General features: G+C 41.4%; 4 protein-coding genes across 7 annotated transcripts; 3 read left to right on the plus strand and 1 right to left on the minus strand.

The window, feature by feature from the left end:
• Positions 1 to 11095: 11095 nt before the first annotated feature.
• Positions 11096 to 15470, plus strand: LOC133900238 (putative protease Do-like 14; the record flags this gene model as incomplete). The annotated part of the gene is made up of 9 exons (XM_062341352.1): positions 11096 to 11285; positions 11995 to 12172; positions 12261 to 12375; positions 12940 to 13151; positions 13297 to 13378; positions 13691 to 13833; positions 14176 to 14296; positions 14499 to 14592; positions 14913 to 15470. Coding segments are annotated over 9 exons (1227 nt in total), but the record flags the coding sequence as incomplete, so codon positions are not given.
• Positions 15471 to 21935: 6465 nt separating this feature from the next.
• Positions 21936 to 32478, plus strand: LOC133900085 (ankyrin repeat protein SKIP35-like). 4 transcript variants are annotated; one of them, XM_062341192.1, is made up of 6 exons: positions 21936 to 22293; positions 22408 to 22514; positions 22591 to 22652; positions 22756 to 23366; positions 23539 to 23971; positions 31384 to 32478. In XM_062341192.1, exons 3-6 carry the CDS (start codon positions 22623 to 22625, stop codon positions 32179 to 32181), a joined length of 1872 nt encoding a protein of 623 aa, XP_062197176.1. In that variant the 5' UTR covers positions 21936 to 22293; positions 22408 to 22514; positions 22591 to 22622; the 3' UTR covers positions 32182 to 32478. The 4 variants fall into 4 exon arrangements, with proteins under 4 accessions (XP_062197176.1, XP_062197178.1, XP_062197175.1 ...); XM_062341194.1 differs by having other exon boundaries at positions 22759 to 23366; XM_062341191.1 differs by having other exon boundaries at positions 22604 to 22652.
• A 7353-nt stretch (positions 32479 to 39831) lies between these two features.
• Positions 39832 to 41591, plus strand: LOC133900239 (uncharacterized). Its single transcript, XM_062341353.1, has 3 exons — positions 39832 to 40157; positions 40485 to 40826; positions 41006 to 41591. The coding sequence occupies exons 1-3, from the start codon at positions 39832 to 39834 to the stop codon at positions 41589 to 41591; spliced, it is 1254 nt and encodes a 417-aa protein (XP_062197337.1).
• Positions 41592 to 41609: 18 nt separating this feature from the next.
• On the minus strand, positions 41610 to 44564 carry LOC133900240 (uncharacterized). The gene is made up of 3 exons (XM_062341354.1): positions 44315 to 44564; positions 42235 to 42963; positions 41610 to 41632 (listed from the first exon to the last, which is right to left on the minus strand). The coding sequence occupies exons 1-3, from the start codon at positions 44562 to 44564 to the stop codon at positions 41610 to 41612; spliced, it is 1002 nt and encodes a 333-aa protein (XP_062197338.1).
• Between the last annotated feature and the right edge of the window lie 27525 nt (positions 44565 to 72089).

The raw sequence follows: 72089 nt of genomic DNA on the forward strand, positions 1-72089 counted from the left end.
GGGAAGCAATCAAGTGAACTTCATCAAGCTTTTGGAAGGTCAAGTAAAGATCAAATGGAAGCAAGAATGATCATCGTCATCAAGAGAAAAGGAGTTGATGATGAGCCTTGAAGAGCTATGAGAAGCATTGGGGCTTGGATGATGTGCTCATTAAGCCCGATGGGATTGCTTAAGTCAAAGGTATAGCTAGAATAGGTTTTCTAGTTTTACCGGTCTCAAGGAGTTTGGTGGGAGAACGGGTTATATGATCGATAGCCATACTGTCAAGAGAGACTGCCGAAAGCATTGCTCGATTATTGTGTCGAGTGCTCAAACCATGTGCTTAGTGCAGGATGGGTTTGTGTTAAAAGTTTGCTTTAGGAGTCTAGGATATCTAAAAGGTATTTTAGATCTAACCTTTTGTGCTGTCGGCCTTATTGGCGAAAAGTGGTTTTGGCCAAGCCTTTGTGGTGTTTGGCATGTTTCATGTGATTCCTAGTTTAATCTTGGGGGAATAAGCTTTGAAAAATTGGAGGAAGTATCCAAATCAATCTTCAGAGTGTTCCTGTCTTTGATCCAATATGTTTGAAATCATGAATTTAGTATGGATGTGTAGCCCTCTAAATAAGTTTTTCGTAAAGTCCAAAATTGCCAAAATTGGACTTCGTGATCAAAAGTTATCGCCATTTTTAGAGTGTCAGTTGTGCTGAAATCGGAAGTTTCGATGTTAGTAAGAAATTTCGATGTCTTAGACATCTTGTGCTCTTGGGTTTGGAGTAAGCTTTTGATCAGAAATTCCAATATGGGGGACCAGAAGTTTTGATCTGTGCTGGCAATTGGCTGTAACGGCTAGTTTTCGCCCGTTGGGATTCATGGGATCGGAAGTTCTAATATGGGGGATCGGATGTTCCGATCTGTGTAGTTTGAGTCCAATGACTAGTTTTCAGAGTGGGGTATTTATACCCCTTAGCCTCATTTCGAAAGGCTGATTGCTTGGCTAGCTTTGTGCTGCATGTGTGAGGTATTTGAACTTGGTGTTCCACCTTTGAGTGCTCCCCTTTCCTCTCTATCAAGATTTGGTGAGAATCAAGCCTTTGTGACTTAGTGAATAGAGGGAGAAAGGTGTGAAGTGTGTGGTGCTTTGGTAGCCTATGGTTGTCACATTAGTTGCGTGTGTTGAGCACTCGGTGTTGATCGTGCACGAGTTCGGGAGTTTGTTACTCTTGGAGATCACCGTCTTCTAGACGGCTCAGTGGTGGATGAGGACACCCAAAAGTGGTTGTGAAACTCACCATCTCTGAAGTGAAGGAAGAGTTAGCCACACTGAAGGTGAGGAGTGTATGTGTGCAACCTTGTGAGGAAAAAGGTTGAAAAAGATCCGGCTCAAGTGTGACCAAGCTTCCTCAACGGAGATGTAGGATATCGGTGGATACCAAACTTCGGTAACAATTTATTTGTCTTCGTGTTTACTTACTCTTGTGCATTACTTTGGTATTCATGCTTGTATGCTTATTTGTATGTTTCGTGATTATGAAATCTGTTGTTTTGAACAGATCGGAACTTTCGATTTTAGGAATCGAAACATCTGATGAATAGTAAAATCAGAACTTTCAATGAACAGTACTAGAACTTCCGACAAATAGTAATTTTATATTAGAGTTATCTTGCTAGATTTAGATAATCTTTGTCACACCCTAGGATTGTAACATTCATATTTGTTTAGGGTGATTCTGTACTAGTTGAGCCTGGTATATTTAGGTTTTTCACTTGTGAAAAATCCGTTAGTTTATTTTCGCTGCAAATTTAGGCCAAACAGTAAAATGGGAGAAGTTTTGTTAAAATGCATATTCACCCTCCTCTATGTGACATCATTGTCCTTTCAATTAGTATCAGAGTCAAGTATCTCTTTTTAACGTTTTACCGCATATAGAGTAAAGATATCGACTATTAGATTAGTATATATAGATCCACTCCTATTAGATAGTTCTAATTATTTTGAGTGGAGTACTTGCATGCTTACTATTTTTAAGACTTTGTGTCCTCAAATAGAGTGAGTTGCAGATGTGAGCATTTATCCTCCTAATGGTAAATTCATATCATTTGATGAGGAAGATAAATGCATACATCTCAATGCTCAAGCTATTAATGCTTTATTTAATGTTTTGAGCGAAGATGTATTGATACGATCATGCCGCTTGAGGATGCTCATCTCATTTGGACAATGCTTAAACAAAGATATGATAAGTCCAAATGGGATGAAGAAGTTCTTCTTTCGAAGACATCATTTGGAGAAAGCTCTACTTCATCATCGCATCATGAAGAGACCAAATGATTTCATCGCTTATCCAAAAGGATGTTACTTTGTCATCCACCTCACCAATTGACAAATCCAAGTAAGGTAATGAAATGGTGAGTGTGATGGGTAAGTTTCCAACTCTCTCTTTGGACTCCAACTACAACACTAGTAATGAAGATTCTATATCCACTTATGTTGTTAACCCTTGGATATCATCTAATGCAAAAAAAATACTTATTTATTATGATGATATGGTTCTTTATCCTTATAATGATGTATCTATTTCTATTAGTACTTGTGAGACTAATATTTTGAAGCAAATAGAATATTATGAGAGACAAAACTTAGGTGTAGAACCCACAAAGAAAATCAAGAAGAAGGCTCCATCTAGAAGATCAAGGACAAACACGATGTGTTATACATATCATCAATATAGATATTATAGCATCGATTGTCCTCAACTTGTAAGTGAAGCATCCACTTCCTCAAGATGCTCATCCCCTCACTCCGATGTACAAAATATATCTTATGGCAAAAGGTAAAAAGAAAGCGGTAAGTGAGGTTGATTTTGATAATGCTAGCAGTAATACTAGCAGTGATACTAGTAATAATGATGAGCTTAAGTTTGATCTTTTGAGCAAAAATAATGTGTCTAAAATGATCAAACTTATGAGCATAGTAAAAGATCAAGAGAAAAACCTTGAGAGGCAAGAGGAATACCTCATAGAAAAAATTAAAGAGCTTAAGGTCTTAAATAGGAAGCATGAAAAGCTTATATAGTCTTATAGTTCTTTATTCAATCTTTATGAGAATCTTAAAATTAAACATACTTCTCTAATTTAGAAATTAGATGTTATGTCTCTATTGGATTTAGAAATACTATATCCTAATTACAATGCTTTGTTTAAAGACAAATCTACTATTTCTTCTATTAATGATGCTTGTTCTTCTAACTTTATTTCTCACGTAGCATCTATGAATAAAGAAAATATTAAGCTAATGGCTCAACTTAAAAAGCTTACTAGCAAGTATGTGGACCTACAAGAAAATTATGATGAGCTTTTGTTCACTCATGAAAATCTTGTAGCTTCTCATACCAAGTTAGAGATAGCTCACGAGAAAATTCTCACAAAGGTAAAATCATATAAACCTCGTGTAGACAATAGCACTCATTCTTTGCATAATGTAGATTTAACATATGCTAGTTCTAAAAATTCATCTTATGTAAATTCTATATATAATGAATTGTCTTTTATTCCTTATTGCTCTAACAAAATTGTCTCCTCTAGTTCTATTTGTGAAACTAACATTATATAGGAAATTAAGGTGCTTAAGGATCAAGTCAATTCTTTAAAGATAGATTTGACGATGTGCTTCAAAGTGAAGACCACTCTAGATAAGATGTTTAAAGACCGAAGACATCTAAAAGATAAAAGTGGACTTGGATTTAATTACAACAGGAAGAGCAAGTCCAACAATACTAAGAAGAAAGGTCAAGGTCAAGAGAAGACCACCGTACTCATCACTTTCTTTAAGTGCAAAAAAGAGGATCATCATGTCCGGGATTACCCTTTGAAGAAGAAGAAAGAAGAAGAGAGTCTTGATCAAGAAACAACAACACGAGGTTTATGAAGGAATAATCTTTTTCATCATCAAGAGATTAAGAAAGTTCTCATCAAGATGGCCAATATCAAAAGAAGATGACTCAAGCTAAATCAAGATCACATATGGTAAGGGGCAAATTAAATGGTCATCAAGGTGAGAAACCTCAAGTAAAGAGGCTATGCGAGAAAATATGCTACACATGCTGTAAGAAGGGACATCTATCTTCATCATGTCCTCAATGTACTCATTCTAAGCCCCCTATTGTCAATAAAAATTATTCGTTTAGAAATGATGAAATTGACAATGTGTTTGTCAAATTAATTGGTACTCAATATGGCTTAAAGAATAAAAAAATGCAATTTGGGTTACCAAATCTATTGTGACTAATATCTTAGGACCCAACAATGTTGGGTACCAAAAATCTCAAAATTGATTAATAGGTGAATTAGAGAGCATTGGAGACTTGGTAAATTGTTTGAAGATTTATCTAATTGATTAAAGAGTCAAATTATATGTAAATATAATTATCATCTATTCAATATGATCGAGCTTACTCAACGAAGACATAGGATATTGGTGATTATCCGAACTTTGGTAACAAATTATTTGTCTCAATATTTACTTAATCTTGTGCAATACTTTGATATCCATATTTGTATGTTTATATGTATGTGCATAGAGTTAATTTTATGATTCTAAAATCGGTTGTTTTGAACTGATCGGAACTACCGATTTTGAGAATCGAAACATACGACGAACAATAAAATCGGAACTTTTGATAAACAGTACTAAAACTTCCTATGAACAGTAATTTCAGCATTTCAAAATAGAGTTATCTTGCTAGATTTGGATAATCTTTATCACACCTTAGGATTGTAACATTTATATTTATTCAGAGTGATTATGCACTAATTGAGCCTAGCATATTTAATTTTTTTCATTTGTGAAAAATATGTTTATTCAGAGTGATTATGCACTAATTGAGCCTAGCATATTTAATTTTTTTCATTTGTGAAAAATCTGTTAGTTTATTTATACTGTAAGTTTAGGCTAAACAATAAAAGAGGCAAAGTTTTTTAAAACATCTATTCATCTTCTTTATACGATATCATTATCCTTTCACATGTTCGATGGAATGCTTCTTAGGAAATATTACAAGTATATTTAGGTTTTGTTTTGGCTTTTCCATTCATTAAAGTCGTACACCAACCTGCTTCGCTCTTCTGTTGATGGTTTAGACTCTCTTCTTGCATTTGCCTTAGTGCTTTCCTCCAGCCTGGCTGTAGGCGAACGCGAGCGTGTGACAGCAGGCCAGCATCTCTGTGCCTGTGCAACTCGCCGGATCCAGGCAGGTAGGCCTTACAGCTCAAGAATGCGCCAGAGTATACATGCTATTGTCCTCTCTGATTCTGATGTATTGTTGCACAAGTTGCTTGATTTTTCACATTCCTGAAGAGTTTCCATTATATGATATCCCTTCTATGCCGTCATTTTGGATGATGTGAACTTATAGCTCTATTGACTGCTCTCTTTCAATACTTCTGGGAATCCAATTTGCAGGTGATCAATGGAGTTACTCCAAGCTCCAGCGCAACCAATTTCAAGGCTTTGCCACTGTGTTAGGAATAATTTTTTTCTTTATAGCATTCGAAGATAAGGTGTTGTGGGCATTGTGGGAGCCAGTAATAATTGAAACAAGCAATGCTCATTGCTGCATCAATCGACAAGGTTCTATTTATTTATTTTTAATGCAAGATCCAACATCAGCTAATGCACATGAGTTCTTTAAACCCTGAATAATTTTAATGCAAAAGCAGTTGTGATGACAGGATGAGGGTATCTGACTATTTCGATCATATGAAGTTGCTCCCATGCTTTCTTACTCGTGGACTCTATGCCAAATGCTCAAAAGAATGCCTTAATGCAAGGTAAATATTTTGAGTCTTGAGATATTCAGAATTACAACACAATATTGTTTGCAATCTACAAATGTTTGTGCAGGAATTTTCGGTACTGATTGCACTTATTATTGTACCACACATTGATTACTACTCAGAAAAAGTAAAGCCCACCTTCTGCTATGATCATAACTGATTCCCCAGTTCTTAGATTATACATCCTTTTCCAGTAGAGGCAAGCATGACCAATCGTGCCAATTTATTTTTAGGGAATAGGCACGAGTATGTGCCACTGCATTCGAGTAGGCATGGTTCAAGTTACAGGTCTAAGCCGTTGTGGTCACATTGCAAAATAATTTTACTTATATATGGTTAAATATATATCCAAGTTAACTGCAGACAAAATGAAAAGATTTTGCATCTCTAATAGTTTTTATGTGTCTGTCCTTGTAGGATTGCATGGATCGAAACACTAAGACAACGTGTGGATAACTACCCGGTAGTAATGAGTTAATTTTATATACGTACTAATTATAATTGTACATGCTTCTTCTTTTCTGGAGTAACAATATTAGATTGAACTAGGCACGTACTGTGGCAATTTAAAATTCGTTTAAGAGGTTGCAATTCAAAGCTGTGCAGTTGCCCCCTGCTTAAGAATATTTAATTATATTGATATGACTTATGCTGTCATCATTGCAGTTTCTATAAATATATATTTAAATCTTAAATGTTTATATAGGACGCAATTATGGGTCTACTAACTGGTCGCCCGTGATTTGCTGCGGGATGCCGGCTCGAATGCTATGTATTCATAGCTTTATAATAAGAAAAAGGAAAGAGAAGGATACATAATATAAACAGTTACAGTTCAAATATATACTTATAGAAACTGTAATGATAACACCACAAGTCATATCAATATAATTAAATATTCTTAAGCAGCAGGCCACTCTTAAACGAATATATTGATTGGGCATCATCTGGAATTCTGGATGAGCTTTGCCTGACCAGTCGTCGCCAAGGAAATGAACACTCCCCAGCCGAACCATTTGCGTCACCTGCCGTGCTCTGGGCGGCCCGAGTCGGCCTGGCCCGTGATTTGCCGTGGCCATTCTTGTAGCTGGTTCCTTGGGTTCCCTTGGTGTCAGGCAGATTACCTCCTGGACCGGCCTAGTTCTGGCCGCACAAGGAAACAACCCGGTACGTTACCTAGGCCCGCAGAACCAACCACCAAACGGGCCGACCGGTCCATCATTTAGCTGGGCAGCCCGCAAGCAAAGGCCCATTTCTTCCTCTCCCGCAATCGAAAATGCTATAGGTAGCGCGCCCGTTTCCAGCTTACGGGTAGCGCGATGTTTGAGATGCGTGCAATCCGAAGTCTACGGCTGACATCACGGGCGCGTAGCGGAGATGCGGCTCGGGTGGGAACTCCCGTGGGACACGCGTCATGGTGGGATTGGATGGGTGGGGTCATGAGTGGGATGCATTTGGAATTTCATATGAAATTTTCTCTTAAATCGTACGTCCGTTTGAACCGGTGTTGCTTAGAATTACTTCAATAAAATGATATATGATATGAATATATTTTTCCAATTTTTTGTTTTTTAAAAATCCAACAATTTGAATGAAGTAGTTCAACATTTCGAATTTACTATTTCAACAATTCTGCGCAAAAATGTTGAACAAGTGTTACGAAATTGTTGAATTGGTTTTATCAAAATGTTGAATCAAGTTTTTCAAATTGTTGAAAAGCACGTAATCATAAACGTTGACTTAATGAGTAATCACAAGGATTAGATGAAAAATAGAGCAAAAGAAAACCAAACTGGACCGATGTTCTTCAGTGTGGAGTTTTTTTATTTTCATATTTTTTTATATGAATAATTAAATAAATATATTTTGTATGAAAATATTTAAAAAAAAATAGATACCTACCGTTCTCTCATGAGACGGTTAGGACCTTATCATCCCTAAAAGGATGATAAACAGTCCACCGCGTAGTGCAGGGCCTTTACCGCCTCATCTAGGACAGGTGAAAGGTACTCGACCGGAGTACTGTTTACAAATAATTTTTTCGTAGTATTTTATATGTATAAAATAGTGGTTTTCTGTTACTCTAAAAATCTTTAAAAAATTTGTACGTATTTCATAATTCATTTGCAACCCATTTTAATTAGATTCACAAAAAACCTATGTAGGATTTAAACTAAAATTCTCCAAGAAGGTCTACTTTATAACTACGAATGATTGTTAGGGTCTCAAATAAATTTCTAAAAATCTAAAAAGAATCACTAATATTCTTCTTATGTGATGGACACATTTCTAAAATTATTTGTAGCCCTACGTTATATGATAAAAAGTGAGTTACTTTGTAATACTCTATTTATATACATTTTTATCATTTAATGTGATATTCTTCTTTTAATTCAATTTGAATTCAAACATATATACCCCTTGACTGCGCCAAAAGTACTGTTCACAATTCTATTTTTCCTCTCATCTTCTCTGTACAAAGCTGAGTCGTGTGGTCACTTTGTGTCTAAAGCCTGATTCACAGTATATGTGTTGTCAATTCATGCTTAAAGTTCTGTCATGTGATCACTTATGTCTAAAGTATGAGTCACGACAGAGATACTCTACTGGCAGAAAGGTGTTATCCTTAAAGCTGAGTTGTGTAGTCACTTCATCCTTAAAGCTGAGTTGTGTAGTCACTTCATATCTAAAGTCTGACTCATGACAGAGGTGTTGTACTACTGGGTGTGGTTGCAACAGTGTGTGTTTGCAATTGATGTTGTGAACGAATATAAAAGATAATACTGAACTGCGTATGTCATCCCTGCCCCAAACACAAGCCGAAGTAAAGAGATGGCGAGCTCTAGTATGCCTACGTTTGTTATACCACCGTCGTTGTGCAAGTGCAGTATTGCATGGGACATGAAGATATCCCATGAGCTTGAAACCTATATGAGGAGATTCTTCCAGTGTTCAAACATTAATCCTTCGTTCGTGTGTCATGGTGTTTAAACATTGATCCTTCATCTGTGTGCCATGACCATGTTGTTTGTAATTGAATAAATTGTACCATGTCATGTAACGTTGTATTTTGTTTACACGCGTACTAGTGGTAGGGTTCGTAATGTGAATAGTTTTGATGTGGAAAGTTGCAAGCCAACAATTTATTGTCTGACAGGACGGCAAGTAGATACTATCTAATGGCTCAGATTGCATAATGTTACGCTTTTGTGATGGTACGAGAACACAAATAATAAAACACATGGATGATAACATAGTACCAAAATAAACATCCTACATAATATGATAACTATATAATAGAAATAGTATAAACATGTCAAAGTACTACCTAATGGCGCAGTCAAGGGTCATCACTATGGGTTTTTGGGTGAATCTTAAAATGGGTTACATATAGATTATGAAACACATAAAAAAAATTCTAAAATTTTGGAGCAACAAAACACCACAGTTTTGTACAGAGAAGATAGGAGGAGAAAATAGAGCTGTAAACAATATTCTTGACGCAGTCAAGGGGTGTATATATTTGAATTCAAATTGAATTAAAAGAAAAATATCATATAAAATGATAAAAATACATATAAATAGAGCATTAGAAAGTAACTCATCTTTTCACCATATAACCTAGGACCACAAATAATTTTAGAAATTATTCCATCACATAAGAAGAATATTAGTGAATTTTTTCATATTTTTAAAAATTTATTTGAGTCTCTAACCATTGTTCGAAGTTATTAAGTAGTTTTTTTTAGAATTTTAGTTTAAATTCTATATAGGTTTTTTGGGTGAATCTAATTAAAATGGTTTGTAAATAATTATAAAATATGTACAAAATATTTTAAAAATTTTAAAGTAACATAAGACCACTATTTTATACAGATAAAATACGACAAAAAAATCGATCTGTAAATAAGACTCTGATCCGTAGGCTAACCGCTCTCATCAGAGGACGGTAAGCGCCCAGTATTAAATGGTGGACTGCTTACCGCCCTAAGGGCCTAATCTCCCAGTTAAAGGGCAGTAGATGTCTATTTTTTTAAATATTTTCGTTCGGAATATATTTATTTAATTATTTATATCAGAAAATATATAAAAAGAAGTCCTTCAGTGTGCTGGCCGACATTCTTCCGCGAGCTGGGCCGTGCGACGGCTTCTTCCGCTAGTTGGGCCAACTAGGGCGGCCGACAAATCGTTGGGCCGCGCATCCTCCAAGCAGGTGTATCCTTCCCCGGCCTAATAATCTCGATCCTGGGCTGCTGATTTTCTTCTTCTTTACAGGTGTTGGGCCTAGATAATATGCATGTTTAGCCGAAGTACCTTCTTTCTTTTTTACCGTCCATTTCTATTCATATTGTATTTCTTTCTTCACTAATTCATGTTATTTTTTTTCTTTATTTAGTTCTTCATGTTTCCATGAAAATTTGTTCACTTTCTTTTTATTATTTAAGTATCCTTAGCACATTTTTATGGTACTTTCTCCAGTCCGTAATATATATCGTTTTAGACATTGATATGGTCTTTAAAATACAATTTATTCGTTAGTTTTTGTTGTAATATATTGATAAAATATATCAAAAATAATTTTAAGTATTTAAACTTAATACATAAAAATAATTTTAGCTAAAGTTTAAAACGATTGACTATATACAACCCAAAACAATATTTATTTTAAACTGGAGGGTGTATATTTTTAAGTGTTTTACAGTACAATTGCATTATTTATGTAGAGGAATCTGTTGGTCGTCCGATACATTTTGGATTATTTACATGACATAATTGCATTTTTTCTTAGGAAATTTTTATTTATCCTCGAATAACAGCCTCTCGCTTCCCTTCCTCGTGCGCCGCGAACCAGCCAGCTCGAAGTAAAGTCATGAGGAAACAATACCCGTAAGTTCCCTCGGATGTGAACGGCTAGATTGAAAATGACCGTCCAGATTTATCGCTATAGTACATCAACAATCTTATACCATCGCTACGTAAATGACTGTGTTAGCATCACTATGCTGCTTTTGTCGCCATTGGCAAACTGTTTCAGTAAATACTGTTTTCTAGCGCTACAGTAATACAGAGGAGAGAGGTACGACTCTTTTGTCCTCGACATTATTCACCGACAATGACGGTAGGCTCGTATTGAAGATAAAAGTAATATTCTATAGAAAATAAAATTAAAATATATTATAATAATATTAGATGATGTTATAATATTATAAATTATGAATTTTTAAGTATGAGAGACGACCTTAGGCTACAATGTTCACTGCAACTTACTGTTTACCACTAAATACTGTCACGCTGCTGTTATCCCGTGACTTTACTCTCTCCAGAATGCTCCGCGGCGGCCGACGCGCCGCTCTCTTCCTCGCCTGCCTCGGCCTCCCCGCCGCTCCGGGAGGCTCTCTCCGCCGCCGCCGAGGGGCTCCTCTCCGGCCCCCGCCTCTTCTCCCCGTGGCTGTTCCCTCCTCCCTACCAAGGTCCGTTATTTTTTCCGTTCATTATTCTTCTTCATCCTAGGGCGTCCTGGAGACGCGCTCTTAGCGCGTGGCACAGTTGCTCGTTGTTAATGTTACCCCCGTCGAAGGGTTCAGTGTTTTTGGAATGGGACACGATTTGGGCTGCGATAATGTCCCAGCGAGCGCTCCTTCTTACTGCCCGGGATAATGCGGAGGGTTACTCGATTGCGGTACTCTAGAGTGAACGGCACTATGCGGATGGATGGTCTTTTTCCTAAAATTGTAGTTCAATTCAGTACAGACATGTGGTAGGACGACCTGTGTTGTACTGATAGTTGATAGACCAATGTATGTCGAGATGAATACGAAACGTACAAATCCATACGAAGACTTGTACGCGTTGGATCATGAAGGTTTGTGGTGAATTTGCAACGCCATCGGCCTCCTGCTTGCAGAGGACTTCATTTGAGTCAGGGCAATAGTCTGTTTTAGTAATGTTCATTCACAAATGCCTTGTGATCATTACGTTTCAAACTTGAAACTTTTCTGATAGTCAAGACGATGCTGGGGAATGTTTACAGTAGTAGCTTTAAGATGTCCGTCCTAAGTAACTATGAGAATTAAGTGAAATGTTTTTTTACTTGAACTAGTAATTTCCGTGCTATCTTTTTCTTGAATATGATAGAGTTTTCTACGCTGAAGAGCTTACTGTGTTCAAATGTGTTTGTAGGGTTCCCAATATTAAATTCCTTTGCATTTCCATTGGCTTCGTCTGCTAACTTGAGCGACCAAGGTTCTGGTGGAAGCTCAGATGATTCAAGATGTTGCCCAGGGTGTCTAGGCAGGAACTCTATTGCCCAGGCAGCATCTGCAGTCTGTCCTGCCGTTGTAAACATTTCTTCTATGCAAGATGACAACATACTTGTATACTGGAAATTGTCTTATCTGTCACCAGTGTACTAGCTATGTTTAGTGAACTTTTGGAATTACTTTTGTAGATACTCATGGATGGGTCATAGAGAAGAGCATTGGGTCCGGAACTATAATAGATCCAGATGGGACGCTATTGACCTGTGCGCATGTTGTAGATTTTCAAAGCACAAAAGCAATTGTGAGGGGAAAGATAATTAACTTGGCACTATCATATCTGTTCATCTTTAGTTATCCGTTACATGCTGACCATGTAAATACTGTCAATCACTTAGCATTGACACATGGGGACAATATGAAGCATGAATTTGGATTGCTCAATATCTTTTTTTTGGGAAATGGGGATTGCTGAATATCTTTTTTTTTTCTCAACCACGAGGAGAGACTCCCCCGAGCATTTTTTAAATTTAGGGTAGGGAAGTACCGAATCCTGGCTGGCCAGAAAACTTGCTAAAACCAGTTTCTCAGGGAGGTACCCACAAACCGATACACCTTGGGTTCGAGCCCGGGTGGCCGTCCCCTCTATGGAGGCACTAACAAACTGAGCTACTGCTCTCTAAATTTGAGATCATTGATTACTTTCATATACTTTCTTTTTTTAATAATGTTTCATTTGGGGAATATATTTAGTTCTTTCTAATAATGTTCAACCAGCATTTTGGGTGATTTGATCCAGGTGATTGTTTTTGACATGCATTTGTTTCCTTCGTCATCGTTCTCTCAAAAAGGTTGAATATTGTAACAGGCTAGTGTGACATTACAAAATGGTCGTGAATTTGAAGGCGTTATTCTGAATGCTGACTGCCACTCTGACATTGCTGTTGTGAAGATTAAATCTAAGACCCCTTTACCGGCTGCAAAGCTTGGATCTTCATCTAAACTTCGACTAGGTGATTGGGTTGTCACATTGGGCTGTCCACATTCTCTTCAGAACACAGTTACAGTTGGTATTGTAAGGTTAGGATCCCTAGTGCAGACCTAATTTTTTTTAATTTACTCTAATCCGCTATCATTAAGACTGCTAGTTTTCTTGCAATTTACAAGCATACTATTTTTTTATTGACTTTAATATTCTATTTCCACTTTGGTTTCTTTTCTGTAGTTGCATGGACTGCAAAAGCAGTGATCTGGGTCTTGGAGGAGTAAGAAGGGAGTATCTGCAAACAGATTGCGCTATTAATCAGGCAAAACCATTTGTTTTACGTTCCTAATACATGAAGTTAGTATTCAAGTTTCTTGCATTTGAAATTTTTAGTGTTCTAGGTCTTCTTTAATGTCTGTCATTTTACTATGCCTTGTCCATTGTCACCAGTCATCATGTTTGAGAAAATGCAAAAGATTATATAGATTCTAAATAAACATAAAAATTTCTAGTGGTAGGCTTTGCATTTTACAGGCATTTATGCTTTGTTTTTTATTTCTCAATTTTCTTGCCTCTTCTGTTTTGGTTTCTCAAGTTATGTAGAACAAACAGTTAACATATTTGTATGCTTTAGGGGAATTCTGGAGGCCCTCTTGTGAACCTGGATGGTGAGATTGTTGGAGTTAATGTGATTAAAGTCCTGGCTGCTGATGGCTTGAGCTTTGCAGTATCAATTGACTCTGTCGTGAAAATAGTAGAAAACTTCAAGAAAAATGGGTATGCCTTACTTTTCATGGCATAATGCTGGTTGCAGTTTATTATTGGCACGGCCAGATGATTCCTCTGAATTTCCCTATCTTTGAAACTTCTTTGTATAGTGGACTCATTGAAAGTTTGTAATTCATTTGATAAGGCATTCGTGGGACAAAATGCTATACTGTTAGTGTTCCAAGTTGTGTTCTATTGGATAAAAATGTACAACTAGTAAGATAACTATGGGAGTAAGCCTGTGTGCACTTACTTTTTTAATAGATTTATTTTGGATGACTTAAATATACTATACATGTTCACTCACCTGCATGTCTGGCAGCTACTTATGCTTGTCCATATGCAATGCAGGAGAGTCGTAAGGCCATGGCTTGGTTTAAAGATGCGTGACCTTAATCCCATGATCGTTGCACAACTCAAAGAAAAATCATATTCTTTTCCAGCTGTAAGAAAAGGGGTGCTTGTTCCTATGGTAAGCTATTCTTAATTCATCTCATGAAATAACATGACATTGCACATTATAGAAGAGATGTTGATTTGTTCTATCCTACTGTGCTCTCTGAGTGAATTATGAATATATGTTTTGGCATGCTTCTCTTTGTTGAAAATGAAAATGATTCTGATAATACCTGCACGGTGCTGAGTCTGCTGACACTATATGGATTCTCAATCAGGTTGCACCAGGATTTCCAGCTGAACATGCAGGATTTTGTCCTGGTGATGTGGTCGTGGAGTTTGATGGTAAACAAGTTGAAAGCATCAAAAGAGGTAACTAAGATAACTACTGATGATGTGTGCTATAAGATTTTCTATACTTGCAGCATTCTTTTTTCCCTGAAAGTAGTAATCATATAATTGGGTTGTAATATCAGATTTGAATTTTGATGAAAAAACCATCTGTTAGAGTCGAGTGCTAGTATAGTGGACCTGGTGCTTTCTAACATGTTTTACCCACACTTAGTTCTTTTTTATTTCAATTTTTTTTTTCAAATCCTCGATTCAGGAGGAAGATTATATGATTTTCTTTATATGTGCAAACCTGCTAATAAAGTGTTTATTGCATATCATTAATATCATGGGGGACAAAGTCGGAGTGCCATTCAAAGTTTTTGTTAAAAGGCCGAACAATGTGACAGTGACTTTATCTGTGATACCAGAGGAGGCAGATGCCAGCAGATGACCCAAAATTAATCTGCTGGGAAGCCTGAGCTGAGGACTAAAGGAGAATTTTCCATTGGAACTCCAATTTTGTTTGGAATATTTTTTTCGTCTGGCCTGTACTCCTTGTGCAACACCCAAAATCCTAGGTCCATTTCTATTGGTTGTTGGATGACAACATCATAGCTTTTTGTTGGGATGCCCCTCTCATGCTTCATCATTGGGATAAATTGTTTTCTGGTAGACGTACACTTTGTCTACCTATATGGTGTACCAACAGTTGAACAGTTGCATCTTGCATGGAATCTTTCTACTTAAACACTACGAAAATTTCGGTTATTTATGCTAATCATGCAGCGCTATTGGTAGACTATTGCATAGTTTATATGGGCCCTGTAATGTATGATACACACGTAACTGTGAGATTTGCAGTATTGAATCAGGAGGTTTATGTTGATTATATTTTTCAATAGTGTAGTCTATGTTCTCAAGCTAAAGCGTCTAAATCAAGCAATTGAAAACAACTTGTGGTTGAGCTTTGTGTGATTTGTAGGTGTATGATTGGCAGCAATCATACAGAGGAATACTTATTATTAGAGGAAGTGACAGCAGACATTTCTTTTTGGGAAAACTTGTTTGTAGAGCTAGGAACAAGATTTAGACTCTTTCCCAGGGGCCCTTTTAATCTTACCTGCTTTGTAGCCAAAATCAAATGAATATACACCAAAGACTCGGTATAACCACAAAGTTTTCAGGACGATTTCGTGGAGTGTAGAAGCACAATTTGTACAGAAATTATGCCATAATTAAATTTATGCTGCTACCGTTTCTTTGTTGCCCTTCAAAGCATGCTTTGGTTTCTTCATTTCTCTTCTTTTTTTTCCCCGGTCTGTTTGCATGGACCAGAGTGATTCATCTGTCATGAATATACAAAAATAGTGAGATTATACATATGAAGAAAATGAACAAATATTACGAAAAGGAAATGCTTGAGCTCATTGCAATGGCTACAATGATTCGACTGTAAGAGAGGGAATCGAATTCTTCAAAGAATACTCCACAGGTTTATTTTGGCTGTTTTGTTCCTAAGAAATGGTTTTCCCACAATTCAACCCTGCATTTCCGGGCACTAAGGTTAGCATGCACTGTCCCGGTCACTCTACCTTGATTATTTGAGCCAGATGAAGCTTAGCTTAAGCTAAACATGGATAGGCGAACTCGAGCGGAGTTGCTTTCCCGTGCTACAGTGATTTTGCCAATAGATCTCGTTCTATTTCCGATGTCTAGCCGATGCCATTTTCTGGTGCTACAGTGATACAGATGAAATGGAGCTCTGGCAACATTGTTTATAGAACATGATTATGAGTTCGAAGAGAGATAAAAAATAATAGAAGGTAGAAAATATGATAACTGCTGAAGATAAAAAAAATATAGAATACTGTAATAATATTAAATGATATTGTAATAGTATTATAGAAGACAAATTTTTATAGTATCTGTTAGAAGTGACCGTAGAATTCAACTAAGCCATTGTCTCTTGTGTCTCTTAGATTTTACATACTAGGATGGTAGGGATTATTCAAGCATGGTTTGCATTCATTTTTTTCTTCACACTACCTAAATTTGTTTGAAATTTAATTAGGCATTTGTGATCAGGCGACCATTTAGCACCGGTGAGGGTTGATTTTGCAGTGGCTTCCTAGCTTCTAGGTTTAGAAGAGCTTCGGGAAGAGAGGCTAGCCCAGAGGAGGAGGCAGACACGAGAGTGGAGTGGTGAGGTCCCAAGGACAGCGTGTGACTGGGACAACCAGTGGGTGATGCTGAGGTGGGGGTGAGAAGAGATAACTCAGCAGAACCGGATTAGCGCAGTAGCAGGTGATACTGGTGGCAGGAGCGTTATCAGAGACGGATGGAGGCGAGGAGAAAATCAGTGTTACGAGAGCAAGCTGGAGGTTAAAGATGGTTTTTTACCATTCGATCACGATCTAACAGCTCAAATTCATCATCTAAAGTATTTTAGAAAACAGGTGACCCCAAAAAAAGCATATTTTTCCTCGCCGTTGCTGCTGGAACGACGACAAGTCTGCGGTTTGTTCTTTAATTATCTTTTCCTCTACGAATACAAGGGAAAACACCAGGAGCGGCAGCAGAAGTAATTGGAGATGGGCAGCGCTCGGGGACAAGGGTGACATTAGTTGACGGCTTGACGCCGACGGGTGCTGAAACCGCGGTGCGTCAAGGCAGCGCACGGAACAGGATCTAGCATCACACATCATGCCACCTACACACACCCACCTGCACATCTCTCCTCCCCCTCTCTCCCCTCTTATGTCCTTTTTGTCCTTTTCTCTTCTTTCTGTGCTCCTCTCTTTTTTTTTTTCTTTTCATTTCTCTTTTTCCACTTTTACTCTACTGGAAAATATGAGCAAAATAAAATTTGCAATTGGACACCTCTCATGAAAGGACGGTTGGAAGTTCTTGCGAACCTGGGGTAGCATAAGAGCTTAAAAAGGACGGTAGGGAGTTCTTGTGAACCGGCGGTCGCATAAAACTTATTGAGCACAAGTGGATCCGCCGAAATACATTGTCAAGGCACTAACACGTATGGTTCGGATCGTCCAATTAACAAGGGATAATTTCTTCAGCCTATAGCTTTGGACTTTTTTTTTACCACGTTTCTATGTGCTTACGTAGAGCACTGCCTCATTGAGCCGGTTTAAATTTGAGGTTTGACATCATCTTATTAAAGTAGCGGTTGGTTAGTTGAACGGAATGCGATGAGATATCTTGGATGGTATGGGACTAAATGAGATGGTTTTAAATGAGGTAGTAGAGTAGCTTATTTGATTAGATATATATACGATGATATATGAATGTGTTTGGTTGGTTATATATAATAAAATGATTTAATATAAGATTTTATTTGGTTGACTGAATGAGTTAATTCTGTATAGGCTACATAGGATGATAAAAATATATATAAATAGAGTATTATAAAAAAACTTATTTTTTACCATATAAATTAGGGCTAAAAATAATTTTAAAAATTAGTTCATCACATTAGAAGAATATTAGTGGATTTTTCTAAATTTTTAAGAATTTATTTAAGGCTTTAATAATTGTTAGAAGTAATAAAAGTAATCTTTTTTTAAGAATTTTAGTTTCAGTTCTACATAGGTTTTTAATGTAAATTTAATTAAAATAAGTTGCACAGAACACGTCTATAATTTTTATAACAGAAGACTACTATTTTAAATAAGAAAAAAATTCGAGTATTGTTCACACGTGATTAGTGTTCACAGCGGCACAATCAGACCTGGACGGCATCATTCTACCAAATTTGACATACCGAGCCGATTAACATCTAAAAGAATATTTTTAAAATTTGAACCACCTTATTATATATAAGCTAGTTCAGTTCAGTCAACTAAACACTGAACTAGCTTATACACGATGAGGTGGATGCTAGACCGACTAGATACGGGCATCCAAACACAGGTAAGATGGAACTAGGGGGCAGTCTGCCCCGTCGACCTATCATTTTTTATGCAGGATTGGGTTCTTTTTCTGTGACTGTTAAAAAGAATTTATGAGTATTCTGCCGCATTTGTCAGGAACGCTTTAAAATATGCCTTGGCATCAAGTGGCACAGGCCCCACGCTAGCACACACAGAGAATCAGAGAGGAGTGTCACTCTGTGTTGCATCAGTAAATAAAATAAGTTTTCGATATTGCAATTGCATCTGCAAGAATTGCAGATCCGTGGTGCGGACCAAAAGCTGGGATTCTCTGTGGCGCCCGTGTGATGCTGGCCCCCTTTGTGGTATCTCTTTTCTCTCTTCTCTCTGTAAAGTCTTTTTGCACCAAAGCGTAGCGTGGACAGCGTTTATGCAGACATAGGGATGCTTGAGTATTTTTAGGGTATTTCAAAGCCAATTTCCTTGGTAGAAGAGCATCTTTTTTCTTGATGTTGTGACAACATTGCCATGGAATGTCACACTATTAAAAAAGAGTAACAAGGGAATATCTTATACTAGAAGTTTATTTTTGTGATACTGGACTACTCCATCTAGTTAAAAGAGATGTTTCTGATTGTTGCGATTAAAATATTTAGTATTTAGTATTGATATATTTGGAAACTTTTAAAATTAGCATATTAAAGCTATGCACAAAGATTGGTCTTCATAATTCTTTCATCATATTAGACCTTTTATAGGCTTAATAGATGTTATACAATATAAAATAGTAGTCAAATTGTGTTTAAGGGCCTATACATAACATCAACTTTTGGCAGAGGTAGATCTAGGGGGCTCCAGCCTCTCTATACCCTAGAGCTCCATTAAAAATTAGAGATGGAGGAGGAAGAAGAAGAAAAAAGGAAGGTGAGGTAAAGGTGGTAGAGGAAGAAGAGAGCATCTACTCATTGGGTTTGGGTCCGCTACTGACTTTTGAGGACTAGAGACAGTAATAATTTATGGAGACTGTGCAACTACTTAGGTTACAAAATGAGAAATGAGAAATATGACCTAATTAGACATCTATAATAAGTTAGACGCTATTACAAATTGAGTAACTACTACCGCTTAAAAATCCAACTAACAATGACAAGCGATGCATCGAATTTGGAATAGATCTGCATTAAGGTAGTTCTTTAAACGATCATTATTCCCAAATTTGCAACTTTAAATTTGTATCTGTACCCTTTTCTTCCAACCACAGGAAGTGCCATCTCAGCTTGGGCACAGAAGATGACAGCTCTGAAAGAAGGGCAGTGTAATTATTGGAGTGGGCCCGGAGGGAACACAAAGAAAGGACGGGACCCACATGGGAGAGGGACCGAGTGTTTGGTGCCTGCCTTGTGATGCGATGTGACTCTCACTTTCTTGTGGCCAATGAGAGTGAAATAAAGCATGAAAACGCCTCCTCCCATCTGCACATTTTATTTTCTTCTTTTTTTCTCATAGATTCCAGACCCATCAACGCCTCCAAGTCCCTCGATGTTCCCCAAATTGACATTGAAAACCAAACAAAAATTGATGGAAACATCATATCACATGATCAGTTCTTTTTTCTCCATAGATTCCAGACCCATCAACGCCTCCAAGTCCCTCGATGTTCCCCAAAATAACATTGAAAACCAAACAAAAATTGTTGGAAACATCATATCACATGATCAGTTCTTTTTCTCCATAGATTCCAGACCCATCAACGCCTCCAAGTCCCTCGATGTTCCCCAAATTGACACTGAAAACCAAACAAAAATTGATGGAAACGTGCATTATATCGCATGATCAGTTCTTTTTTCTCCATATATTCCAGATCCATCATGATCAACGCCTCCAAGTCCCTCGATGTTCCCCAAATGAACATTGAAAACCAAACAAAAATTGAAGGAAACATCATATCACATGATCACTACCCCTGTATTATGCCACAACGCGAGCGATTGGTGATAGTGCTCTATGAGATTCGTATTTATAACCACAACAGTAAAGCGATGGACAATATATTTGTTGATATGATGCCCCACTTTCCTACGAAAATGCTGTGTAGATTGATGTGAATATAAACTTACGAAATTATATAATTTTTTTAGACTTATAAGTAAATACTTACGATGAAATACATCACTAGAGAAAGAGAGTGGGTAGCGGGAGAAAGGATCATGTTTGCATCAGATATATAGATATAGAATATAATGTTCTATATTTTTCACTGCGACATCGAGTTATTATTGGTTGCAAATATAAACAAAATCTCAATTCAACTAGAAACCTAAAAGTTGTACGGATTTAGTAGAGTGCCAGGTTTTATTGGTCCATATTGCATATATAATGTTTTCAGCTATTGCCTAGGATCGGAACATATCCATTCTTTAAGTAAAACCAGTAATAAAAATTACACAATAAGAAAATATAATATTTTACAAACATAAAACAACTCAAATAATTAAAAAAGTAGATTATTCCAACTTCCAGCAAAACAAAACGAAAAGGAAGAACAGATGCTCCACTAACATAAGAGTGATCAAAGTAACCCTCCATATTTTGAACAAAACGATTTGTTATAACTTATAACATCAAATAAACACAGCTGCTTCGATAACAACAGTTAACAATACTCCACCAGGGACAAGAAGTCAAACTTTAAAAACTTTAACCATTAATACACACGGAATTGCTAGAATTCAACATATGCTAATGATATGAGTGGGTTCGTCATAAAAATACTTTCATACGATTATATGTTTAACAAATTTTACTAAGAAAATAGTTAAAAAATAATATTAAAACATGCATATTGGAGACCGATGTTCTACATGGCAAGTAAAAAAGAATAGAGGTAGTAATATATAATTTGAAGTAGATACATGAAGGATTAATTTTGAGCTTTAATTAAAGACACTTTCTATGGTCCAAGTATATACATAAAGGATTACTTTGAGCTTGAAACAAGAAGTGAGATCAACGTATATTGCACAATAGGATTAAAAACATCCAACCAAACCATGCTAGCAATTAGCAAAAACAAAGAAAAAATTAACAGCTATAAACAATTTACGATGCGAGAGAAATGTTTTAAGCAAGCAGTTAGGTAGCAATTCTTGAGACATCCTAAGCATAAGTACATTTGGAACGCCCAGTCTTTAAACAAATTAGTCCGGATTAAACAAAGCATGCATGTAGTCCATGTACATTGAATTAACTGTTCGAGCATTTGAACTAATAGACTTCATAGTACAAAAAGTAGGTACTAGAGATTCAAAATCTTTGCAGTCTATGCTTATTCAATTCTTTAATTAAGGGTAATGCCACAAATTACTCTAAGCATAACAACATTTGGTAGGTTTTGTAGTTTGTACCTCTCCAATTAAACCAGCTTTCAGCCATCTCGAAAAGTACTCCACTTTCCAGTGGGTTTTAAAAAGCTTAAACTGGGCCTGCAAGGACACACAGAAAAATGCAGAGCAGGCGAATCCAACACCCCTAAGAAAAGCTGAAAGAACGAGGGAGAGAGGACAGAGAGAGAGTGGTGGTGGTGGTGTGTGCGACAGAGAGGGGAGAAGAGAGAGAGAGCGTATTTCTTCTTCCTCCTCACCCCCGCCTCCTCCAAGGAGAGAGGGAAACTCCGGAGTCGCAGGGGCGCGAGCGAGGCAGGCAGTGGCTCCTCCTCTCCCTCATTTCGATATCAGCTCATCAATTCTTCCTACCACACTATTGTCGATCCCCAGCACTCTTCTTTCTTTCCTACGGTTCTCCTCTAATTCACTGGGGAAAAGAACAAAAAAAATCTTGCCTTTTTCGATTTCTGGTATGGTTATGAACCCGCGCATCTTCTTTTCGATTATTTCTTCCCCTTTTGTTGCTCGTCGATAATCCAATTCCTGCACTGCTAATTCGTTTGATTTCGATCTGTTCTTGCAAGGGGTGGCGTCGCTGGGATTTGCTTGGTCGGTTCTTGATTCGTGCCAGGAGGGATTTGTCCATTTAGATTCTGCCGCTCAGCCTGAATCCTCCCTGCTATTTCCTGAGGTGGGTTCGATCTGTTTCGTGCTCATTTCTGGGTTCCAGCTATAATTATTCTCGATCTTTTTGTATGATTTTTTAGAGGAATTTCGCAGGTTGGATCGGACGTCGGAGATGGATGTGCAGAGGAAGAAAAATTCGGCGGTGAGTATTAATTTGATTCCTAGGTGGATATTTGCATGACTTATTTCCTTCTCTTCAGTTTTCCAATAATTCATTTGGAAGCCTAATGGGTCTTCATTGCAAGAAGATTGGATCCAAGGGCAAGGAGGTTGAGAGCAAGAATCCCAGGCGGGAGGAGCCACTCGCGTCTTCAGAGATGGACATGGAACCGGGCGTCGCAGAGAGCGGCGGCATGGCAGATGCCAATAATGGCAGCTCCATGGAGTGCCCCTCGCCACCCAAGGATTCCAAGAACTCCAAGGGTTGTGTAGCCAAGAAGCCGAGATCGGTGAGCTCTGACTTTGGGGATGAGCTGGATTTGGAGCTTGGGAATGAGGAAAAGGAGAGTGGCAGGCAGCAGGAGAGGAAGCTCTCGAGGCAAGACCGGGTTGAGCTTAGCCGGTCGTTCCAGCACGCGGTGAGCTCGCACGATTGGGAGAGCGCCGAGGGGCTGGTAGGGATGGCTGATGCACACGGGCTCAACGATGTGCTCTGCGTGGCGGTGGATGCTATTTGGTTCTTGAGCGACAGGGAGGAACTGCATGCGGTTGTGGGGTTGATCAGAAGGATTGTGTCCGAGGGCGCGAAGGATTTCACGCGTGCTGCGCTCCGGACATCGTTCCTCGCATCGTGTGTGTCGGCATGCAGGGGACGTACGACTAGCCTCGCCGATGCTGTGAGCTTCATGAGTCAAAAGTAAGTTGGCTTGAACTGTTACATGTTCACAAGAAATGCATGCTTTGGGATTGCAGGAGTCTTAATCGATTTTGATAATTTCATTTGACTTTACACCTTGCATATTTGTTGAATGAACATGGTACTCTTCAGCTTTGGCGGCAACTGTGAATAATTGATCTGTATATTTCAGATTGCATGAACGACTTCAAGAATCCCAGGGTGATGAGGTATTGAAAGCAGAAGCAAGTGCAAAGGTGCACAAGTTTACAGAATGGGCTCTAAAGTGCATTGGGCTACATTCGCGTGTGCGGGAGAATAAGGGCAGAGGAAACCACAACACTATCATTGAGGTTCAGCTTCAGTTATCTGCTTTCAAGACATTTCTGGATCTTGCTGATAATGAGCTTACCGGGAAGGATTTCATGGAGGCATTTGATGCTGCATGCTTTCCTCTTACACTCTTCTCAACCACCTTTGACCAAGGATGGGCATCAGGAATCTCGGCAGCTGCAATACAAGGGCTTTTAGAATTGTTGGTAGAGGGTGGCGCAGACAATGTGAACCAATGCTTTCTTGAAGCTGCACGCTATGGGAGCACCGAACTCGTGCGGATCTTACTTCAGGTAATACTAAAGGATACTCATACAATTTAGTTTAACAATCCTATTGAGCAGATAGCATAGATGCAGCACTAATAAATGGTTCTTAATTGTTTGCACCACACAATAGTCCCTTGTAATCACCAGATTACAATTTGATTAATACTAATCTTTTTGCAACATACCTTATTTCCTGTATGCTAGTAATTCAGGCCTTTTCTTATCTTTCCTTTTATATCGTACAGAAATAGGACCATTCTTTTTGGACCATAACAGTCGTGACTTGAATAATTTATATGGTGCACAAACCTGCTCCAGTGTTCATGTGTGATCTATTCTGAAATATGAACCTTCCAAAATTCTGTGGAGATCCATACAGTCATGGAATAGTTGGTAGGATGCTTACTAATGTCTGGCGTGATCTTACTATTGGTGGCACATAATATGTTGGTAATCGCAGTGGCAATTCAGGTGCAAGGTCTCATGCTTACCTCAGAGAACCTCGTGGGTTTAATGAGATTTAATGACATAACCTGTAATAGTAATTCAAGATATTGTCATTTCAATTAGTAATCTTCTCATAGGATAGCTGCACTAACCAAATTTCTCTTGTTTTTTCGATAAAGGAAGATTTTACTGAACACAGACAATTACATCAAGATAATACAATCGCTTTGAGAACACTCCCGGCCTCTGCATAGAAGATGCACACAGCCAAAAAGAAAAGACAAAAAACACCATAAAAATAACATAGGTGAAGACAAGAAATGCTAAGGCGCTCCGATCCTCCAACTAGGCCGCCACCCATACACTTGGGTAAAACACTCCCTGACCAACCTCTCCAAATGCTGACATGCCACCGTAACCGTATCCTGAGAGTCCGGCTTCTGTAATATAGCCCAGGTACGGAGCCAGTGAGTACAAAGGTAGATAACCTGCAAAGGAGATGAAATATTTCTTTTATCAAATACCATATCATTCCTGTATAACTAAAGCGACTAGCAAGTAGCCGTCGTTCCCAGCAGGACTTTCGGTTTCAAGTCCTTCCTAATACCACGTAACCAAGTACCAAACATATGTGATACACAACAAGGTCAGAAGAGGCCTGCAGCTGCTTGTATGATAGGCCACACGACACTGGCAAGACGACTGTCAAAAAAAGATGTTTAATTGTCTCTTCTTGGTGACAAAAACAACTCGTACTCCCTTTATCAAGACAACACCTTGGCTTAAGTACCAAAGAAAGATTTTGACTTTGAGAGGAACCCTCAAACATCACTATGCACTAAGGCAAGATAGTGAGATTTCATTGAGAACTGTCCACTCGGGGTTAAGTTCTAGCGGAACCCATCATGCTCATGAGTAAGCACAATATTAGCGATTCGAGGAAGTGAAGCATTCTATACTACTAATTTTAGCCCTATAAGGTCACTTCTAAAAGAAACATTTAGAGGGAATGTTTGGAGTACTTGTGCTACAGTATCCTGTTTGTTCCTTACAATATTGTAAAGGTAAGGATATTATTCTCGCAGAGGTGGATTTTCCAACCATTGATCTTTCCAAAACCTGATATGGGTACCATCTTTGATGGTGAAAGTTCCGAAGTGTAGAAAATCTCGCTTCACATTCATAAGGCTAGCCCAGAAATGAGAATCATCGGCCTTCCACTGGACCTGCAATAAGGGTTTAGAACTCAGGTATTTATTGCGAATCAGTTGTTGCTACATTTCATCAAATATGAGCAACTTAAAAGGCCATTTACTGAGTAAGACAATATTCTTAGTACCTGGACCCTTAATCCCAAGGCGGTATTTTTTCTTCTGCCCTTCACTTTTCCAGTAGAACCTAGAGCGAAAATAGTCAAGCTTTTTAAGCACCCCCCTCAGTATAGAAAAGAAAGACGTCATGTACATGGGTAGACTGTTGAGCACTAAATTTATCAATGTCAGTCGTTCACCAGTTGAAAGATGTTTTACTTTCCAACTACCGAGTCTCTTCTCCAACTAGCATTCCTCAGTTTTCTATAATAAATAGGAATACCTAAATATCACAAAGGAAAATCGCCAGTACCACAACCGAAAAACTCGGTGTATTGCTCGGACATGGAATGGGCTTCGCCAAAACAAAACAATTCACTCATATGAAAATTGATCTTAAGACCCGATAATTGCTCAAAAGCACAAAGCAATAGCTTCATATTACGAGTTTTTTCAAGATCATGTGTCGTTAGCATATTATAGGATAGATATACCATTATCTATGAGATGAGGCACCACTCTACAAATTTGGCCATCTGCTTTGGCCCTTTTGATAATAACAGCTAGCATATCAGCTACAATGTTGAATAACATTGGGAAAAGGGGGTCATCTTGTCGGAGGCCTTTTCTTGTTTGAAAATAAGGCCCGACGTCATCATTTACTTTAATTGCTACACTGCCCCCTGAAACGAAAGTCTCAATTCAAGAAATCCACTTGAATGAGAAGCCTTTCATTCGTCAAGTCTGTAGAAGGAAGGGCCATTTGACCATTTACTTTAACTGCTACACTGTCCCCTGAAACGAAAGTCTTAATCCAAGAAATCCACTTGAATGAGAAGCCTTTCATTCGTAAAGTCTGTAGAAGGAAGGGCCGTTTGACCTTGTCATAGGCCTTCTCGAAATCAACCTTAAAAATTACCCCACTCATTTTCTTTCTATGTAATTCATGTATTGTTTCATATAAAATGACGACTCCTTCTAGAATATTTCGTTCTTGTATGAACGCAGTTTGAGTTGGACTGACCACTCGATCCGCAATGGAAGTGGCTACCTTTGTGAAAATCTTGAAGCTGACATTCAGCAAATAAATAGGTTTGTATTGTTGGATCCAATTTGCCTCTTTGATTTTCGGTAGCAGCGTTATAACCCCGAAATTGAGGCTAAACAACGGCAGTTCACTCACATATAATTCGTGAAATAAATTCATCAAGTCAAACTTGATGACATCCCAGAATCTTTGGTAAAATTCTGCCGGAAACCTATCCGGGCCGGGAGCTTTATTGTGTTCCATGTCGAACACTACATCTTGAACTTCCTTCTCCGAGAACGGTGTCGTAAGGAATTCATTCTTAGCATAAGAGATCTGAGAGATGTCCTCATTCCTAGACTTATCCAGTGAGAAGGAATTGTCCTCAGACGACCCAAACAAGGTTTTATAATAATTGATAATATAGCCCTTTAGGGATGTCTCGCCTTTGATTTTGCCTTCATCTTGCTCTAGGCAAAAGATCCGTTTATTTCTATGTTTGTCATTGGCAACCATCTGGAAGTATTTGGTATTATTATCACCTAGCAGGACATCCGTCACCTTTGCACACTGGTACATTCTGATTTCTTTTTCACGAAGAAGTCTGGCTAGCCGATCTTTAGATTGAGCTAACTGCTCTCTCAATGTCGGATAGGCCCTATCCGATACCTCAGTAGCAATATCCAATTCGTTAACAATGGACTGAAGGTTGGACTTTTCTTATTTGTAAGTCCCACTAGTATGGGCTGCTTAACCCCATAGATGTTTGCGTAAGACGCCCATCTTGTTATTCCATCGTTGGGCATGGTTACGGCCTTTTATCGGCTTATTCAGATTTCCACCACACGGTCATGGAAATCATCCCGAGTAAACCAGCTAAATTCTAATTTGAACTGCCTCTGGTTCCCAACGAAAGTCGCCATTCCAGTGTCAAGCAACAGTAGCGTATGGTCCGAAACACCTTTATCCAGAGCGTGTACAGAGACCAATGGATACTTAGACTCCCATTCCGTAGACATAAGAATTCTTTCTAACTTTTCATAAGTTGGATTAGGAAGGGAATTTGCCCAAGTGTATTGTCGACCTGTTAAATCAATTTCTCCGAGATCAAAGCTATCAATAACAGCATTGAACAGAAAAGGCCAAAGACCATTATATCTTATGTTATTCTTTTCACTGCTATTCCTCAGGATATTAAAATCCCCGCCAATTAGGGTAGGGAGGTGGTTCTGCTGGCAGGCACGCACTAACTCTGTTAGGAAGCTAGAATTGAAATCGTCCTGCCCTGGTCCGTAGACCGCCATAAGAATCTATTTAAATTTTTCTATTTTGTTGCTTGGATGGAATTTAATAAAAAAAATTCTCCTTCCGTAATCAGAGATAAATCTAGAGTGGAAGCATTAATCTCGAGGTGTAGTCGATAAAAGTTCATGCCCACAACGGATGGATGCCAGCGCACTTGTGGGCAGTGCTGAACTCAAGCCGCCCCCATGAGCCTGTGTAGACACCAGTATGGGCGATGCAAATTCTTTTGGTGGCGTTGCCCCCAGATTCAGCACAGACTTCGGAGTCGGCACCACCACCTGAGGGCGCGCCGCATCCCTAGGCGCGATGAGGGTCGATGAAGAGTCACACCCAAGGCGAAAGGTAGCTATCGCACACGATGGCTGTGCAGAAATCTCAATCCCCTTAGTTGGCGCAATCTCCAGAGATGGTGCAACCATCATGGGTGGTGCCCGCAACAGAGACGGCGCATCCTTCTCAAGAGGCACATCCCCTGGAACCTGCAAAGCCAGTGGCGCTGACCTATTCCCCGGAGACTTGTGTGAAGTGCAGCTCGGCGAATATGAAAGTTGTCTGTGCTTTGGATTAAAAGGTGTAACCACAATGTGACTCAGCATCTATGATGATAGGCATGGTATATGCCGTCCCCCATGCTCCATCTGTTGAGGGCACATCTTCATGTTTTTGTCCACCTGCATAGGACCTGAATTATTTGATATATTGTCTAAGGCATTGGAATCATTCTTTTTTGATTTTTTGGATTGTTCGTCCGAGTCGTTGGTATGGTCATAACTATCATCGAGCAAATCGTCATCCTCATTGAAATCACCACTGAAAGGTGGATCAGTACCAACATCAACAATGAAGTTCATATCGTCAAGAGTAAAAGTGACTTCATACCTGTCAAGACCAAAGACAGTATCCGTTTTTACCGGCAGCAGTTTGACATCCATTATGGCAACCTGCATGCGAATAATGCCTCGCTGTTGTAGGAATTTCATGTTGATCTCCTACGGAGAGCCAAGCATTGTGCCAATGGCCTAGATGGCCAAATAGTGTCGGTACATAGGTGGGACTCCCGAGACATGAACCCATACACTATTCAGTTGATAGTTGGGGGAAGGCACATCAGACGGCATCCACTCTCCAGAAGAGTGTTACCCCGTGTGCTTTAAGACGGAATTCAACTTCGATCATCCTGTGAAGCTCTTCCAATGTCGGAAAGCCACATGAAAAGTGTCTGTCCCCTTAGGGATTGCCTCCCGGTTCCAATCCGTATGGATGAGACCTCTTAGTTTGTTTTGAATCACATACGCTATTACTCGGCCACTCGTGATAGAGATGATAGCAGTCGGAGAAGATTGAGGTGTGGTACCTTTATGTCCGATCTCAGAGATATGGAAGAAACCAAGTTTGGTTCCTCCGAACCCGAAGAGTGTCGCGTTTGGCTTAGGCAATCAGAGTAGCATGCATTTGGTTGGAAGATGATCCTTCTTGTCGCAGATCTCATAGTAGAGAGTCGTGTCTCATTGCTCCGCAGTATGTCCCTTGGTTTTACACCGGAAGCAATATGGTTTCTTTAGCTTTGATGAAACATCTAGAGCGTCATTTACCTGCAACGATGAAGATGGCGTCGCATTTTTGTTTGTCCAAAATGGAGCACCAGATGTTGAAGAAGGGGTGCAGCCGGAGCTCTTCCACGCCCACGCCTTGAACCGCGAGGCCGATGAAGGCCCCCCACAGCTGGCGCCTGTTGCACGCCAGAAGCTCCAAAAGAGAATACTGGACTGACCAGAACTCCGAAGCCTCCAAAAGCGCCAGCTGCATTGGCGGACAACAGGGAGTTCAAGATCGACACCGATGATTGATGACTGATTCCCCGGCCTGAGAGCTTTTGAGCCGGCTTGTTTTGCACCGTAGAAGAGGCACGACAAGCACCTCTGGAACCACCGGGCTTCGAATTAGGAAAATGATCATCACCACGTCCGGCCATGAGCACCTGAGCGTAAGATTCCCGTGCTCTCCTTAGCTCACGGCAATGGAGTGGAGTTGATGCAGGGGCTTCCGAGGGAAGGGAATGTCCTTGATTGATGCTCAAGTCGCTCCCAAGTGGCACCAAAGACATCCTTCCTATTTCTGCCATAAGTTGCCTTATGCGCCCTCTCAAGAAAGGAAGCAGCCGATCCACTAATGGCTCTCTGATCTGAAGCCAGATTTTCAAAATGGTTGCCAACAGATTTTTCACAAAGGCATTCCTTGTTTGGTTGATTGGAATTTGCCTCTGACATCAGATTTGCTGGCATGAAATCTCCAAAGACAACCACCAGAAGAGACCTCGCTTTTGGCAGCGAGCCTTTCCATTGCCACATAAGCCATCCACGGCTTCTCCCACGGCGACCATAAGGCTTGGAAACCATTGATGATCGATCCGGAGATATGTCATCCTTCAAAGTAGCATCTTCCCCTTCAGAGATCTCTCTTTTGGCGATGATGTGGTTGGCCACAGCCTCGACGATACGAGAGGCCAGCAAACACCGTCACCATCATTGACCCTTTCAGCTCGGATGATCTCGTTATCCGAGAAGCCTGCCAACCGAGCAGCCTGTATGAACTCTGAAGCCGATGGAGAGTGACCACTGAGAGTGCACACATCAGAAGCCGACGATTCCCCATCCATCACGCCCAGATCAGCAACCGCATCACCATTGTCGAAGGCCATGGCAACATCGGACAGGAAAGCCGACGACGAGTGGCCAGAGAGACCGCACCGACGCAGGAAGCAGACCGTGGAACGCCCACAAAGATCACCTCCGGAATCGCCACCGGGAAATCCGGAAAATATCAGCTCTCTTTGAAAAACAGAACTCACTGATAGAATAGATCCACCAAATTTCTCTTGTAGAGGCGTATTAGAGTCATGATGGAAGGCATTTCTGAATTGACCTGATCAGCATTGCCTAGCAATATGGTATCAAACACGCTAGAGTCATGATACAAGATTTAAATAGCCAACATAGAAGTGGAGTATCCTTGTAATTACTATAAAGTGTTTTCACTCGTTGTAGACCAAATTAAGATAGCTATGCATGTGTACTACGTGACAAATCCAATAAAGCTTTGCGACGCAATTTATCATTTTCGGGCAGTTGCTCAAATACGAAAAACTTTATACACTAGATGATTGCTTCCCTTGTGTAAGCACTAACATTTTGAACATCCTAATTTAGAAGCTATTTCTGTTCATTATCAGGTTCTTCATTTCAATTGTGTGCTATTTGAAATATTTTTCTCTCTTGGTGCAAATATATCTTCAAGCAATTGCAATTGGAAGCATTTGAATGCATTTAATTGTTTGTACTTCTGTTCAGATTGCTCAAAGGAACAGCTTGGACATTGATGTGGATCTAGCCCTTGGCTTTGCCGCTCACTATGGGAAGATCGAAACAATGGAATGCTTGGTTGAAGAAGGTAATGCTGTTGGCTTTCTTGGACCTTTAATGCGGGCTGCTGAACGTGGATGCCTCCAAGTTGTTGAATGGTTTGTCAACCATGGGTGTCGAGAAATGGAGCTCTGCCTAGCCCTTACTGCTGCAACCTCCAGTAGCCAGGTTGCAGTTGCTGCTTATCTTCTGCCTCTTGTCCCGCAACATGTTCTTGCCCCCCTCAGCATTGAAATTATCAAGGCTGCTGGTGAGAGGAGCACGGGTTCTCTGCATGGTGTGGATTTTCTTCTCCGCTCGAACTTCCTCAATGACCCAGCTGCCACATATGCTGTTGCAGACAGTATTTCAAGATCTGCTGATGAGGTCGTGGATGCCAAGCTTAGGTCTTTCATGAATGAGCATTGGTCCGAGGCAGCCTTTTCTGCAGGATTTGCATGTGCACAACAGCACTTTGTTAACTTCACGAGGATAATGGAAAGGGGTGAGTCACCAATCTGCCTGAGGGACCTCCCGCTTGAGCTGGTGATTGGCATGGCCTACCTGCCACTCTATAAGGAATGCATCAATTCCAGCGGGCGGCTTTTGCCGCAAAGGCTGAGAGGGCAGCTTGTGGAGGCTGCAGGTAGGCTCGAGGGGCAGCAACTGGATAGGGGTGGTAGCCAAAGCAGGGAGCTCTTGGCCATCTTGGAGCACCACATCCCACGTTTCATGATTCAAACTTGAAGGCAGGCCAGCTTCCTCTCAAACCGCATCCGTCGCCGCAAGCAAAGCAACCACCAAGGGCAATGCACCGTCTTCAATGTATTCCAGTGCCGTCGCCGTGTTCCTGCTTGGGGGCTTCCGAAACGATAGCACCCTGAGAGCTCATCTTGCGTTGGCTCTCCTGGAGGCGCTCTTCGGAGAGTATATAATTTTGGGAAATGGTGAGTGCCTTGTCGAGGCATGTGTTGAGTGTTTACTGGGACCATAAGCTTTGATGAAAATGATATAAGCCTTGAGCAAGTCTTCCCAAATTTTCCATGTTGTACATGGCTAGTCTTGTGGCGTCATGCCGCTAGTTTTGACTAATGGCTTTTTGATCGAGGACTAGCCAACTGCCTGGCTTCACAAACATAAATGATAACAACAGCTATAGTGCTTCCGTGGAACCTTTCCCCTTGCTACGGTAGACAGGCGATTCCAGAGAGAGCTTCCCTTGCTACAGTAGACAGGTAAGGGGAACCTTTCATATCTACTGTAGGAGGGAAATATTTCCCATTGCTACAGTAGACAGGCGATTCCAGAGAGTGCTCTGCCTTAGGGCTGAATTTAGCCCCTCCCCTACTGTCTTTGGCTTGCCGGCGATGAAGATTAGGGTGAGGGACTCACCTTTTGTATAGATCTAGTACTTAGTATCTATGTAGCAGTAGTTTGTGGGTTTGCTCCTGGCCTCACCACCATCACCATTCCTTCTGGTGGCGATTTGTTCTTCGATACCTGTAAGCTGCTCTTCCTATGGTTTCCCTTGTGGTTGTAGGCGTGATGACTTTTGCCTTCCTCCCTGGCTTCCTCTCCGGCGAGCGTTCCCTCCCTCCTCCATTGCTCCAGCCAAGATGCAATAGAGAAGTGCTAGCTGGTGTGCTGCTACTCTTGATTGTTGTCATGGGCACTAGGTCTCTGGTTGGGGTTGATCGCCCCGAGCTGATCCCCACAAGCAACCGAAGTACTCCCCCTTGGTCGTGCTCGGTGAAGCATCATCAAGATCTACGGCTTCGACCTTTGCTACCTCGACATTTGGTGTTGGTTTTGAGATGATGGCCGGGAGGACCGCTGGCCCATCAATCTACCAGCGCTGAGAGGTCTATTCCCACCTGCGATGCAGTGTTTTACCATCAGTTCTACGGACACGCCGCAAGGTCCCGTTGTGGGTGGAGGCGACCATGGTTGGTGTCCAGTGGCGGCGGCTCTAGAGAGGCTATGCTATTTGGATTTCGTTGGTGGCGAGCCTCTAGGTTCCTCGCCAGCGACATCTCTAGAAGGACTATAATATAATTTCTTTATTGCATTTAGGTCCTTGCCAATAGGGCTTATTGGAAGTTTCCATCCTATACATGGACTTTACTGTAAAATGGCAGTGTATCTTCTGGAGTAATGGAGAACTTTTTCCCTAGAGGGCGTCTGTCCTTCAAAAAAAAAACATAAATGACAAGACAGTAAGTATATGTTTATTGTGCTGAGGTTGCCTTGACAGTGATGCGAGATATGGTTCTGATCTTTCTGCTGTTTCCACTTTCTTGAGAAATTGTTTTGCTTGATTGCGTTTTAACATGAGAAGTATCAATCAACATCCTGACAGACAGAAAATGCAGACGCTGGTAGGTTTACTGTTCATGACATATCTGTTTCAGGTTTACTGTGTGAAGATACCTCCTGCCACTGGCGCTTGTAAATCTGCCAGTGTCCCTCTATGGCTGTCTCTGAAATGTTCTGCATGACCGCTGCCTGTTGCATCATCAGTTTGGATGCTGCAGGCGTTCAGTCGACACAGGCCATTTAGATGTGGACCCTCCATTGGCCAGGCGTAAATATTAGTATTTCCATGAGATGTCACTACAACAGTAAATAGTAACTGTAAGTGCCAACTGATAAAAAACGTGGCTGCAGAGTCCGGCCTGTATAAGGATTAGGTTCGATGGAACCGAAATGTTTAGGAAAATGTTTCTTCCTTTTTTTTCTTTTAAAATTGGTGGGAGCTCCGCTGAATGACACAAACGAATTGAGAAGACAGAGGCAAACATTGATAAAAACAGCAAAGAAGAAGAGTACACATTCTCCAAAAATAGAACGAAGACAGTCTTAGGACATCTACCAAACTAATAGCAAATCAAGCATGTCCAAAGATTCAGTGTTACATGTATTGTATCTAACCATTTGACCAGTGCCACGAGAGTCGGGGTGTCGGTCTCCCACCGATCGGATCTGCGTCCTAGTGGTTAGCTCGCTGCGCATCTGCACCTCCTAGCCCTGCTATGCTCTCCCTGTCCTTTGTTTGCGCTGCCCTTCCCCTTGGGGGGTGGTGGTGGTAGGGGATGGAGGCGAGTGTAGCTCTGGTACCTCAGCTCGTGGCGGCTATGCTCGTGGAGGCCAGTTCTTTGTCGCTTGTTCCTCCTGAGTTCCAATTCAGGAACTGCGTCACTGACACTATGAGGAGTAGGGTCATCAACTAAAATATCATAGAGACCAACCTCCTTCGCTTGGATGAGAAAGATGTGCTCAAAGAATATCGCATCCCGAGACTCTATTATCGAGTTGACAGTAATATTTGAGACCTTAGAATGGACCACTAAGAATCTATAGACAATACTCTTATATGTATACCCTAGAAAGACATAATCGATAGTTTTTGTCCTAATTTCTTTTTCTTCGGTTGGGGAATATGTACATTGGCTAAACAATCGCAAGTGTGAAGAAAGGACATATTCGATTTTCTCCCATTCTATCCTTCATAAGGGGTTGTCTCGCGGTTTCAAGAAGCGACTCTATTCAAGATAAAGTTAACTGTGAGAACAGCCTCACTCCATCATGAGATAGCCGTACCCGAACTTTGTAACAAGATGTTAACCAAGTCACAGATCATTTGGTTCTTTCTCTCGGCTACTCTGTTAGTCTATGGTGAATATAGTGGCGTAAACTCATGGATTATGCCTTACCTCTAGGAATATATTCCTCACCTTTATCAGACCTCAATCTCTTTATTGTCTTCCCCAGTTGGTTTTCCACCTCTGTCTTATAGATCTTAAAATAGTCTAATACTTCATCTTTTGTTCTAAGCAAATAAACATACCAGAACCTAGTTGCATCATCTATAAAAGTAAATAAGTATCTTTTGCCACCTCAAGTTAAAATTTTATTAATCTCACAAAGATCAGAATATATCAGCTAAAGTGGTGTGATGCTTCTTCCCTCAACTCCAATGGATAGCGATAGTATATCTAATTAATTAATCCAAATCAGGTAGAACTGCTCCAAAGTGGTAAATGTGAACTTATTTCGGTTCGACCCACAAAGACTGAATGAGGAGAGAGGAATCCGTGAAATGGAAAATTGTTATCTTTGATATAAATAGCCGTTAAAGCCTATACAAATATATTATTCATAAATGATAAAATATATAGCCCTATACATAGGGGTATCTTCTTTCACTATATCTAATCGAAGATATTGAGCATCGCAAACATTAAACTATCATTTTTTTTAAAAAAAATGAGAAGAACCTTGGTTTATATTGGAACCCAAATAAGGGTAGCAAGGCAATAGACACACACACATATATATATATATATAGGTGCTGGGGACTCCAGCTTACAAAATAAGTTCAATTGACAGGAAGGATAGTCACAACCAAAGCAACATAAATAACCTGGAGTGCGCTAAACGATTACATCAAGAGACCATATTCCTATAGCTCATACACATCAGAAAGTAAATTTTCAGTGGGAATGAAGTCTCACAACCACTCTGATCTGCGTCACAACAACATTCACTTGGATCTTATCATCGTCTCTTAGCAGGGAGCTCCACCCCTGCACGAAAGAGATAGTGAGGAATAAGACTTTGTAAGACTTGTTTGGAAACTTCGTCTCAATCATCATCTTGTTTCTGGAATACCAAAGTGGCCATGCAAGACCTGTAAAAAAGTATAGTCCTAATTTTTAAGAATTTTTGTAGATACCATATAACCAACTTAAAAGCTTTACCAAACAGATGCTATATTTATCTTCTTATAAACACTACAAAGCAAGCCTAAAAATACAAAGCCAACAGCTCTCTAGCTTCAGACTAGATGCGGCTGCTTGGGAAACATCACCCCCCTGCCTCCGTAACGTGCGGCCTCGAACCGACTCTTACCATCTTATACCTTATTCTTTCAGCCGCGAAACCTTTACTGAAAATCGCTTCTAGGATCAGCAGTCTTGCTGTTGCTGATCTGACAATTGCACGGCCGCTCGCCGCCACTTACCTACTGGCCGTTGCTGGGCGAGTGTCTGGATAGCTGCTGTATACATTAATACGAAAATTTTACTAACACATATAATTTATCAGAACTATTTATTTACGTTAAGGTTTATACTTAGAAGGTTAGATAAAAAATCATATAATAGTTAAAAATATTAATAGATAGATGAATATTAGATGAAAGAAATAAATAACTAATATAGTTGAGGATTACTGTGCGAAGACACTCCTCGCTGTAAATCTGCCTGGCTGTTTCTGAATTTATGCATGACTGCTGCCTGTTGCATCACCAGCTTGGCCAACCCATAAATATCCGGTCGGCAGCCAGTTGCGGACTGGTGACAGTACTATTTTTGTAATTTTTCAGAAATGCATAATATTTTTGTAATTTTTTTTATTAAATTAATATTATTTAAAAAATTCAAAAGGATGCTCCGGAGAAACCCATGAGAAGGCAAAACAGAAGAGTGACTCGCATCCCACTTCCTCTCAAGCTATGCGCCAATTACTCTGGATGGGATTGTGTTTCTCATCCGAATGCCGATTTAGAATGGTGCAGTCAAATTTAACAACTTTTTATCACTCCACTAGTGTTGCATGGCGGTATTTCTTAGCCTACGCGGTAACTTCGTTTTATCGTCTGGTCAGTGTCCTACAGCTGAACTCGGAATCGTACTAAAAGTGTGGTTTTGCAATGGCAGTGTGGTGCAGGAACGAAAAAGAAAGGAACAAAGGAGCACAAAACAAATATAAGCCTCATGAACACTTATTTATAATATTGTATTTTGCTTCATAGGATCCAACAGGTTCATACAAGATTTGGGCACAATTTGTGGTCTTGGGCCCATTCGGCCTGCTTCTAGGCCAGGCCGCCAGGCCGAAACATATGTCACCTTATATTCACCATTCTATTCCTTTTTGCAATTTCTGGATATTTTGTGTCTTGTTCCGCCTTGAAATTTACTTAGTTTCATGCTTACAAACTAGCGAAATACAATTCCTAAAAACCAAGGAGTTGTAGCTTGGCTAGAGAAGTATTGGATGCTGATGTATTTCATATCTGAAGTCAATCTCCAAGTTTTATAGAAATAATATCTACACAGATAAGTTAAAAAAAGGAATATACGATCGTATAACCCTTTAATTGATGTTGCCTATACTATTTCAGCCAACACATCCTTAATACAAATATTAGAGGATTGCACCATCAATTGTAAAATAGCATCACTGCAAAACAGTTATAAAAGAGGTGAAACAATACGAGTTATCAGTAATCATTTCAACTGAACTTGCAAGTGGCAATAACAACAGCAAATTTGCAAAGCAGGGATATTTGAACTAAGGGAAAAAAATGATTTACACTGAATTTACATTGCAGAGATGTGTTTTCATTGCAGACTTCCTTATCGTTGCAACATTACAAGATTGTCAGTGCTTGTCTGTAAGAAACTGAATCTCTGAAAAGTTACGATACTGGAAACAGCAATTCAGTCTGATAAGTACCCCTATCCAAAGGGTAGGGAGTATCCTTTGAAATGTATGAGACTGATATCAGAGAGAAACTGGGAGTAGAGCAATTTCTACATGAGCTCCTCATCTAATATACGTTATTAAGAAATTTCTCACAAAAAAATGCGAAGCATAACTTAACTGTGAGCATGCGACATGTATGCCACCATTTTTTTTAAAGTACGCAGTCAAGCAATGTTAAATGACGACAAGATTGCCATACCGAATTACGCACTTAGGCCGACTCCAACGGAGTCTGTTTCCGCGGCGCAAAGAACTGCAGCATCCGATTTATAGCAGAAGCCGGCCGCAAGCCACTCCAACAGACTCGGTATCGAGCGGAACAGGGATGCGGGGAGGCGCGCGGCGCCGGCAAAGTTGCGGCGCGATGCGGCGTCCTCATCCCTATGCGCCAGCGGAGTGGAGAAGCATCGGTTGTTCCCGCGGAGCGGCGGAAGTGGAGCTGGCGAGCCCGTGCGGCGGCGAGTCGGGCGGCTTCGGAGTCCCGCGGAAGCAAGCACCATCGTGGTACCCGGGAGACTCCGCATTGTCCCCCGCGGCGGACGACCCGTGCGACGTAGATCCGGCGACCGTGCTGGAATCTTCCCCACCGTCCGTGTGCTCGGCGGCAGTAGCCGGAGCGAGGTCATCCCCAAGCTTATGGTAAATACTCCATTCTCAGATCCATGTATGGGTGTGACCGACGGCCGGAGCGTGGCCTGGTCGGCGGCGGGACTGATTTAGGGATTGGTTGCTTTGTGAGCGTGGCCTGCTCGTCGGCCGGAGTGAGTTACTTAGCGATCTGGCGTGCTAGGTCCATGTAGTTGGTAGTGTATGCCCAAATGTCTGTTCCGGCCTCAAGAACCAAAGATTTAGATTTTGGTTTGATACGAATGTGCCTTATTTATTTGGTAGATCTACGATTATCAGTGCATGATGCTTGTTCAATATGCAATCTTTGAGTTGAAATTAGGTTCCTCCGTGGGTTGTCCAATGGATTGTCAATTAGTGTGGAGTTGGGGTTCGAAGGAATGTGATGAACTTGTTGACAGAATTGTGGCAAAGTGATTGTATGAGCTTGTAGTCCATGTGAGTGCACCTTGTAGATCTGCAAAACGTGAAAAAACTATGAATGAATGTTGTGGGGTGACCTAGGTGCATAGAGTTTGATAACAGGAATGTAGGCGGAACTTTGGACACAACCATAATTGATACAGCTTGTGTGATTGAGTGTTCTTTAGGGCATACTATTGCACTAGTTATTAGTTGTATCAATTGAAATGACATGCAATGAACAACAACTCCTTCCTGACTGTAATTGTTTTGTGCCACAATGAAATATGATAGGATGGTGGAAAGTAGTCATGACTCATGAAGTCATGAGTAATGAATCCTAATTCACAAGCCCTAAATAGAATATCCAATCTTTGTTCTGTTGCACTGATGTTGCTCTATTCCTTATCCTAGGCCCCCAAACCAGATTTGATAGAATGAAAAACATTGTCTACTGCTCAGTCTCATTGTCGCCAACCCTAAGCATAGGCGTAGTACATTACATGTCAAACTAGACAAGGTCCATAGATGCATAGTACATTATCTTGTAGCACTAAGAGGTGTAAAACATGGCAGTTTAATAAGAGGTGTGACATCTTCTGATTAGTTGTGAAATTACTTGGCATTTTGGCTTAAGGCTAGAAAAACATAAGGCAACACACGTTTTGTCAATCCACCGAAGAGGCAAAAAGGAGAGGCCAGTATATTACTGTGTAGTATTGTGTGTATATGTATTTTTTCCGAAATGCTTAAGCAGTGTACACTTTGAGCTGAAATATAGTTCCTCAGTTTAGGCATCCCTGTTCGTGCTTGTAGATGGACGCCGCATCGCTTGCCGCTCTTGTGTCAAAAATGCAGGACCATGTGAAAGAGATGGCCACTGCGTTGAAGAACGTGGTGAAGGACAATTTGAGTACGGACAACACCCCGGCTGACGTGGAGCTGAACAGAGCACTGCTTGTGGTCGACAACATAGCGGGGGACTTGGAGCAACTCGTGTTCCAAGTTGAAGATGCTTTGAGGGGCGGCGGCGTGGGCAACCATGTTTGTCATGACACTAATGTCGAAGCTGAAGCATCCTGCTCAAAGGACGTAGATGACGACGATGTTATTCCTGCTGATTGGAGCCCCGATGACATATTGTGTGCCGATTCGGATGACCTACTGTGCGGCGATTCGGTTGACGCCTTGTCCGTAGAATCCTATCGCTCTTGGAGGCTGTAGTTTGGTAGGGTATGTACTATGATGTAGGGTAATTGTTCGAGAATTGTCGAGTCTAGTTCATGAACTAGTTGGTGGTCTTGTACTCCGTTACTCACAAATAATGTAAGGGTACCTCCATAAGACATATTCCTCGTTCTGTTCATAATGTTTGAATCGCTTATAATTTTGTGCACCATAATGCCGTGTTCATCGGTTACCTGTTGTACTGCTTTGTTGTATTTCATCGCCCTTCTAATGGTTTGCAGGGACTCTATGGAGTACGCCCCGTTCCTACGTGGTGACGACAATGGGATTCCTTGGGCTGATGTTGTGCATCCAACCCAGGAAGACATCTTCGGGACACAGCCGCATGTGGCAGAAGAGCAACAACCCGAGGGACCGGGAGAGGTGCCAGCTGTAGGTGGCTGTGGATGCAGTTACACCATGCAGGAGGACCTTCATCTTGTGAAGGCATGGCTTAACGTGAGTATGGATCTCGTGGTGGGGACCAACCAGAGTATAAGGGCTTTCTGGCAGAGGATCGAGACCTTTTTCCACGAGCACAAACACTTCCATTCCACCTACAACAAGAAGTCTCTGCAGGGGAGGTGGACCTTCATCAACGGGATGGTGTAGAGGTTCTGTGGCCATTATGCTAAGGCCCTCCGTAATAGGAGGAGTGGGACGACCGAGCCTGACACGGTACATTTAATTTCTATTGTTCATGTAGCTAAGCGCCATTGTATGATTGCAGTGTCCAATAAGTATTGAGTTGTTTGTGTTTTAGATTGCAGCGGCATGTCAGATGTTCCAATCCGTGGAAAAGAAGGAGTTCACGTTGCTATTGGGTGGAGTTGCGGCATCATCCGAAGTGGCAATCCGAGGCCTCCCTCAAGAAGCAGAAGACGTCCGACGTGGGCAGCCTCGCATCGACGCAGCACGTCGAGTCTTGTCCCAGGGTCAACGAACCCGACGGTGCAGCTGTAGGGCCTTCCAGTGGCGGCCCAAGGCCAAAATGGCCACCAGGCCGCAACCACTCCAAGGAGGTAGCTCGCGGTTCTTCCTCCTCAAACTTAGCATTTGGGCCAATGATTGAGATTTTTGATCGCCAGATAGCCATGAAGGAGAAGGTTGAGAAGGAGAGGGCTGAGAGATTTGCTGAGATGATGAGAATAGAGCAGCAGAGGCTGAGACTTGAGGAGGAGCGTGTACAATTGGAAAAGGTCAAGGAAGAGAGGGAAAAGGTAAAGGAGGAGAGGGAGATAATGAACATGGACCTTTCGCAGATGGATGAGGACCAGCAGGCCTACTACAAGATCCTCCGGCAAAGCATTATCGCAGCTTGCCGTGCTACATCTGGCCCATCCAACTAAATTGTCAACTTGGTTCAACTAAGTTTGAGATTCCAGCTTTCCTGCATGTAACGGACAGCCACAGGTATTGCATGATTGTATAAGACATGATGACCTTTATTTGTGTTTGAAGTACTGTATGGTTCATTGGTATGCAAGACTCCGAATATTGTGTGTAGGAGCTGATGTATAAGGTCAAGTTGAGTCTGTGAACTGCGGTCTGCGTAGATTTGGTTTATAATTTGTTATTTTTTCCATATTATGTTGTGTCGTTCAAAGAACCTGCCATTCCAGATTACGTTGTTGTTACATTTCTACCTCCGGCTATCTTGGTACTGCGAAGCATAAAGACTACCATGGATTGAGTAGAATTGCTTACACACACAAGAAGCACAGTCCATTCCATCACCAAACATAACACACACTGCCATAATACGCACGTACATACGACATAGCTCCTTAGGACATACTACATACCATATAATTGATCGAACTACAAGAGGTGCATACTACTCTCTTCCGTGGAGTTGCCAAAGATGCTCAACAATGTCGTCACGGAGTTGCTGATGACTCGGTCTGCTTCTAATTTCACCATACCTTTGCATAAATGCTTAGAGTGGGGGGGGGGGGGGGGTTGCGGCGTGTGAAGGCACCACTTCCTCACCAGCACCCTCGTACACGTGTTTGACTTCCCCCTCCGGTCTTTCATCTTCGATTATCATGTTGTGCATGACAATGCAGGCGGTCATTATGTCATTGCGGGTCTCCTGATCCCAGAACCTTGCTGCTCCCCGCACTATGGGAAACCGGGCCTGCAAGACTCCGAAGACCCTTTTGACATCCTTTCGGGCTACCGCCTGTTGGACCACGAAGTGCTGCCACTTCCTCCCAATAGGAGATTGTATGGGCTTCACGAACGTAGCCCACTTCGGATAGATGCCGTCTGCAAGGTAATACCCCATGGTGTAATGGTGTCCATTAATGGAGTATTGTACCTTGGGTGCCTCGCTGGCGGCAAGGTTGTCGAGGAGATGTGAACGGTGTAGCACGTTGATGTTGTTCAAAGAACCTGGTATTCCAAAGAAGGCATGCCAAATCCACAGGTCCTGTGAAGCCACTGCCTCTAGAATGATCGTCGGTGCGTTCACATGGCTGGTGAAAGAACCCGACCACGCCGTCGGACATTTCTTCCACCTCCAATGCATACAGTCAATGCTTCCCAGCATCCCGAGGAACCCTCTTCGCTGGTTCATATCAAACAAGTGAGCAGTGTCCTCCTCGTTCGGAGCACGGGGGTACTCATCGCCGAACACCTCGACGACAGCACGCACAAACTGCCTCATGCTCTCAATGATGGTGCTCTCCCCTAACCAGAGGCACTCATCAAGAGAATCTACAAGCGCATCGTATGCTAGCATACGGAATACCGCAGTAACTTTTTGCAAGGAGGATAGCCCCAGCTCGCCTGCAGCGTTCCTCCTTTACTGGAACCATGGGTCATGCTCCTCAACCGCCTGCACAATCTTGCAGTAAAGGTCACGTTTCATCTTAAACCTGCACGAACACCGAGAATTACTACCTCACACACCTTCTGTACATAACACTTACACACGACAACCTCTATTTACAATTTTACCTGTGACGAAAAATATAGTCGGAGTACACCGCGGGGTCCGCAAAGTAGTCATTGTACAACTTATTGTGGCCCTCCAGCCGATTCCGGTGGATATGCTGATGACCCGGCACTGAACTGCACCACGGCCCTCGGTGTGACGCCTCCCTGTCTACATGCCAGGCGCTGAGAGTCGCTAAGACCAAATCATGTTTCTCATCGGAAGAATCATTGGAGAAACACAGGTCTCTCAGGTACTGCTTTCAGGATGAACGAGGATCCATTTCGTGGCTTGCCAATGAGAGTACCTCAGCCTCATATATATAGTGAGCCTTCCGCAGCAAGACTGCTTCTTCCTTCCTTTACAAGCTAAACTGTCGTCCAAGTCACAACCGTTACCTTTTTTGACTGCGTAGTTGCAAGGGCGAAAAATTTTGCTCCGACAACAAATATGCCGAACAAATATTTATTTTTTCCCGAACTAATTCAATTATTTCAAACCACTAAATTTTACCGTGCCAAACAATGCCTGTTGTAACGGGAACCGGTAAAACCAGATGCTGCTACGATGATTATGGCGATTGGGCACAAAATATTTTAATATAGAAAAGAGAAGATAGTAGATGATATATAGAGTTTTTGTTGAAGATAGAGGGAACAAGAGCTGCTACAATAGTGATAGAAAATACTATAATAGTATTTTAGAGAATAAAATTTAAACTGTCGAAGATAGCCATAATCACGTACATCGGATATAATTTTGTAAACCTTCAGAGCCGAACAACTCAAATGATCAACTGAAGAATGTTGCCACTTGTCAAGAACAAATAACAATGCTAATGTTGAGGTGCATGCATCTCCAGTATAGATGGACCAGCTCATGTCTTCAATAGATCGACTCCATGACAGAAACCTGTACAACTTTTGCACATAGCTTCTAAATTCAAACAATAGCTTTGTATAGGTACCAAACTTCATCATTCAAAATATAATACTTCTGAATAAGATGCTTCACATTACACTCATAAACAAACAAACAAATATCCCAGGAGGCCTATTTACAAGTAAGAAGAGGCCATGCTCCGCACATCTGTCGGCATGAAGGCCAACAATATCAGCAGGACGAGCAGACAGACTGGCAACCATAGCAGCAGCGATGGTGGCGGCGGCAATGGCGGCAGTACCAATGGCAGTATGAGCAACGACACTGCGAGGCAGGCAAGCACGAGAAACGCTTCGATACTGAAGTAGGTCGACGCGATGACCTTCTTGTCATGGAAATCTGCCTCCTGCTGCTGCTGCTGCTGCTGCAGATGCCGCTTTGCGGCATTTGGCCTGTTCAACACTGGGCTCCTCCTCTGTCTGGTGCCTCTTCCTTCCATTGCACCAATTCGGCTTGCCATTTGTTCTTTGTTGTATGTGAAGATCAGTCACAGCGGGTGTCCAAGAACCTGCAAGGGAGAGTTTTTTTGTGGTTTGTCAATGTTCTAGTCAGATCTGACGTTTTTGTGACTGAATTGCTTGTCACCTGCTTGAAAAGAATCTCACCAGAAGTGAGAATACCTGTGAAAAGAGGTTGAGTAAATCATGTGTATTATAAACCGAATGTTTTCCGGTGCTGACATTATCAACCTAATAGCAAGCGAGTATGCAATACATCGCCTAAAATCTGAAGAAAATCAAGGTAAGTTCATACTTCTCCCCACAATTTTTTTTTTAAGAAGGGACTGCTTTAAACAACTACACTACTTAAAATAAGCTTATGAATCCCACGGAAAGGAAGGTCACGAATCACCTAAACGTATCGAGATTAGGCAAAACTACATATCAAGAGAAAGGTACCTTTGATCCTAACCTTGGCATTGTTCTGTCCGTTCTGTTCAATCACTGGACAAGTTCTTCCCTTTCTTGCTCCCCAAAAAGGCAAGATTCCCCCTCTTCTTGAAACCCTTAGCCCCTGAAACCAAAAAGGATCTCAAGAATTCCAAGAACCAGAGCAAGAGCCTTCAATTCTGCTACCAAAATCAAAAGGAGCTGCAACTACGGAGACGCAGGGGAAAGACTGCGCAGAATGGAGGAAGGAGTGAAGGATCCCCCTGATGGCGAAGTAGATATCTTCCACAACAACGACTCCTGTACCCTTTTTGGCAACGCTACTGTTCCCGGGGGATAGAGGATTAGCATGATGACGGACAGGAAGGACGAGTCGTCGATTTTATGGGTGGGGCTTGGATTGGAGGGAAGCATCAAATCTTGGATGCCGGAGCCGGAGGAGGAAGAGGAGGGAGGGCGGATACATTGCATCGAGGACCAACTTGTGCAATATTTTAACCTATAAGTGGGGGTGCCCCCCTCCCCCAGCGTTTTCTCCCTTTGGCAATATTTTAACCTATAAGTTTAGACACTTTTCGTAGTGGTTATCAGAGTTTACATAACAACTTTACGTTCGAATAGAGTAGCTTTGTTAAATAGTAGTTTTTACTTTTAATTTACTGAGGAAAATCTGTAAGTTATTTTTTAAAATTAACTATAAGTTAAGAGCTGAAAAAATCAGCTTTCTCTGATTCACTTTCTGTATAAAATCACTTCCTCCGTATATTTTATTTTAGACAATCACTTTCGGCTACAGAATCACTTCATTCAGAGAATTACTCCCTGTAGAGAATTTATATCAGGAAGAGATCTACCAAACAGGCCTTAGAACTTCAGTTTCGTATCAGATTTTAATGTTATAGGTTAAAATAAAATAATTAGATATTAATTTTTATTTAAAATAGAAATAATATGACTCACCCAAATATATTCCTCGTAGCTTTGGTCCCATGAATTTCTGAATTAGAAATATCTAACTTTATGAATTTTTAGAGTTGAAATTTTGCTAAACATACTTTTTTATCATTATACTTAGTTTTTGAAACAAAATTATGGTAATTAACATATCAATAATATTTACTCCCTCCAATCAAAATACATGACGTTTTGAATACGATGCGATCTTCGATGTATACTTTTGATCATTATTTTGTTTCAGAATATATATATATAAATAATCCAATAAATTTATGAGTTTATGAAAGTTTTTTTAAAATAAATTTATCCATATAATTTCTGTATTTCTAAATAAAATATTTTAAAAATTATTAAATATTAAAATTTCAAAAACTTAATCAGATATTATTTATAATGTTAAAGTATTTATGATTAGAGGGAGTGCTAAATTATTGTGTTGTGAAAATACTTTTGAGACATCTCAACGTGCTATGTTTATATGTGCAGTCTCGATATTCGCTGATGTATGATTGGCAAAGTTTAAAAGCCTGGCAACTCTCTCTCAAGACCAAACTCGTAGCTAAAGCTTTCAAAAGATGGAAAATGCTATGTGTACTATCCGACCTTACGACCTATGTTAGATATAAGTGTACTACAGGGCAAAAGTTTAAAAATAGACAATATATAGTACCGTATTTGTTAAAATAGATAATATATTAGTGTATTTATAAATTTAGTATTTGTATTCAATACCTCATTAATCGAAAATATGCTTTCGACACCTCAGCTGCCGAATATAGTACTGTATACTGTATTTGAAACCTCACATGCTGAATACGGTAAACCATGCCGTATTCAGCACCTCAGGTGCCAGATACGGCCTCCCATGCATCGATCAAACAAAGGTAGAAGAAGTGTTGCATACGCGCGTTTAAGTTTTATATTTAACTCTCCATTTTATTTGGAAGTACAAAAGTTCTAAACATTTTCACGAAAAAACTAGAACTCACTGGCAACCTATTTTAATTGGTTTGATCTAAAAATCCTAAACCAATATTTAAGTAAAATTCTCCTAATAAGCCTACTTTTATAAATTCTAGCAATTTTAATGCCTCAAATACTTAAAAATCTAGAAAAATTAACTAATATTCTTCTAATGTGATGTACTAATTTATAAAAATGTTTTCAACCCTAAGTTATCTGGTGAAAAAGTGAGTTCCTTTGTATTGCTCCATTTGTATGCATTTTTATCATTTCATGTGATATTCTTCTTTTAATTCAATTTGAATAAAAAAATTGAATATAAAAAAACCTTAGTTCTCATATTAATATTAAGCATTTGTAATTTTCTATTTATATGTATTTTTATCATTTCGTGTGATATTTTCTTTTTAATTCAATTTGAATAAAAAAATTCAAACATGTACAAAACCTTATCTGGTTGTTTAAACGTCCCATCTGCATGCTCCTTATCTGGTAGTTTAAATTTTAGATATATCATTTGCTATATTTAATTGATAAATATTAAAACTTGTCGTATCATTACCTGCTTTGAGAAGATGAATGTAAATATATATTCGTGATTTCTGGGTTCTATGCTTTTTAAATGTCTGACTTTACCATTTTAGTAGTAGTTGTCAACTTGTCATGCATCACATGAGAAGAATATTAGTGAATTTATGATTTTTTTTATTCTATGCATCCATATGAATGTTTGAGTTTTTTATTCAAATTGAATTAAAAAGAAAATATCATATGAAATGATTATAATGCATATAAATGAAGTATTATAAAGGAATTCACTTTTTCACCAAATAACCTAGATTTGGAAACATTTTTATAAATTAGTACATCACATTAGAAAAATATTAGTGATTTTTTCTAGATTTTTGGAATTTATTTGTGCATTAAAAATTGCTAGAATTTATAAAAGTAGGTTTATTTGGAGAATTTTACTTAAATATTGGATCAAACCAATTAAAACGGGTTGCTAGTGAGCTCTAGTTTGCTCGTGAAAACGATTAGAATTTTTCGACTATTTTTATGCCTCCAAATAAAATTGAGAGTTAAATAGAAAACTTAAACGCGCACGTGCAACACTTCTTCTATCTTCTTTGTTGGATAGATGCACGGGAGACTGTATTCGGCACCTAAGGTGTCGAATATGTTACTGTTATCGTATTTAACACCTCAAATACTGAATACATATTATTTTTTGCATGTAAGGTTCGAAATACGGTGTAAAGTACCGTATTCGGTATCTGAGGTGTCGAAAGCATGTTTTTGGTGAACGAGGTGCCAAATACACATACTAAATTTATAAATATATTAATATATTATCTATTTTAGTAAATACAGTATTATATGTTGTTTATTTTTGGATTATGTCCGTGCTATAGTGTCGTGTGCTACAGCACACGTGTCCCAACACATTCGGGAGCAGGGATGTTAGATGATGTAGGGTAATTGATGTGACATGTATCTAATTTATCTGGTAAACACGGTTAGTGCTTAATTGCCGCCAAATAATTTTTGCTCTCTGTTTTCGGAGGAAATTTCTTTTGCGAGGGCACCAAATACATTTCCGAACAAATGTAACTAAAAGCACTAACTTTTTATTTTAGAATTTGGTTACAATTCTTGGTCTCTTGTGGAGTGTGGTAGTAATATTTTTCAAAGCGCTTTTTGGAAAGTTCAGAGAGGCAGTTTTTTTTGCTGCTGAAGGGTTCATGTCCCTGGCCGCCTTTTCGGTTATGTGTGTTTGTTACTTCAACAAGATTTTGTAGCGTTGTATCGTGTATATGCAGACTAAGGGAAATAAGTTGAGTTGCGTTATATATGTTGAAAAAAAAGAGTGTTTGGTTGTTTGTATCTGTCTGGACAGACTGAGCTGATTTTTTGTTAGGTTGACTGAATCTGAGACTGCATGAATGGATATAATAGTTAAGATTGTAATTGGTTACTTGCATGAAGATGATTTTATGACATTGGTAAGTAGGTTCGTCTATACTGCATCCATTCAGCCAGGATTAGGAGTGAAGCTCAAATCGAATTTCACTCATCAGGTAGGATGATACTGTATATTTGCATCGGCTCATGCAGGCAAGAACAGTGGATGCAAATACCAAACACGTTTATTCCTACGATTATACGTATCCATTCAGCTAGGATGGAGAAATTCAAACAACCAAACACATCCCTAGAGACCATTTTTTTTATGAAGCTGCTGAATCCAATTCTCTTACTTGTACAGAGAGGAACAATATTTTGCGAGATACGCTGTAGGAATCTCTAGCCGGATGCTGTAGCAATGTAACTGTTTATGTAAATATTGTGATGATTTTACTATGTATAAGATACTGTGGCACCAAATCTTGTCCATCTATTTACAATCTAACAGCTCCCAGGGCAGTAAAGTCATGCTCAAATGTGAAGTCAGAGGATCAGATTTCAAAGCCACTCACTTGCCTGCAGAATGCAGGGTCCTTGTTTCTTGCTTCCATGGCAATCCATCTCCATGTACATAAAAAAAATATTTACATTAAAAACACAATCAAGATTAGTTCTTTCAAACCATTTACATAAAAAAAAACAGATAGTCGCATTTTGCATATTCTTTTGGTAGTTTACCACTTATTTTGGCTCGATTTACCAGCTAGGATTTTAGACAATAGTGACTCAAAAGACATTTGAGTTCTTGGTCTATATGATAGGAAAAATGGTGCCCATTCTGTATTCTTGTAATGACGATGACATAATATTTGACAAAGATTTTTTTTCCCGAATACTATTCTCTTTCGCTATTAAGGATACTTTTTTTTTTCAAAATGCTCTAGTTTAGCAGTTCCCTCCACTTTTCAAGTTGATATTAGTGGGTATTTTGTAACACATTTTCTAAAAAAATATATTATAACTGTTAATTATTTGAAAACAATGGAGGAGGTATAACCCACCGGTTTATGTCTGTTTCTCCACTTTTAAATACATATCATTTTCCTCTAAAAATATATATCATTTTAGCTTTCAAATTTACTGGGTTCGAGAAGAAATTTTACATGTTTTCTCTAAACACTTTTTCACCTTTAGTGATTATTGAGGTCATTTAGTGCTATGAATTTGAGTAACACAAATGCATCTCGAAGGAGGGAGTATTTTTCAACCTGCTCATGCATAGATGGATGCATTCAGCAAAGCTGGCTTGTCATTGTCAGCAAGATTTGGAGGAAATTCTATAGGTCGTGTTGGACGACCTAAAAAAGTGGTAGTTTGAACGTGCCAATGGACAATTGGTCACATGGGGCTGTGCTAATAGGAAGCAGCACAACATGACAAGGTTGGGGCTGTGCTAATAGGAAGCAGCACAACATGACAAGGTTGGGGCTGTGCTAATAGGAAGCAGCACGACATGACAAGGTTCAAGTTGCCCTGAAAACTTATTCCATGTGTCATACATCTCGGTTTTAAGATCTTAGCGTAGCAGCAAGTGGCTGTTTCACGGGTTTGCCAGCTGCTCTATATATAATCCCTGAAAAAAGAAAAAAAATAGTAAATACGTTCTACATGTCAATGAGCAACATACACAACCAATACAAAAAGGTTTAGGTGGAAATGGTGTTGTGTTTGACAAATTAAAAGCTAACTTTTCTATGTAGATGAATTTTAGGAGAATGTACTGGATCTTTTTTTTGGCATTGCTTCAGAGGTGGGAGCGGCATCCGAGCTGGCTCCCGCCGCCACTCTCGTCGCTGCCTCCGCCGCACTCCTACAGGCCCACCGCGCACCGCCGCTGCCGCACTACTATGGGCCCACCATGCGACACCACCGCCGCACTCCTGCGGGACCACCACCACACCAACGTGGATTCAGCGACCCCACCACCGATCCCACCGCCCCGGTGTGGATCTAGCGACCCCGCTACTAATCCTGCCGCCCTGGCGCACTCGCAGCATGAGCCTGAGGAGGTTGTTGCCCCGTGAAGGAGCCGCTCGCACCCTCACCGATCTCGCTTTCTTAGCCTCTGTCCGTCGCTTTGCGCGCCCGCGGCTGGGCCCGCTCGGCTCCCGCCGCCTCGCGTGCGAGCAGATCCAGTGACCATGCTACGGATCCCACCGCCCCACTGCGGATCCTGCCACCACGGCGCTCGTGCTACCCTCGCCACCTCGCACGCTCCGCTGCCACCAAGGATGTGCCCTGGCGCGTCGCATTTATACGACCGAAGCTATGCAATACCTTCCAGGAAACCTAGGCTTGATGCCTTAGCGGTGACCTAGGTATGCTGCGCTCGCGGTATATAAGCATGTCGTGCAGAGAGGATTCCTTGCGACAGCATTCCTCAAAGCATCGCGTCCTCACATCAGGGCAGTCCCTTGATATGCGGCATCCACACACTATCGATGCTACACAATAACTTCCAGGAAACCTAGATAGTATTGCCTTCCAAGTGACCTAGGCATGCTATACCTGCGGTGTGTGGGCTCCACTTCCTACCAGGGCAAAGCCTACCCTCTAGGAAACCTTTTAAGGTGACTTTGGGTTTAGGCAAGCAATGCTTACTGGTGAATGGGCTTGTCACGCCTCCAGAGAAATCCCCCGGGCGTGCTGCAACTACATTACCAAGGAAGTCCCTTGATAACCGGCATCTACACACTATTGAGGCTACACAATACCTTCTAGGAAACCTAGGCAGTTTTGCCTTCCAGGTGACCTAGGCATGATACGCCAACGGTGTGTAAGCATGTCGTGCAACGAGGATTACTTGCGACAGCATTCCTCGGAGCACCACAACTCCGCCACCGAGGACATCCCCCGGGGCGTGGCTTCAACACCCGAGGCTATGCAAATGCCTTCCAGGGTACCCTGGGCATAATCTGCCTTGTAGGTGACCTAGGCATAACCAGCACCTGCGGTGTGTGGGCCTCACTATCTACCGAGACTACGCAATGCCTTCTAGGAAATCTAGGCAGTCTTGCCTTCCAGGTGACCTAAGCATGCTACATTTGCGGTACGTGGGCTTGACACGCCACCCGAAGATGTCCTACGAGTGGTGCCGCAACACGGTCTATCAAGGAAATCCCTTGATACGTGGCAACTACACTTCCGAGGCTGCACAATGCCTTCCAGGAAACCTTGGCAGACCCACCCCCCAGGCGACCTAGGCACGATGCGTCTGCGGGAGTGTAGGGATTTTGCATGGTTATACTAGCTAAGTTTTGCAGTCTACTGTTGGCAATAAGAAGCTAGTTGTAGCATAAAACATAGCTAGGTTATATAACTGTTCATGCTAAATGAGAATGTAACATAAGTTCTACTACTTCTACTTAGTGGCTATCTATTGCAAAAGACTTCTAGAAGTAAGGTTGGAGACCTCCAACAAACTCTAACCTTGTCGTATGAAAGACAGATCACTAGGTAAACTACTTGGTAGTTAACAGTGGGCGTACCTTTGTAGGAATAAGGCCTCTATTGTGAAACTTGGTGGCCTCGAAGCCTGTGGCTAGGCTGGGAGAGACGCTGCTTGACCCCCTCAGCCTTTAGTTGTGGCCCGGCCCCGGAGATAATCCGTCCGGAGCCTGGCGACAACATGTTGGAGGCGTAGTCGAAGGCTATTCGGGAGAGGCGGTCCTCAACTGCCTCGGACCTTAGCCGCTGCCCGGCTCCGGAGGTACCCTGTCCGGAGCCTGGCAACGGCGTGTCCCCGACTCAGTTCTCGTTGCTGGATGTGGTACCGTTGGTAGTAGGGTCGGTAGTGATGGTGCAGGGTTGAGGGACCGGGGATTTGCCTGAGAGTTTGCCCCAGGCCTCCGAACCCTGCGTCGTCCTTCGCCCGCTCCTTCTGCGGCCAGGTATTCTACTTGCCTTCCAATGTATTCCTCCCAGAAGGTCATGAGGGTGCGGCAGTCGTTGGTGTTGTGGCCGTACCCTGGTCCGTGCATGATGCACCCGTGTGCCTCCGGGGGCACTAGAGCTTAGAGTTGTCGTTGGGGTCGCTGCTGAAGGCGGTGTGTTCCGAAGCCTGTCGTTTCCCTAGGGTCTCGTTCCCATTTGGGAGACCATCGAGGCTGCCCAGTGAACCGACTTTTAGAGCTGAAGTGGTTCTTACTATACCTCCCTGGACGAGGTGGGCTTGGGGTTCCTTGCGTGCGGTTGGCTTTGCGAGGGCAGCGTTGGAGGTGCTAGCGGGGTCCGCGCACCCCAGAGCCCTCTGTCTCCTTGGAACCCTCTTTCGCCTGAGGGGCCCAAGGAGGGTGCTGGGTGGATAGACTTTCTGAAGATATTGGCTCACTCGGGGTATCCCAGGTGTGGTCGAAGGGGATACCTGGGGACCAAGCCCAGGTGGGAGCACTCCTGGGTTGGACCGTCCAGAACCATTGGAAGGCGGCCTGCTTGGTTGTGGCATCGGCCGCATCCTCTCCTGAGGCTGGAAGGCCTCCGCACCGTCTGGAGTTCCTGTACCGATCCAGGGTTCTGAGTTGGCCAAGGTCAGAGGAACGCCGTCCCACACGGTAGCGAGGCTGGAGCATGCATACGGTGCATATGGCTGAGACAGCCATGTATATGGTTGCATGCTTGCAACGGTGGGTATGGCGGTTTTAGCTAGCCCTTTAGTGGTTTTCCTGGTGGATTCCTACCTCTCTTAGCACTTCTATGTTTGAGTCTCTACGGACAGTGCGCTGTTGGAGCAAGGGTTCGTCTTGCCCCAGCAAGTACAGCGAGAGTTTCTTCTAAGGAGGAGACTCAAGCTTGGAGACGAAGTTTAAGAGGAAGGAACCTCACAAATGTATTGATGGTAGAAAAAATAGATCGCTCTGGGAGGAGTATCACAGCGTGACATGGTGTATTTTCACCTCTATATCTTTTTCACTGTCTTTCCCATCCCCTTTACCCAGATGACCATGGCCCCCTATTTATAGAGCCCTGCGTAGCTTGGTGTACAAGTTGTCATAATGTACAAATATCTGGGATCTGACCGAATTACTAGGTCTTATCCCGGATAACTACTTTCTACCCTATCAGTGAGATAAATATCCACCGTAGTAACTATCGTGGTGCTTGCCCCCTGGAGTGCGTCGAGGCAGTCATCAATTGCGGCCCGGCGCCGCACTGTCAGGGGTGTCACGATAGCCTCTATTACGCTGGAGTGTCAGAGCAGCGTCCATCAGCCTAGGCTTTTAATGTCAGTCACTTCCTTGCAGGCAAAGCACGATTAGTGTTTCCCTTCCGACAGATCTTTCCTAAGGTCTGCTGACTCACCTTGCAGCCTTCGGGAAGGTGGCTCGAGCAGCTCGAGGCGGGGGCCTCGGGAGGCATGGATCCGGGAGGTGAAGGCTTCGAGAAGCAGAACTCCGAAAGGCCGGGGCTTTAGGAGGCCGAGGTTTTGGAGGACTGAGGCTTCAGGGGGGTTGGGTTTTTGGGAGGCTGAGCCTTCGGGTGGCCGAACCGGTTAAGCCAAGGGAAAGTTTCGCATGTACGAAGAGGTACCGTAAAGGGACTTGATGACTTCGGAGGTCGATCCTTTAGCTGAGGGTCTGGAGATCAAGGCTTTGGAGGAACTGGATAGTAATCTTTAACAATTATCCTCATACTGATTTATTTTTTTTCAACATTAAGTATTGGCTATGTACATCTCTAGAGGTTGGGATACAAACGTATTATTCTATTATATAAAAAATACAAAAGGTTTCAATCCAATGTCATATTTGCAAGAAGTAAGGATTAATATGTAGCTGATGATAGAAACTAGATCCTCTTCACAATTTGTTGTACAGGTTATAGAGCTCGATTTTCATTAAGAAAGAGATTTACATATAACATTTCTAAGGAGTATAAGAAATGATCTGGTTAAAGTTACATCTTAAATACACGACAAATTCCCTTCCACTTACCGCTTACTAAGCAATGTACTTGCGTTCCACGAGTTATACGCTAGTATTCCACAGTGGGGAACTGTAGCAGGAAGAAACGAGCCAGCTAGGCCTGAAAAGTTTTAAAACTACTTGATTGGTTTCAGCAAAGAGATGTACAAATGAACCGAAAGAGCAGCTCGCGCCCTCTCTCTGTTCGAAATCTTGGCGGCTCACCGGTCCTGAACAAAGGAAGGCGTTGCCAGCATCGCATTTCACGCGACGCTGACGGCCGGGGAGGAAAGTCGAAAGTCGAAACCACTCCAGGGACGGCGGCGAATCCAGCCCACAGTTCGCAGTCCAATGCACCGCGACGTGGTCGACCGCAGGACAGAGAAGGACGTACGTGGGGGCTCCGAGCCTCGGATGCCCCGTCAATCGGGAGGTCTTCTTTTTCCTCCTCTGTCTGTCTCATCAGCTTGGGTGCACGAGAAAACGCCGTCGGTATCACCGGCCTCGCAATGAGAAATATATAGGGCTGTTTGGCGTCGTTCTCAGCATATTCTCATAAAAAAAACTGTCCGAGCTTCCAAACAGTCCACTTCTACGCTGATTCTATAAGCAGCGCTTCATCGTTTTCCTAAAAGTGAAAAGCGGCCTCCCATCCACGGCTTGAAAATGCGACAGTTATCGGTCGATAATCGTGATTAAAAGTCATATCGCTCCGAATCGAATTCATAATATGATTGGTTATCGATTTTAAATTAAAAAATTCAAATCGGTTTTGCAAAAATTAAAAAATTCTAGAAAAAATTCCATAAAAAACTAGATTTAATTCTAAGACTATCTGTGAAAAAAAAAAAAATCAAAAATCAATGACGTTTGCAGCAGCAAATATGTGTTCAAGCAGCGGAACATTGGAAAAAGGCAAAAAAAAAAAAACAAGAAGGTCGAAACGGGTTGAATACACAGTGCAAACGACCCGTTTTGGCTGAGCTGAGTGGATAAGGGCGCAGGAGGTCTTCTCATCGGTGTCGTCACAGCTCACTTTCCCCTTATGTCGTTCCATAGCAAAAACCGAAGCTTCGTCGCCCAGCCGACCAGATCTGCCACGTTGGTGTGGAAATCCATCGGAGATAGCATACACCGATCGCATACACCGAGCAGAGCGAAGCGCCTAACTCCGAGCGCATTTCGACGTGATTTGTTCGGTAACCGCCTAAATCCTAGCGATTTTTCGTTAAATTCGCTCGGTTATGACTTTGTGCTGGCAAGGATAGTTAATATTGGTAAAGTTAATTGTTTGTTGAGACATTTATACTTGAATAGCAATATGACACAACATGTTTATTAGTTTAACATGTATGGACATAATTAATTTCACTTGAATTTTTATTTAAAATAGATCAATACATTTCTTTTATAGAGTATTATTAGTAGGTTAATCATTGAGCTTTCTTCTTCCACCAGGGCAATACAAACTAGTTAGTGTTGGTTATGGTCGGTTTTTAGATTGTCAGGGTTGGTCAGTGTCTGTAAGCATTGGTTAGCATCTAGTAGTTGATTTTGTTCAATGTTTACTCGCTGTTGGAATATGTGGAGTGCTCATAGGATGATATATGTTGTTTTGCAGTAATAGATGATGGATAGAGATGTGGTGTGGTAGCATAGAGACAACTTGGCCCCGGGGTTTAGCTGCAATTACTGCCAGAAGAAAAAGAAAGGCAATGGTGCCACAAGGTTGAAAGAACATTTGGCAGGGTGTGGATCAAATGTTATAAGTTGCGATATGCTGCCTCTAGATGTGCGTGATTACTTCAGACGTGAGCTAGATAGGGTAGGAGATAAGAGGAAGGGAAGGTCTGAGGAGAGGCTTCCGAGGCAAGAGGCAGCTGCCGACGTAGATTTGACAAGCGATAATGATGAGACGAAAGAGGAACAGGTGCAGTGTGCCATGACTTAGTCTAGGGAGGAGGAAGAATTCAGAAGGAGGGCAGGTGATTCCTACGAGCATAGAGGTGATAGTGAAAGTGACAAAGGAAGCAATGTTTTAAAGAGGATGCTTAGGAGGGAATCTTTGACTAGAGAGCCACCAAGTGTTAGGGATTATAATGTTGTTGTAGCAAAATCCCCTGTGCAACATTGGATTGACACCGGGTCATGGAGTGCAAATGGAAAGAATGCAAAGACAATAATTGGTTTAGCATGGTACATATTTTTTCATACTTCAGGTATTCCTGGTAGAAATGTGGACAATACATTCTTTGTTGTTGCAATGAAAGAAACACAAAAATGGAATGAGTGATAAAGTTTGTAATGCATTTTATTGTTGTCATATTTCTTTCTTTTTGACTTATGACCATCTGTTCTATAACAGAAGAATGTGTCCCATCTCCAACTTGTCAGGATATAGATGGTAATAAGCTGGACGAGAACGAGAATGCATTGAAGAAAATATTTGACAAGTGGAAGCTAGAATGGCCAGAGTATGGTTGACCAACATGTGTGATTCTTGAACTAGATCGACACACATGAGTATTATTAATTTCCTTTTATATTACAATGATCGTATATTTTTTCACAAGTCCATAGATGCGACTGGCTACAACCAAGATGCCAAGTATTTAAACAAGGTACATTGTTTAGCTGAGTTGGTAGTGCAAATGTTGCATATTTATTTAGTTGATTCATTTATGTAGGAGATAAGAACAGGGGTCAATGACGTGGGGCCACAAAATATAGTGCAGGTTGTGACTGATAATGGGTCCAACTACAAGAAGGTCTGTCAGGTTTTCAGAAGGGAGTATCCTACTATCGTGTGGCAGTCCTGTGTGGTGCATACGATAAATTTAATGTTAAAATCAATTGGTGAATTTAGAGACCACGACATTGTCATTCAAAGTGTAAGATCCATATCGCGATGGCTTTACAAACATTCAAAGCTCCATGAAATGATGAAGACCGCAATTGATGAAGAGTTGATGAGGTGGAATGCCACAAGATTTGGCACAAACTATCTATTTCTTGAAAGCTTTCCACGCCAAAAGGATATGTTCATACAATGGATGACATCTAGTGATCTGCAACAATCTCGCTACATGGGTCCTGACATTGTGAGATGCTTATCATGGTGGGATAACCTTAAAATGGTTGTCGATTCCGTTCAGCCATTGTATGCCTTCCTCCAATTTGCTGATCAAGACAAGATGCCAACATTGAGTGAGGTGTTCCTAAGATACAACATTGTCAAGCAGGAGTACGATTCGTTGTATCACAATGATAGGGATACCTTTTAAAAGTACATGGCAGTTGTCAATCACATAATGTATGATCTAACAAATGGAATTACTTGAATGCCGATGAAACACTCTTACTAATTGCATTCTTATTTTACTAATGCTTATGGTACTAATTCTTTGATCATCACCTTGCAGCACCCGCATTGAATCCCCAGACGCACTACACGTATGGCATGGGTCCAACCTTGTTAGAAGATCTCCGGGAGGCATTCGAGAGGATGATCGATGTTAGTACTGTTGCGGAAGCACTTAATGAGGTTGAAATGTATCGGACAAAGTTTCGGTCATTCGCTGGTCCGCTCGCTTCACGGATGGCATGTGATGGTAGGACTCCACCTGGTACAAATTGTGTTTACATATCTAACCGTTACATCACTTTGTCTATTTTTCTAAATGTTAGATCATTTTATCTACTTGCAGCGCAATGGTGGTCTATATTCGGTGAACTTCGGTCATTTGTTAGAATGAATAGCATTTGATGCTATTCTTTGTTTGCTTTGATGGTGAACTTTGTTCATTTGTTAGACCCCTCTTTTAGTCCAAGTACTACTAAAATTGGTTTATAAGTGCCGGTTAAAAACGATTTTTCTGCTGATTCTTCAATTGATACTCTTCAATCAGCACTAATAGTTGGCTACTATTAGCTCGGTTGCCCACCCGGCACTATTGATATTTCTAGAACATAAAAAAGAGAAAATTGACGATGGGAGCAACATCAGAGCTGGCTCCTGCCACCGCTCCTGCCGCTACCACCGTCGCACTCCTGTGGGCCCAGTGCGCACCGCCGTACTCCTGTGAGCTCACCGCGCATCGCCGTTTCCGCACTACTGTGGGCCCATCGCATGCCGCCGCCGCCGCACTCCTGTGGGACCAGCGCCACACCAACGTAGATTCGGCGACCCCACCACTGATCTCGTCGTCTCAATGGGGATCCAGCGACCCTGCTACTGATCTTACCGCCCTGACACACTCGTAGTTGCAGCCTGAGGAGGTTGTCGCCGCTCGCACCCTCGCCGATCTCGCCTTCTTGGCCTCTGTCTGCTGCGTCGCGCGCCCGATGACTGGGCCCGCTCGGCTCTTGCCGTCTCGCGTGCGCACAGATCCGATGACCCCACCACGGATCCCGCCGGCCCGATGTGGATCCTGCCACCACGTCACTCGTGCTTCCCTCGTTGGCTCGCGCGCTCTGCCGCCACTGCCGAGCTCGTGCTTGGCAGCTACCGCCTGGCTCAAAGTGCTCACGACTGTCGCAAGAGGTGGCTCGACTACCTTGAGGTCCCACTGGTGGTCGAAGATGCGAGGGTGAGAGAGAGAGAGGATAAGGTGGAGAGAGAGGACTGAGCCGATTGGACGTGAGAGGGGTGAGCTAAAATTCTATTTCAATGAAACTTTGGGTCCATACTAGGTATCAGTACCGGTTCGGATTATGAATCAGCACTGATACTAGTTATCAGTATCAATTTTTGTCTAAATGGACATGTGAATTTTTGATTTTACTACCAACCGGTAGTGATACTCTATCAATGCCTGTTTTGACTGAATCGGTACTGATGGAGCGGCACTTATAATTAGTTTTTGTAGTAGTGTAGGCTAAAACTTAAGTATCGGCTACGTAGAGGCTTGGATACAAACGTATTATTCTATTATATAAAAAATACAAAGGGTTTCTATCCGATGTCATATTTGCAAGAAATAAGGATTAATATGTAGCTGATGATAGAAACTAGATCCTCTTCACAATTTGTTTTACAGGTTATACAGCTCGATTTTCATTAAGAAAGAGATTTACATAACATTTCTAAGAAGTATAAGAAATGATATGGTTAAAGTTACATCTTAAATACACGGCAAATTCTCTTCCACTTACCGCTTACTATAAACAATGTACTTGCGTTCCACGAGTTATACGCTAGTATTCCACGGGGGGTACTGTAGCAGGAAGAAACGAGCCAGCTAGGCCTGAAAAGTTTTAAAACAACTTGATTTGTTTTAGCAAAGAAATGTACGAATAAACCGAAAAAGCAGCTCGCGCCCTCTCCCTGTGTTCGAAATCTTGGTGGCTCGCCGGTCCTGGACAAAGGGAAGGCGTTGCCAGCATCGCATTTCACGCGACGCTGACGGCCGGGGAAGAAAGTCGAAAGTCGAAACCACTCCAGGGACGGCGGCAAATCCAGCCCACAGTTCGCAGTCCAATGCACCGCGACGTGGTCGACCGCAGGACAGAGAAGGACGTACGTGGGGGCTCCGTCAATCGTGAGGTCTTCTTTTTCCTCCTCTCTCTCTCTCTCATCAGCTTGGGTGCACGAGAAAACGCCGTCGGTATCACCGGCCTCGCAATGAGAAATATACAGGGCTGTTTGGACTTTGGCGTCGTTCTCAGCATATTCTCATAAAAAAAAAAAACTGTCCGAGCTTCCAAACAGTCCAGTTCTACGCTGATTCTATAAGCAGCGCTTCTCTCTAATACACATCGTTTACTAAAAGTGAAAAGCGGCCTCCCATCCACGGCTTGAAAATGCGACAGTTATCAGTCGATAATCGTGATTATCAGTCATATCGCTCCGAGTCAAATTCATAATACGATCGGTTATCGATTTTAAATTAAAAAATTCAAATCGGTGTTGCAAAAATTAAAAAATTCTAGAAAAAATTTCATAAAAAACTAGATTTAATTCTAAGACTATCTGTGAATTTTTTTTTCAAAAATCAATGACGTTTGCAGTAGCAAATATGTGTTCAAGCAACGGAACATTGGAAAAAGGAAAAAACAAGAAGGTCGAAACGGGCTGAATGCACAGTGCAAACGACCCCTTTTGGCCGAGTTGAGTGGATAAGGGCACAGGAGGTCTTCTCATCGGCGTCGTCACAGCTCACTTTCCCCTCGTGTCGTTCCATAGCAAAAACCGAAGCTCCGTCGCCCAGCCGGCCAGATCTGCTATGTTGGTGCGAAAATCCATCAGAGACAGCCAAAAAATCAAGCGAGAAAAGTCGATAACCGATCGCATACACCGAGCAGAGCGAAGCGCCTAACTCCGAGCGCATTTCGATGTGATTCGTTCGGTAATCGCCTAAATCCTAGAGATTTTTCGTTAAATTCGCTCGGTTATGACTTTGTGCTGGCAAGGATAGTTAATATTGGTGAAGTTAATTATTTGTTGAGACATTTATACTTGAATAGCAATATGACAGAATATGTTTATCACTTTAACATGTATGGATATAATTAATTTCACTTGAAGGTTTATTTAAAATAGATCAATACATTTCTTTTATAGAGTATTATTTTTAGGTTAATCATTGAGCTTTCTTCTTCCACCGGGGGAAATAAAAACTAGTTAGTGTTGGTTATGGTCAGTTTTTAGATTGTTAGGGTTGGTCAGTGTCTGAAAGCCTTGGTTAGCATCTAGTAGTTGGTTTTGTTCAATGTTTACTCGCTGTTGGAATATGTAGAGTGCTAATAGGATGATATATGTTGTTTTGCAGTAATAGATGATGGATAGAGATGTGGTGTGGTAGCATAGAGACAACTTGGCCCCGGGGTTTAGCTGCAATTACTGCCAGAAGAAAAAGAAAGGCAATGGTGCAACAAGGTTGAAAGAACATTTGGCAGGGCGCGGATCAAATGTTATAAGTTGCGATATGTTGCCTCTAGATGTGCGTGATTACTTCAGACGTGAGCTTGATAGGGCAGGAGATAAGAGGAAGGGAAGGTCTGAGCAAAGGCTTCAGAGGCAAGAGGCTACTGCCGACATAGATTTGACAAGCGATAATGATGAGACGAAAGAGGAACAGGTGCAGCATGACAAAGCTCAGTCTAGGGAGGAGGAAGAGTTCAGGAGGTGGGCAGGTGATTCCTACGAGTATGGAGGTGGTAGTGAAAATGACAGAGGAGGCAATATTTTAAAGAGGATGCTTAGGAGGGAATCTTTGACCAGGGAGCCGCCAAGTGTTAGGGATTATAATGTTGTTGTAGCAAAATCCCCTATGCAGCATTGGATTGACACCAGGTCATGTAGTGCAAAGGGAAAGAATGCAAAGACAGTTATTGGTTTAGCATGGTACAAATTTTTTCATACTTCAGGTATTCCTGGTAAAAAGACGGACAATGCATTCTTTGTTGTTGCAATGAAAGAAACACAAAAATATGATGAATGATAAAGTTTGTAATAAATTTTACTGTTGTCATATTTATTTCTTTTTGACTTATGACCATCTGTTCTATAACAGGAGAGGGTGTCTAATCTCTAACTGGCCAGGATATAGATGGTAATTACCTGGACGAGAACGAGAATGCATTGAAGAAAATATTTGACAAGTGGAAGCTAGAATGACCAGAGTATAATGTGATCAACATGTGTGATTCTTGAACTAGACCGACACACATGAGTATTATTAATTTCCTTTTATATTACAATGATCGTATATTTTTTCACAAGTCCATAGATGCAACTGGCTACAGCTAAGATGCCAAGTATTTAAACAAGGTACATTGTTTAGCTGAGTTGGTAGTGCAAATGTTGCATATTTATTTGGTTGATTCATTTATGTAGGAGATAAGAGCAGGGGTCAATGATGTGGGCCCACAAAATATAGTGCAGATCGTGACTGATAATGGGTCCAACTATAAGAAGGCCTGTCAGGTTTTCAGAATGGAGTATCCTACTATCTTGTGGCAGCCCTGTGTGGTGCATACGATAAATTTAATGTTAAAATCAATTGGTGAATTTAGAGACCACGACATTGTCATTCAAAGTGCAAGATCCATATCGCGATAGCTTTACAATCATTCAAAGCTCCATGAAATGATGAAGACCGCGGTTGATGGAGAGTTGATGAGGTAGAATGCCACAAGATTTGGCACAAACTATCTATTTTTTGAAAGTTTTCTACGCCAAAAGGATAGGTTCATACAATGGATGACATCTAGTGATCTGCAACAGTCTCGCTACATGGGTCCTGACATTGTGAGATATGCACATGGTTGCCTATCTAGCTTATCATGGTGGGATAACCTTAAAATGGTTGTCGATTTCGTTCAGCCATTGTATGCCTTCCTCCGATTTGCTGATCAAGACAAGGTGCCAATATTAAGTGAGGTGCTCCTAAGATACAACATTGTTAAGGAGGAGTACGATTCGTTGTATCACAATGATAGGGATACATTTTAAAAGTACATGGCAGTTGTCGATCGCAGAATATATGATCTAACAAATGGAATTACTAGAATGCCGATGAAACACTCTACTAATTGCATTCTTATTTTACTAATGCTTATGGTACTAATTCTTTGATCATCACCTTGCAGCGCCCGCATTGAATCCCCGGACGCACTACACGTATGGCATGGGTCCAACCTTGTTAGAAGATCTCCGGGAGGCATTCGAGAGGGTGATCGATGTTAGTACTGCCGCAGAAGCACTTAATGAGGTTGAAATGTATCGGATAAAGTCTCAGTTCGCTGGTCCGCTTGCTTCACGGATGGCATGTGATGGCAGGACTCCACCTGGTACGAATTGTGTTTACATATCTAACCGTTACATCACTTTGTCTATTTTTCTAAATGTTAGATCACTTTATTTACTTACAGCGCAATGGTGGTTTATATTCGGTGAACTTCGGTCATTTGTTAGAATGAATAGTGTTTGATGCTATTCTTTGTTTGCTTTGATGGTGAACTTTGGTCATTTGTTAGACCCCTCTTTTAGTCCAAGTACTACTAAAAAAGGTTTATAAGTGCCGGTTAAAAAACGATTTTTCTGCTGATTCTTCAATCGACACTCTTCAATCGGAACTAATAATTGGCTACTATTAGTCTGGTTGCCCACCTGGCACTATTGATATTTCTAGAACATAAAAAAGAGAAAATTGACGGTGGGAGCGGCATCAGAGCCGGCTCCTGCCACCGCTCCTGCCGCTACCACCGTCGCACTCTTGTGGGCCCAGTGCGCACTGTCGTACTCCTGCGGGCTCACCGTGCATCGCCGTTGCCGCACTACTGTGGGCCCATCGCACTCCGCTACCGCCGCACTCCTGTGGACAAGCGCCACACCAATGTAGATTCGGCGACCCCACCACTAATCTCGGCGTCTCAATGGGGATCTAGCGACCCTGCTACTGATCCTGCCGTCCTGACGCACTCGTAGCTGCAGCCTGAGGAGGTTGTCGCCGCTCGCACCCTCGCTGATCACACCTTCTTGGCCTCTGTCTGTTGTGTCGCATGCCCCACGACTGGGCCTGCTCGGCTCCCGCCGCCTCGCGTGCGCGTAGATTCAGTGACACCACAATGGATCCCACCGCCTCGATGTGGATCCTGCCACCACGTCGCTCATGCTGCCCTCGCCGCCTCGCGCACTCCGCCGCCACTGTCGAGCTCGTGCTCGGCAGTTACCGCCTAGCTCAAAGTGCTCATGACCGTCACAGGAGGTGGCCCGACTACCTTGAGGTCCCACCGGTGGTTGAGGATGCGAGGGTGAGAGAGAGAGAGGATAAGGTGGAGAGAGAGGACTGAGCGCAGACTGAGCCGATTGGATGTGAGAGGGGTGAGCTAAAATTCTATTTCAATGAACCTTTGGGTCCGTGCTAGGTATCAGTACCGGTTAGTATTATGAATCAGCACTGATACTAGTTATCAGTGTCAATTTTTATCTAAATGGATATGTGAATGTTTGATTTTGCTACTAATCGGCAGTGATACTCTATCAGTGCCAATTTTAACTGAACGGGTACTGATGGGGCGACACTTATAACTAGTTTTGCAGTAGTATAGGCTAAAACTTAAGTATCGGCTATGTAGAGGCTTGGATACAAACGTATTATTCTATTATATAAAAAAATACAAAAGGTTTGTATCCGATGTCATATTTGCAAGAAACTAGATCCTCTTCACAATTTGTTGTACAGGTTATAGAGCTCGATTTTCATTAAGAAAGAGATTTACATAACATGTCTAAGGAGTCTAAGAAATGATGTGGTTAGAGTTACATCTTAAATACACGACAAATTCTCTTCCACTTACCGCTTACTAAGCAATGTACTTGCGTTCCACGAGTTATACGCTAGTATCCCACAGTTGGGTACTGTAGCAGGAAGAAACGAGCCAGCTAGGCCTGGAAAGTGAAAAGTTTTAAAACTACTTGATTGGTTTCAGCAAAGAGATGTACGAATGAACCGAAAGAGCAGCTCGCGCCCTCTCTCTGTTCGAAATCTTGGTGGCTCACCGGTCCTGGACAAAGGGAAGGCGTCGCCAGCATCGCATTTCACGCGACGCTGACGGCCGGGGAGGAAAGTCGAAAGTCGAAACCACTCAGGGACGGCGGCGAATCCAGCCCACAGTTCGCAGTTCAATGCACCGCGACGTGGTCGACCGCACGACAGAGAAGGACGTACGTGGGGGCTCCGAGCCTCGGATGCCCCGTCAATCGTGAGGTCTTCTTTTTCCTCCTCTGTCTCTCTCATCAGGTTGGGTGCACGAGAAAACGCCGTCGGTATCACCGGCCTCGCAATGAGAAATATATATGGCTGTTTGGACTTTGACGTCGTTCTCAGCATATTCTCATAAAAAAGAACTGTCCGAGCTTCCAAACAGTCCAGTTCTACGCTGATTCTATAAGCAGCGCTTCTCTAATACACATCGTTTTCCTAAAAGTGAAAAACGGCCTCCCATCGGCTCTCCAACAAGCGGAAGAAAAAATTGAAAATGCCACTATAGTTAAATATTATTTATCCATAAATGATAATGGTATATCCCTCGTCCGTCTGCATCTCATCCCCACACACACGCCCGCCCAACTCACCTCCACTGATGCGGTGGCGATTAGGGTTTTTGCACCTTCGTCCTCCCGCATCACGTCGTCGCCTGCCCTTCCTCCTCGTCTGACGCCGTCCCTCTTCCCTGCTTCCACATCACACTGCTATAGAACTAGGCTTATATGCTGGCCTATCACTGTCGGTTCCTCAGGGACCTACTAGCCGTGCGAGAAAAATCAGCTATCGTGGCTTATGAACTGACAGTGATAAAGATCATCACTGTTGGCTGATGGATTGAACCGGCAGTGATGTACCCACACCTCATCACTGCCGGCTTAATCTATTGACCGAAAGTGAGATATCTACATCACTGCCGACGGATTATATGAGCCGATAGTGATATCCTCCTCTTCCCTCACCTTCTTCTACCTCAAGGTAACAGAGCCATTTCAGTACTCTCTCCCTCACAAAATCTCATATGGTAACATCCCTTCTCCCTCATTGATTTCCCCACCACTCAAGCTCAATTTTAGTTAAAAAGTAGGTCTAGATGAGCTCTCTCTAGCTATCCAAACAGAATCACTTCTTTCATCTCCATTTGCTCATTTGCCCTTTCTTCATTTTTTAGGACAAGTGAACTCTGGATTTTTTCCCCAACAGTAAGCAAGCTTCTAGCAGGAACCTCTTGAACTCAAGTAAGTTGAAATCTCCAAGGTTAATCATGTTACCTGAAAAACCAAAGTTGATCTTATCCCTATAGAGACCTAGGCAAATCTTCAAAGTTGATTCTAATGAATCATAGGAATAAATTCAGAAGTCTACAATATAGAAACTTTAGATATGAGTATATTTATTTTTTATTTTTAATGAATTATAAAATTAGCCATGATATTTAGGTATGTAGCAAGATCCAATTGTATTTTTTATATTTTATTTAATTAGCAACCTCAAATATAGAAACTTTAGGTATGAGCGTATTTATTTTTCAGTTTTCTTTAATGAGTTCTAGATAAGGGATTTTACTACTGGTGGATATATTGGGCTGGCAGTGAAAGTAGTTTCACTGTCGCTGGATTTATTAAGCTGATAGTAAAAGTAGTTTCACTGCCGGTCGTCTTATTGAGTCAGCAGTGAAGGTACTCTTTCAAATTTAAATAAATATGTATTAGGATTTTAGGTCAATAAAATGTTAATAAATATAGATAGTGCAAACTCAATCGAAAACTCTTGAGTAGTCCAACGGTTTGTTGTTCTTACTTGGTGCAGGTCGTGGGTTCGATTCTCTGGACGTGCGTGTGAAACTAAAACAATTTTTTTACACCCCGTGGTACCAACATTGAAAAGGGTTTCACTGCTGGTGGACATATTGGACCGGTAGTGAAACTAGTTTCACTGTCGGTGGACTTATTAGGCTGAGAGTGGAAGTAGTTTCACTGTTGATTGTCCTATTGAGTCCGTAGTGAAAGCCCTCCCCTGTATAATTACTCGATGTCCGCCCTCTGTCACTTAGAAAAATTTTCTCGACCTATGTCCTCCGCGCCAAAACACCCCCCGCCGCCTCCTCCCTGATGCCGCCGTCCCCATCTCGGAGGCTGTCGTCTCCGTCCCTGATGTCACCGTCCCCTGTCCCGCTCGTGCCGCCATTGTCCGTGCCCGCCCGCCTCACCGATTGATAGAGAAAAGGTAAATTTATCATCACCTGCCTCCCTACTCTGTTAATCTGGACAACAGGTTACATGTGCTTTATGCTCTATGATAAAAAAAATACACTGAGACTAGGCTTGATTTCTGAGTACACTAGCATAGACCTAGATGTTACTTATTATATATTTGGTTTTGTACTTGTACACTAGGAAATTCATGTTGGTTTGGCTATCCAGTGCAATACATGTTAAATTGATCCCTGGATGTGTGCTGCTATGAGTTCAAAGTCTATCTAATATACTTGATACTTGTTAAATTGTTATGTTAGCTTCTCTGAGCAGTCATTTTGCAAATTGATATTCAATTCTCCTACCTTGGTACTTTCTTATTTGTTATGTTCAGAGTTTGTGCACTTTGTTGGCATAGCAGCTATGTCTATGATATTGTCTTAAATTTTGAAGAACTAGATCAGGTTCTATTTGCTAGCTGAAATCTCAGAAATATTGCCCTATCTATGATGTATTCACTAGAACAATTAGGAGCAGAACTTTAACAATTCTGGGGCCAATTGTTACTCAATATCTGAGTACTTTTACACAAATTATGTTCTTATTGTCTATTACTTTCTGTATACATGATGAGAGATATTGTCCTTTATGGCTTGTTGTCTTTTTATCTCAAGATCATGTGTAATCAATACTCTTAATATTCTCTTGTATTTTGATATTCATACTTTTGAAATACTAGTTGGTTTGGCTATCCAGTGCAACAACACTACCAGTTGAAGCTTTCAGCTGGCAGTGATGCCTTGGGAATCACTGCCGGCTGGTGGTAGCCGGCAGTGATACCCAGGGCATCACTGTCGGCCGAATCCTTTAGCCGACAGTGATAACCCCTTTCACTATCAGTCCACGAAGCCGGCAGTGATAGTCCCTGCCTGTTATCCACTGTCGGCTCCAAAATCGGTAGTGAAGGGGGTTTTGAAGCCGGCAGTGAAGAAGATTTCTGAGTAGTGTCACCTTCTCACCGCTCTAGATCTTGGTCCTTCCTCGGATGATGCCACCCTAGCTAGCCCTCCTCCATTGTAGGTCGCCGGATCCCAGCTCCCGCACCCGCTTGGCGACGACCTGGCTTGGCCCCCTCCCAGCGAAAGCCAAGAAGCCACAGGTAGAGGTATTCCAATCCCTCGTTTCTCCTGCTTACTAAATTGAAAAATAGGTAGATTTGTTATTCAATGGATGGATGGATTGCAGCAGGATGCTACCAAATGGGGCTGGAACGTGACTTGATCTCTTCTTAATAGAGTTTTGATAGCTTCTTGTGTTGATGCTTGAACGTGTTAACTGATATAGGTGTATTCAAACCATATGTCTTGCAATTAAAATTGATAGCTTCTTGTGATAATGCTTCTTGTGGTCACTTTCAGCAATACATCTTATGTCAAAATTATTCAGACCTTGTCTTGCACTTAAAATTGTCCAGATCTGTTAAAATTTTGGTTTTAGTTATCTTCTAGGCTTAAATGCTTTCATCATTGCTTAATTTGATATCTAAGTGTATGTATGCAGTACTCGATTTCCTTGGTTGTTTCTTTTTGGTCAACTGAACTGTGTCCAAAATTCAATTGGCTGGCATACGACTACCCCTTTTCAGTATTCAGAGATCAGTGAAGTGTCGACGATTCATTTCCCTTTAATCTTTCCCCTATCTTTTTATGGCTCCTTGGTTATATGTAGATTTTGTTTCCAAGAATGGTAATATCCCTAAATAGTGAAGGCTATTTTACTATGTACTATTTTTTTTATTAGCATTGTAATATTTTGGTTCACCGATTATTCTCTCACTATTGTTCTGAATAACGTGAGGCAGGCTATGACAAATTTGTGGGGAAGGCTGATGGAGAGAACAACTCTATCACTTACAATCAGAATGCTTTCCTGCTCTCATGCAAGTCCATGATGTATGTTTTACACAAGCCACCAAAGGTATGGAATCAGCTCTGAAATTTTTGTAGGGACTAATTTATGAGAACTTCTTAGTTTGTATGCATCTATTTTGAAATAGTTTATATGCTTCAACTAAATTGAGAGGTTTTATTAAACTAGAGAAGTAAAGGATGCTTCTAAAAAAGTAAAAATGCTATGAGTGCAGTGTGTAGCATAAATCTATATTGATTTAGATGAGTTCAGTTGTATCACTCAATGTTAAGAAGATATGTATTGATGTATCTGTTTCTTTGTCTGAATTCAGCATTCTGTGAAGTTCATCAAGGAGCACTTGTGCCCCCATGCATTATGGATGCCTGTGAGGCTTATCTTGGTGGCGATCTTGTTGGACATGCACGTGACGGTACATACATATCAGAGGCTGGGATCACCAGCGGCCCGTGAACCAGAGCAAGCCTTCTCCCTGCATCAGTGATGATAGTTGCGACATCGGTATTGTAGATTCGCCACAAAAATAGTACCGTTTATCGGTGATGATTATGCGTGTATTCCAAAATAAATTGCTACCTAGTGTATGTGTTACTTATGTATGTCTTGTAAATGTGGAACAATATATACGCATGTTTGCTGAACTAAAAGGTTGCTAGCTAAAGGCAACTAGAGTGACCGGGTTTGGGTTGTGTGTTCTTGAGTGTGAAAAGTATGTAAATGTGTGTTTTGAAATAGTTTCTTTGCTAATATTGTCATCAAAATTTTCTTTCAAAAAAATATCAAAAAGTAATGAGACAAAAATGTCTCTACTAAGCCAGCAACAAATAACTCGTTATACTTCTTAGGGACATTATAGTCTTTTCACACCCAGAACAGACAATCAGCCATATGAAAAAAAATACTACCAAATGGTTTGCTTCTCCAGCCAGCCGCTCCTCTGAGCAGCTAGCTTTTTAGAAAAGCTCTTCAGAAAAATACTATGCTAAACAGGACCATAGTCCCGGCACCTAGGGTATCCGGTATACATGGGATGGGATACATCACATTTTGTGTTTGTTGCTTCGGTTTATGTACTTTGTTCTTTTCTTATTGGACTTTAGGTTGTCTGTAGTCCTAGCCATGCAGAGGTTATGAGTACACTTTTATGCATTTGTATCATCTTGATATAACGATGAAAGTCAATAAAACTTTATTTATTAAAAAATAGGATGTGATACATCGGCACAGCCCATGCACCATTTATTTATCCTTTCGTACGTGTGTGATTCTGGTGTCTTTCTTGTAATTGTTGGGATGTTGCGTTTAAAGTAATCTAGCTGGTTAGGCTGTGCATTGTGCTATTTGACCAAATCGGAAAACACAGTTGAGTGTCTCCTTGCTCTCCAGACCAAATCTCAAAATTTGGTTCAGCACCATCAGAAGATCTTGCACTTTAGCTGGTGATTAGTTTCCAATGAAACATGGGGTTGTATCATGAACTTTTGAGATCATTTGTACGAACACGTGTTACTATGCTTAGGAATCACGATGATCATTTATTTGTTCAAATCCAATGATCAAGAATGAAAGCTAATAGTTGAAAGGTACTTAAGTTGTGCTTGATACTATGAAATGTTGGGCCAGCTACTAATGATTAAGTCATGAGTCGGTAACATATTTTAGAGGGGAGGTACCTCTCAAGCATAGAATTGACTAGTTTCTTACAACTGCCCTAGCTGAAAGTTTCGATCCTAGTTCTAGGACTTGGAACCCTAGCTGAGATTTGGCAAGGGTTCGCTATTGGAGGTCAGTGTTTGATACGAGTCTAGTTTAGGGACCGTTCAGCCATATCAAATCGGAAATGAATAACGGTGGATGTCTACTTTAATTGTTCCAAGATTTCCTGAACAATATCTGTGTTACAATCAGGCCTCGAGTGTTTACAAGAGGGTGCCAGGTTTCGACTATTAGGTCAATACTTTATATAAATATAAGGAAATCTTCAAATGTTTACCTAATACTGCCGACTTAAAGTAGCTTCATCTGCGTTTTGTGGGTAAGGTGTGAAAGCAAAAGATGAAGCTACTGTTATATTACCAATGCTATTGTTATGCTAATAAGTGGCGTGATACAAAATCTTATTAGCAGAACAATAGCATTGGTGACAAAGTTAGGTCTCTCCGTATATGGCACAAACACACTTTGGACTTTCAAGTTTCCCTACATTAACTTCACATGTAGTGCACATGCACCGTAATAGCGAACGGAAAGCTATTCCACAGGTAGCCGTTAGATAACAATTTATCCTACAGTTGTAACTAAATTGACTTGCTTCTAAGCATTATATAAATGAACTTGTATATAAAAGAACCTAACTTGTAAGTATCAATATAATTGGTCTTGACTCGCTTCTAATTTGTAGGGCTTGTTAGTATTGCAGTCAACTTGTAAGCACACAAAGCTAACTTGTAAGTATGTCACCATAACTTGTAAGTACGCCTCCACGATTTGTAATAAGATAGATAAAATCTATTACATGTCCAGTAGATAAAAACTGTCCATAAGAAAACTTTGAGCATTGACTCAAAGTTTATAGATGGGCACTAAGTATCAGTTCCAAAAGCACAGATAATGGTGGCTCATACTACGCATATGGCAATACTTAGCACCATTATTGGAAGTATGGTCCTCTT

This window comes from Phragmites australis, chromosome 19 (genome assembly GCF_958298935.1).
Source record: "Phragmites australis chromosome 19, lpPhrAust1.1, whole genome shotgun sequence".
NCBI classification, from domain to species: Eukaryota; Viridiplantae; Streptophyta; class Magnoliopsida; order Poales; family Poaceae; genus Phragmites; species Phragmites australis.

Excerpts from the sequence above, each read along its gene's own strand:
- LOC133900085 (XM_062341192.1), top strand. The coding sequence starts at position 22,623 with ATGGATGTGCAGAGGAAGAAAAATTCGGCG. Across the intron at positions 23,367-23,538 it reads GTGAGCTTCATGAGTCAAAA|ATTGCATGAACGACTTCAAG; the intron begins GTAAGTTGGCTT and ends TGTATATTTCAG. Across the intron at positions 23,972-31,383 it reads TCGTGCGGATCTTACTTCAG|ATTGCTCAAAGGAACAGCTT; the intron begins GTAATACTAAAG and ends ACTTCTGTTCAG.
- LOC133900239 (XM_062341353.1), top strand. The coding sequence starts at position 39,832 with ATGGACGCCGCATCGCTTGCCGCTCTTGTGTCAAAAATGCAGGACCAT. Across the intron at positions 40,158-40,484 it reads TGGAGCCCCGATGACATATT|GGACTCTATGGAGTACGCCC; the intron begins GTGTGCCGATTC and ends AATGGTTTGCAG. Across the intron at positions 40,827-41,005 it reads AAGAAGTCTCTGCAGGGGAG|ATTGCAGCGGCATGTCAGAT; the intron begins GTGGACCTTCAT and ends TTTGTGTTTTAG.
- LOC133900240 (XM_062341354.1), bottom strand. The coding sequence starts at position 44,564 with ATGGAAGGAAGAGGCACCAGACAGAGGAGGAGCCCAGTGTTGAACAGG. Across the intron at positions 42,964-44,314 it reads GCTGCTATGGTTGCCAGTCT|ATTCTCTTGATGAGTGCCTC; the intron begins GTCTGCTCGTCC and ends ATGCGCTTGTAG. Across the intron at positions 41,633-42,234 it reads ACACGTGTACGAGGGTGCTG|GAAAGCTGGAATCTCAAACT; the intron begins GTGAGGAAGTGG and ends CGTTACATGCAG.